Source organism: Bufo bufo, chromosome 5 (assembly GCF_905171765.1).
Source record: "Bufo bufo chromosome 5, aBufBuf1.1, whole genome shotgun sequence".
Taxonomy (NCBI): domain Eukaryota; kingdom Metazoa; phylum Chordata; class Amphibia; order Anura; family Bufonidae; genus Bufo; species Bufo bufo.
Window position 1 is genome coordinate 542088047 of NC_053393.1, and position 62249 is coordinate 542150295.

The window sequence follows — 62249 nt, forward strand, 5'->3', positions numbered from 1 at the left end:
GAAACTGTGGACAAAGAGAAAGTCAAGAAAGAAAAAAAATCCTCTCTTTGCCTAAAGTGCTTCAGGTGGACATTAATCCTCGCATTGCTCGTGGTCACGGTGGTCGGAGTTCGGTTATACCGCGATAATGAACTAGTGAAACACCATGAGGCTGCTCTGCGCACTTTGGGTATGGAGGGTCTCTTGCTCTTCTCTTCACTCGATGCTGACAAGGATCTGTACATAAGTCCTGAAGAGTTCAGACCTATTGCCGAAAAGTTTACAGGGATTTCTCCAGCATTCGACTACGAGGAAGAGGAAAACTTGGATCCAAATGGGGAGGCACTAACCGTGGCTGCTCGGTTTCAGCCTCTGCTCATGGAGACCATGACCAAGAGCAAAGACGGGTTCTTAGGAATCACCAACAATGCTCTTTCGGGACTGCGAAACTGGACCACACCAGTAGTGCCCGACACTGTGGTTTTTGCCCGGCAGTTCAAGGCCTTCCTCCCACCGAAAAATAAAGTAGATCTTGGAGATCCTTGGTGGATCATCCCTAGTGAGCTCAATATCTTCACCGGTTACTTACCTAATAATAGAATTTATCCTCCACCTCCAAAAGGGAAAGAAGTCCTCATCCATAAACTTCTGTCTATGTTTCACCCTCGTCCGTTCGTCAAGACAAGGTTTGCACCTCAAGGATCGGTGGCTTGTATCCGAGCCCTCAGTGACTTCTACTATGATATTGTGTTTCGTATCCATGCCGAGTTCCAGCTTAACGAGCCACCAAATTTCCCTTTCTGGTTTTCTCCTGGTCAGTTCACCGGCCAATTAGTCATCTCCAAGGACGCTTCGCACGTGCGATACTTCAAGCTCTTTGTCCCAAATAACCGGACTCTGAATGTGGACATGGAATGGCTGTATGGAGCCAGTGAAAGCAGCAACATGGAGGTGGACATCGGCTACCTGCCCCAGATGGAATTGGAGTCTTTGGGTCCTTCCATCCCCTCGGTGATCTACGATGAAAACGGGAACATGATCGATAGCAGGAATCCTGATGGGGAACCTCTAGAATTTGTATTCGAGGAGATAACCTGGGAGTCTGAGATAAGCTGGGAAGATGCCGCCAAAAAACTTGAAGTCACCATGTACCCTTTTAAGAAGGTCTCCTATTTTCCATTCAAGGAAGCTTTCGATAGAGCGTTTGCTGAAAATAAACTTGTGCACTCTATCTTACTTTGGGGCGCGTTGGACGATCAGTCCTGCTGAGGTTCGGGGCGAACTCTCCGGGAGACCGTCCTGGAGAGTTTGCCCGTCCTTGCTCTGCTCAACGAGAGCTTCATCAGTAGTTGGTCGCTGGTGAAAGAACTTGAGGAACTTAAAAGCAACAAAGGAAACCATTCGTATGCAACCTACGCCTCTCTCCACCTGGAAAAATATAACTTTCCCGTGGAGATGATGATCTGTCTTCCTAATGGAACCATCGTGCACCATATTAACGCCAACTATTTTCTAGATATCACCTCCGTGAAGCCAGAAGAAGTGGACTCCAGCCTGTTCAGTTTCACTGATGGTTTGGAAGATGTGTCCACTTCCACGTATGTAAAATTTTTGAAAGAAGGTTTGGAGAAAGCAAGACCTTATTTGGAGTCCTAAGTGCGCACACAGCCAAAATATATTTTTGTATTTCTTTTTGGTCCCATTGTCTACATTGATGGGGTCGCAATCTACATCTTGGGCTGTTGAGTGGTACCTCCTGTGACAGTATTATAAAAAAGGGGTGGACAATCTAGGACACATGATTACTGTTCTCTTTTTGGTGCTGCTGTGTCACACTTCACCCCTTCAGGTGTTTTTTAATGAGGCACATCTCCTGGATGTGTCATCAATGTGTGATGGATACAAGTTCCATGTCTGGAACTGGCACCAATGTCAAGAACAAGAGCCACGCGCCAACTCCAGTAGGAGTGAACGAAGAGAGATGCCTATAGCCGTACCCACCTCTCCATTCATGCTATGTTCAAACAAGGAGGGAGCAGGTTTAGGGGACCTTCTTTCTTGATATAAGTGCAAGACCCAAATGTGGGACCAGCCTCTATGAGACATTTATAGCCTACCCTTTGGTAATGGGAATACCCCTTTAAATTGTATCCCGAATTCCCAGTAAGGAGATGAAATGATCCCACCCCCTTGACTCCATAAGCCGAGGACTACTCCATTGTCAGGGCTTATGGGGAATCATGTTCTCTGACCTCTTTTTTGGGGGGAAGGGGGGGGATCTGCTGAATGTATGAAGGGGTTTCCCCAATTGCCAAAAGTAGGGAATTCGGTAAAATAAAGAATAGATCTATACTCACTTGGTAAATCCGATGCCACATTTGTGATCCCACCAGTCTGTGTTCACTTGTCCTACACTCATGACATAGCGTACATTTGCACTTGACCGCTACAGACAATCGTTGTCCTCCGGCTTGGTACCGATGAGGCCATTGATTGGATGCACTGGTCACACGTACAGCACATCAACACTGCAGGATGAGTCAACAAAGACCGGTAGGACCACTGGAGCAGCGGCAAATTTACCAGGTAATTTAATTCTTACCTATTTTCTCCTTTTAGTATTTTTAATTATTTTTTTTAATATCCTGGACACCCCCTTAAAGGGAACCTGTCCCTGGGAAATTCACTAATAGACTAGACATAATGCATTGTAGGGCTAGCTCAGCTGAATGTAATGATCGCTTTCACTTAGCGATCTGATGCTTCAATCTGGAGAAAATTGAGCAGGTAAGTGCCCCGAGGAGCGGGCACAAGCTCCTCCTGCTTCCTCTGCCAGCCCCTCCCCCTACTTCTTGATTGACAGGTCAAGATGGCTATGTAGAAGCCCGAGGTGAGGGAGGGGCTGGCAAAGGAAGTGGGAGACAGGAGGTTCAAGGCACAAAGTGGTTTGAGCCCGCCCTCAGGGCAATTAACTGCTCATTTGCATATGGATTATAAGTACTTTTTGTCCAAAATGAAGTAACAGATCTCTAAGTGAAAGGTATCATTACATTCAGCTGAGCTAGCCCTACAATGAATTATGTCTAGTCTATTAGTGAATTTCCCGGGGACAGGTTCCCTTTAAGTGCCCACCGAGGGGAGGAGCATATGGTAAAAGCTATTTTAAAGCCCATTATGGGAACTGCTGGGAGGAAATACCTATAAACTATGCATCCACGAATAACTCTGCAAATATGTATTCTTCTACGTGCCACATTTTTGCATCCTACAGCAGTGGAGACAGAAGATTGCCTGTTGTCCCGGACGTCCTGCGCTATATGATGGTTTAACCCTAAATTTACTGCTAATGGGTTGGACCTGATTTTATTTTGCGCAGTTCAGATTCAGGAAGGGGAAACTTTGTCTCTCCTGCTTGTGTTTTTTTTATTTTTTTATATAAACTTTTTGGGCGGGCCGTCCCGTGATATGGTCGAAGTATGTGAGGTCTGTAATAATGTACATGGATTAGGGAACTGGGAGGTGACGTCAGATGTATAATAAGTAATGCGGGGGCGGTTTGTTAAGCACTGGAAATATTAGGAGAATCTCATCATGGCAAGTGATCGGTAATGGGGCCCTCTCTGCGGTTATGTGAAAGTCTGAGTAGTTGGACCCTGACAATTACACTTTTATGGCATGTCCTTAGTAGGATAACCCTTAAAGGGACACTTTGGATTATACCTAGTATGTGCACTGAAGGGGTGGAGCATAACATAATTTCTGTATCATGCTCCACCCATGAGGAGTTTATACAAATCTATTTAAACCACTTCCCCTTTGTAGAACCCTGTGTTATACTTAGTATATGGACTGAGGAGTGGAGCATGACCATGCCTGTGTTATGTCCTGCCCATGAGGAATTTATACAAATTTATTTAAACTAGTTCCCCTTTTAGTATAACTCTTAAAGTAACACTTTGGATTATGCCTAGTATATAGACTGAGGGGGTGAAACATGAGATAATGCTTGTGTGATGCTCCGCCCATGAGGACTACTTCGCCTTTGTAGAACCCAAAATTATGTCTAGTATATGGACTGAGGGGGTGGAGCATGACATAATGCCTTCCCTGCCCATGAGGAATTCATACAAATGAATTTAACCCGCTTCTCCTTCTTAAAACCCTGTGTTATACGTAATATATGAACTGAGTGGGTGGATCATGTCATGCCCTGCCCATGAAGAATTTATACAAATTTATTTAACCTGACTTCTCTTTGTAGATCCCCATATTATGCCTAGTATATGGACTGAGGGAGTGGAGTATGACATTCCTGTGTCATGCCCCACCCATGAGGAGTTAGACAAGTCTTTTTTAAACTGCATTCACTTTGTAGAACAGAGGGGTCCCTTAATTTGGAAGAGTGTGAGCTTTAGCCAATGGAGAGTGGATTCCTGAGTTACCCCAGGAGCCATATGAAACGGACAACCCCTTTAATAGTCACCTCCCAGCCCTGTAAGCATGCACAAGAAACTCGCCTACAATTCCACCTGTTAACTCCGCCCTCCACCATATGTTCCGCCACATCTTACTGTAAGTCATGTGTTACATTGTGCATTGTTAGAATGTATGGACTTAAGTGTTGCTATGCAGAGATAGGATCCGTCCAATGATAGGATGGGTCCAGATTTTTTTTTTCTATGTACTGTATATTTAGACAGTTTCACTATTTTTCTATTTTGCCTATTTTGACAGTGTTAGAATTGTATTATTTTACTAGACATTTTCAGCCATGTTGTGTTATCCAGAAGGCTAAGGGTTAACCGGACAGAGATTAAACTATAACTGAGGGAACTGGGCCGTAATATACAATGAAACCCTTTACTCCGCCATCTGATGGTCCAGAAATCCTGAGTTTAGGGCAGTGGCTCAACTCCCCTACATGTGAATGCGCCCTACTTATCCATCTGATAATCCAGAATATTTCATCATTCAGCACCCGCCAGGTCCAAGTGATGCCGGATTAAAGGACTTCTATTATTAGCCTCTTATAGGTATTATCTATATTACCATTATAATTTAAAAAAAATAGTCTTTATATATAATTTTTGGGATGGAAAACTTTTGCAACTTCTCTTGCATGTTCATCCTCATGTGCCCCCTCGGAAGTAGCGTCCTTGTTGCCCATAACAACCAATCAGGGTTCACTTTTTCCAGTGCCAAGTAAAAATGGGTTCTGATTGGTTGCCATGACCAACATGGCCATGCCGGGGTGCTAATATTTATGCAATTGCATTAGGCTTTGCGTTGATAGCTGGACACTCGTGAGAGAAAACACGAGCGATCATGCCCTGCGAATCAAATATGTATCCGTTAACCGGCCCTTTAATAGGGGCGGGGCATATGCAAATCCACGCGTGGTGAAAGGAAGTAAAATAGTGTCTCAGAAATGTCCACCTATGTATCAAATGAGGGCTCCTTTAAGAATATATAAAGGAAGTTGTGTAAGATAAAACTTTATTAAAAGCACATAACACAACAAATACGCAAAAACAACCTCATTTATTAAAAATAAACACTAGTGCAGAGCAAAGGGGAGGGGCCATCCATAGCTGCCAATCAGATCGCCGATCACTTGCATTGGAATCTGATTGGCTGGTAGGGATGACTCCTCCCCTTTCCGCCTGCTCTCGTTTCTATGCTGACGTTTTGTACGTTCTTTTTATACCGCCGCAGACCGGACGGATTATGTGACTTTTCCCGAAGCTTCCGGTTTTTTTGACGGTCTGATCCGAAAGCGACTCTGTTGCCGGGTCAGGCCCGAGTTTTGCCGACGGATGTTTTTGAGGAAATGGCAAGTAATTTTTCCTTTCTGCTGAATTTATTTTTTTCTGTATTTTTGTAATCTTTTTGTTTTCTAGTTTTCTTCAGAGTTGAAGGTTTCTGTTATTTTGTAATAATTTGATGCATTAATGAATAAAATATTTGATGTGTCGTTGACGTCGGCTTTTTATGAATGAATATTTTTCATCCGTTGTGGCTCATCCTATCCTGTACGCCCTGAGTGCCCAATGCTTGTTTACCCACCCGTCAGTTTAAGGGCTCATGCCCGCGACCGTTGGATGTCGAAACGCTTGTTCATCGGACCGCAAAAACACGGCACGGTCGTGTGAATGAGCCCTAATACTGATGACCTATCCACCCGGCACGCCCACCAAACAGCGCAGCGCTCTCTGGAACCTCCTCGCAGCCTACCAAGCACAGCGCCGCCCCTTGTGTAGTGGCTGGGCTTGGTATTGCAGCTCAGGCCCATTCACTTGAATGAGAGTGGGCTGTGCCTAGGCCATGTGACCGATGAACGCGATATTGCAGGCCTAGTTAGATAGGATAGGTATTTAAAGGGGTTGTGCCACTAATGTCAGAGAACAGGCCCCAAAAGTGAGCGGGGGGGGGCTCACTTTGGGGGCTCCGTTCTACAGATAGGGGAAGGTACCAGAGGTAGGAAATGCACCTGACACCATCTTAGTGATATGCCACCAATGTCTGAGGTGGTACAACCCCTTTAATATCTGATCTGTGGGGGTTTTAACTCCTGGCACCCCCAGACCGTGGCGCTGCGTGAGTGTTGCATCCTCTTTCCAGGTCTTTCGCCGGCCCGCAACTAACTATAGGCAGGACATGTGTCACACTGAGAAGAACGCTTCCATTGTGGAAGCGCTCATCTCCATAGTCATCTGTATCGCCGTCCTCAGGACAGCGATACAGATGGCTGTGCAGCAGGGGAGGGAGAGGTGTGTCCCTTCCCCTTCCTCTGATAGGCTGCAGGCACTAGGCCGGCGCGATGGCGTCATCGCGCCGCCTGAGCCCTGAGCCGTACAGCGCAGGACACAGGCCGGAAGAGGCCTGCATCGCATCGCTGACATGGAGGTAAGTATAAGTGTTTTTTTTTTGTTGTTGTCAATACTGGTGGCTACTGGCACATGATGGGGGGGGGGGGCTATGGCTACTGGCACATGATAGGGGGGGGCTCTGGCTACTGGCACATGATATAGGGGGGGCTCTTGTTACTGACACATGATTGGGGGGCATCTATGAGGGCACATTTTACTGGCACATTATTGGGGGCACTATAGGGGCATCTACTGAGGCCACAAAGAACGGCTATTTTATATGGGGGCTCTGTATAGGGGCATTTTATACTGGGACACATTATGGTGGGTACTATGGGGAAGGGGGGAGAGGACTACTATAGGGTCATCTACAGGGGGCACTGAGAAGGGGTATTTTATACTTACAAATTATTGGGGACACTGAGGGCATCTACTGGGGCACTATATAGGGGGCATTTTATACTGGTACATTATGGGGGGCACTAGGAGGAAGGGGGGAGAGGAGCACTATGGGGGCATTTACTGGGGGCACTATATAGGGGTATTTTACACTGGCACATTATGGGGACATTAGCTCAACTGGGGGCATTACAAGGGGGTATTTTTTGCACTGTCACATTATAAGGAGATTTATTTCTACTGGGGGGGGGGGGGTATTATGGTGGGCTTTATTACTCCCCCATGGTATGAGCCTCTAGTAGCAGCACCATCCTCTCCCCGCTCTGCTATCCCTCTTCCCCTTCTCCAAATCCTTATTATGAAATCTTTCTCATTAGGATAAAACACAACATCAGCTCCGCCGAGCCCCCGGCCAAAGTGTTGAAGTGGCGTCCGAGATCCCCAAGGGCCAAGCCAAGTAATTGTAAGTTTTCATGTGAAATATGTTTATGTTATACACACATAGCATACACTGTGCCACACAATATACAGTATACCTCCACACCGTGCCCCACAATATACAGTATACCTCCACACCGTGCCACACAATATACAGTATACCTCTACACTGTGCCACACAATATACAGTATACCTCTACACTGTGCCCCACAATATACAGTATACCTCTACACTGTGCCCCACAATATACAGTATACCTCTACACTGTGCCACACAATATACAGTATACCTCTACACTGTGCCACACAATATACAGTATACCGCTACACTGTGCCACACAATATACAGTATACCTCTACACTGTGCCACACAATATACAGTATACCTCTACACTGTGCCACACAATATACAGTATACCTCTACACTGTGCCACACAATATACAGTATACCGCTACACTGTGCCACACAATATACAGTATACCTCTACACTGTGCCACACAATATACAGTATACCTCTACACTGTGCCCCACAATATACAGTATACCTCTACACTGTGCCCCACAATATACAGTATACCGCTACACTGTGCCCCACAATATACAGTATACCGCTACACCGTGCCACACAATATACAGTATACCGCTACACCGTGCCACACAATATACAGTATACCGCTACACCGTGCCCCACAATATACAGTATACCGCTACACTGTGCCACACAATATACAGTATACCGCTACACTGTGCCACACAATATACAGTATACCTCTACACTGTGCCCCACAATATACAGTATACCGCTACACTGTGCCACACAATATACAGTATACCGCTACACTGTGCCACACAATATACAGTATACCGCTACACTGTGCCCCACAATATACAGTATACCTCTACACTGTGCCCCACAATATACAGTATACCTCTACACTGTGCCCCACAATATACAGTATACCTCTACACTGTGCCCCACAATATACAGTATACCTCTACACTGTGCCCCACAATATACAGTATACCTCTACACTGTGCCCCACAATATACAGTATACCTCTACACTGTGCCCCACAATATACAGTATACCGCTACACTGTGCCCACAATATACAGTATACCGCTACACTGTGCCCCACAATATACAGTATACCGCTACACTGTGCCACACAATATACAGTATACCGCTACACTGTGCCACACAATATACAGTATACCGCTACACCGTGCCACACAATATACAGTTTCTTCTGTAAAAGTCATCTAGTGTCATGGGGCGTTCCGTGGCTCCATTCAAGTCAGTGGGTCCGCAAAAAAAAGAACACATACGGAAATGCATCGTATGTCTTCCGTATCCGTTCGTTTTTGCGGAACCATCTATTGAAAATGTTATGCCCAGCCCAATTTTTTCTATGTAATTACTGTATACTGTATATGGCTCCATTCACACGTCCGCAAAATGGGTCCGCATCCGTTCCGCAATTTTGCGGAACGGGTGCGGACCCATTCATTCTCTATGGGGACGGAATGGATGCGGACAGCACACAGTGTGCTGTCCGCATCCGCATTTGCGGAGCGCGGCCCCGATCTTTGGGTCCACAGCTCCGCAAAAAGATAGAGCATGTCCTATTCTTGTCCGCAGCTGCGGACAAGAATAGGCATTTCTATAGGGGTGCCGGGCGGGTGTGTTGCGGATCCGCAACACAGCACGGACGTGTGAATGCAGCCTAAATCCTCATGCACACGACCGTTGTGTGCATCCGTGGCCGTTGTTCCGTTTTCCGTGATTTTCTGCGGACCCATTGACTTTCAATGGGTCCGTTGAAAACTCGGAAAATGCATCGGTGTTCATCCGCGGCCGTGATCCGTGTTTCCTGTCCGTCAAAAAAATATGACCTGTCCTATTTTTTTGACGGACAACGGTTCACGGACCCATTCAAGTCAATGGGTCCGTGAAAAAACACGGATGCACACAAGAAAAGGAGCGTCCGGCCGGTCACAGACAGCAAAGGTAAGTATAATGCTTCTAAAATTGCTAAGTAACCATGGCAACCAGGACTGCAGTAGCGTCCTGGTTGACATGGTTACCGATCGGAGTCCCAGAGATTAAACTGGGACTCCGATCGGAACTCTCCGCTGCCACCAATGATAGGGGGGGGATTTTAATTAGGAGGGGGAGGGAGGGGGGGCCCACTGGCCACCAATGAATGTACAGTAATACAGGGGAGGGAGGGGGGGCCGCACTGGCCACCAATGAATGTACAGTAATACAGGGGAGGGAGGGGGGGCCGCACTGGCCACCAATTAATGTACAGTAATACAGGGGAGGGAGGGGGGGCACAATGGCCACCAATGAATGTACAGTAATACAGGGGAGGGATGGGGGGCACACTGGCCACCAATGAATTTAAAACTTGGGAGGGAGGGGGGGGTGCCCCCTCCTGCCTGGCAGCACCTGATCTCTTACAGGGGGCTATGATACGCACAATTAACCCCTCAGGTGCGGCACCTGAGGGGTTAATTGTGCGGATCACAGCCCCCTGTAAGAGATCGGGTGCTGCCAGGCAGCAGGGGGCAGTCATGTACACAGTTCAAAGTATATTCTAACTAGAAGCGTCCCCATCACTATGGGAATGCCTCTGTGTTAGAATATTCTGTCGGATATGAGTTTTCACGATCTAACTCAAATCCGATGGTATATTCTAACATAGAGGCGTTCCCATGGTGATGGGGACGCTTCAAGTTAAAATATACCATCGAATTGGAGAAAACTCCGATCCTATGGTATATTAACTCCTGACTTTACATTGAAAGTCAATGGGGGACGGATCCGTTTGCAATTGCACCATATTGTGTCAACGTCAAACGGATCCGTCCCCATTGACTTGCATTGTAAGTCAGGACGGATCCGTTTGGCTCCGCACGGCCAGGCGGACACCAAAACGACTTTTTCTTCATGTCCGTGGATCCTCCAAAAATCAAGGAAGACCCACGGAAGAAAAAACTGACACGGATCACGGACCAACGGAACCCCATTTTTGCACACCTTAAAAAAAAACGGTTGTGTGCATGAGGCCTAAGCCATATGGAAAAACGGAAACACAACGGAAACAAAAAAAAACGGAACAACGGATCCGTGAAAAACGGACCGTAAAACACTGAAATAGCCATACGGTAGTGTGAAAGAGGCCTTAATAGGGGCCTTTATTGCTACATATAACTCTCTCTTTTAATTTAAATGCTGAGAAAGGGGTGGAACATATGTGATGTCATGATATGGGCAGATCATCTGATAAGGGGGGGGCGGCAATTTTTATCTTGCCTCGGGCGGCAAAAATCCTTGCACCGGCCCTGGTTATAATGTATGAGCGGATTACGCTCTTTGCTGTCAGCAGAAGAGACCATAAGACTTCAGATATTCATTTCCATTTTCTTTGGGAATCGGCCAAGTCGTAGAAACAGAACCTGAGCTGTTACTTTATAACGCCACCGGATTTCCCTCATTCCTTCCCTCCATCAATATCTCGACCTTCTCATTCCTCTGTGATTTATGTTGAGCTTTTAGGATGAAGGTGACACAAGTATCGGCTGGACGTCACTTCTATCTTGATGTACGATCACATACTAATGGATGATTGGAAATGCCTTCAATTCCCAAGCTGAAAATAGCGTCTACGGAATTAAGAAACTTTTGTAATAACGAGTATGACAGCCAGAGGGCGATGTAGGGTCAGGGCTGGTTGGGGCTATTACTGTATAAAGAGCTCATTACCTTCTAGTTGATGTAGGAATAATACCCACAGCGCAGTTCTTAGTGGTAAAGCAGTCATCCTGCCCGGCTTCTTCTCTAGTGCCCTTCCCGTCAGTACAAGTAAGAAAATAACACAAGATGTTTTGCGGTCCCCAAATTGCAGACACCGGCCATGTACGTTCCGCATTTTGCGAATTGCACATGGCCGGCAATTTAAATAGAAACGCCTTTTGTTGTCCGTGTCTGCGGACAAGAATAGGACACGTTCTATTTTTTTTTGCAATGTTGCGGAACGGATCCAGACCCATTTTGCGGACGTGTGAATCGGCCCTAAGACCCTGTTGTACACGAACGTGTGTGTGTCCACCCCGTGGTCGTATTGTGGCCTGCATACGGCGGGTTCACAATACACGGGACACCGGCCGCGTGCATTACGCATCACGGATGCGGATCCATTCACTTCAATGGGTCCGCAAATCTGGAGATGCGGTGCAGAATGGAACCACGGAACGGAAGCACTACGGAGTGCTCCTTTTGTGTTCCGTTCCGCAAGAAGATAGAAATTGTCCTATCTTTTTGCGGAACGGACGGATCGCGGACCCCATTCAAGTAAATGGGGTGGCGATCCACATGCGGCTGGCCCACGGTAGGTGCCCGTGCATTGCGGACCGCAATTTGCAGTCCGCAGCACAAGCAGGTTCGTGTGCAAGAGGCCTAAGGCTGCAGTTAAAAGGGTTTTCCAGGACTTTTTTACTGATGACCTATCCTCAGGATAGGTCATCAGTGTCTGATCGATGGGGGTCCGACACTGTGGACCCCCACCGATCAGCTATTTGAGAAGGCACCGGCGCTTGGCCTTCTCGCAGCCTACCAAGTATAGCGGTTGTGCTTGGTATCGCTGCTGAGCTGCTCCTAGGCCACGTGACACATGAACGTGTCATCACTCGACCTAGGAAAAGCAAAGAGAAGGCCACAGCACTGACAGGAGTGCTGCTGCCTTCTCAAGCAGCTGATCGGCGGGGGTCCCAGGTGTCGGACCCCCACCGATCAGATACTGATGACCTATCCTGAGGATAAGTAAGGAAATCTCGGAAAACCCCTTTAATATTTCCTAGCACCGCTGCCAGTGGGCGGAGAGTCGCTGGGCTCTATGGCGGAGGTGCCAGGTTCCACGCTGCACCCATCCATGAATATAAATGATGTCAGGATGAGAACAGAAGCTTCATTAGATACTAAGTGTCCCCTCTCCATTGTCTCTGACCTCAGGTTCCGCTGTCTTGTTCCAGCTGCTATTAATTGACATTACAAGTGATTCTTCTGCCATATGTCAGGCTGCTGGTGGAAAGGCAGAGGCCATTATCAGTAATATATGAGCCCAGGGGCTTGTACCGAATATCTTGTGTGTCCAATATGGAGTCCAGTATTGGACACACGTCTTAGGCGACTTTCACCCTTGCGTTGTTAATTCCGGTATTGATATCCGGCAGAGGATCTCAATACTGGAATTTTACGGATCCATTTTCATTTCGCACTTCCGGATGCATCCGTTCCGTTAGGATGCGGTTGTGTGAAATCAAAATGGATCCGTCACTAAATACATCGAAAGTCAATGGGTGATGGCTCTTAAAAAAATGGATCCGTTTTTTTAAGAGCCATCACTATTGACTTAGGCCTCTTGCACACAAACTTTTTTTATTCCGTTTACGTTCCGCATACGGACTGTATACGTAACCATTAATTTTAATGGATCAGCCCAAAAAGACGGATTATTTTGGGCGGATCCATTAAAATTAATGGTTACGTATACGTTCCGTAAACGGAACGCAAAAAACGGAACGTAAACGGAATAAAAAAACGGAAGTTGCTCATTTGGGAGTTGGGACATCAATTAACCAATTTACATGTATGCCTTCCGTTTCCGTTTTTCCGTTCCATTCAAAGATAAAACATGTCCTATTATTGTCCGCATAACGAACGAGGACAGTACTGTTCTATCGGCGGCCAGCTGTTCCTTTCCGCAAAAAATGGAATGCACACGGACGTCATCCGTATTTTTTTCGGATCCGTGTTTTGCGGACCAAGAGGCCTTGTTTTCAGTGCCAGATGTTTTTTTTTTTCCGTTTCCCGTAGCTTGCAGCGGTTTTGTGTCCGGTCACAAAACGGAATGCTGCCGGAAGGGAAGACGTCCTGATGCGTCCTGAACGGATCTCTTTCTATTCAGAATGCATGGGGACAAAATGGAAATGTTTTTTCCGGTTTTGAGATCCTCTGCCCGATCGATACTATGTGTCACCTACTTACCATAACTGCTCATCTCCAGACATCTGAACTGTTCAATTAGATCAGCAGAGACGTCTGATGGATCATACCAAAAAGTGAGTATATCAGCCTCTCCCCAGACATGGACAATCACAGTTCCTTCTCTATTGTTGTTATGGCTCCTCTCTCCTGTGGTCATGGCTCCGCTGTCCTGTAGTCATAGCTCCTCTCTCCTGTGGTCATCGCTCTGCTGTCCTATGGTCATGGCTCTGCTGTCCTGTGGTCATGGCTCTGCTATCCTGTGGTCATTGCTCTGCTGTCCTGTGGTCATGGCTCTGCTGTCCTGTGGTCATGGCTCCTCTATCCTGTGGTCATGGCTCTGCTGTCCTGTGGTCATGGCTCCTCTCTCCTGTGGTCATGGCTCCTCTCTCCAGTGGTCATGGCTCTGCTGTCCTGGGGTCATGGCTCCTCTCTCCTGTGGTCATGGCTCTGCTGTCCTGTGGTCATGGCTCCTCTCTCCAGTGGTCATGGCTCTGCTGTCCTGTGGTCATGGCTCCTCTCTCCTGTGGTCATGGCTCTGCTGTCCTGTGGTCATGGCTCTGATGTCCTGCGTCATGGCTCCTCTCTCCTGTGGTCATGGCTCTGCTGTCCTGTGGTAATCGCTCCTCTCTCCTGTGGTCATAGCTCCTCTCTCCTGTGGTCATGGCTCTGCTGTCCTGTGGTCATGGCTCCTCTATCCTGTGGTCATGGCTCTGCTGTCCTGTGGTCATGGTTCTGCTGTCCTGTGGTCATGGCTCTGCTGTCCTGTGGTCATGGCTCCTCTCTCCTGTGGTCATGGCTCCTCTCTCCAGTGGTCATGGCTCTGCTGTCCTGGGGTCATGGCTCTGCTGTCCTGTGGTCATGGCTCCTCTCTCCAGTGGTCATGGCTCTGCTGTCCTATGGTCATGGCTCCTCTATCCTGTGGTGATGGTTCCTCTATCCTGTGGTCATGGCTCCTCTATCCTTTGGTCATGGCTCCTCTATCCTGTGGTCATGGCTCCGCTGTCCTGTGGTCATGGCTCTGCTGTCCTGTGGTCATGGCTCCTCTATCCTGTGGTCATGGCTCTGCTGTCCTGTGGTCATGGCTCCTCTGTCCTGTGGTCATGGCTCCTCTGTCCTGTGGTCATGGCTCTGCTGTCCTGTGGTCATGGCTCTGCTGTCCTGTGGTCATGGCTCTGCTGTCCTGTGGTCATGGCTCTGCTGTCCTGTGGTCATGGCTCCTCTATCCTGTGGTGATGGCTCCTCTATCCTTTGGTCATGGCTCTGCTGTCCTGTGGTCATGGCTCCTCTATCCTGTGGTCATGGCTCCTCTATCCTGTGGTCATGGCTCTGCTGTCCTGTGGTCATGGCTCTGCTGTCCTGTGGTCATGGCTCTGCTGTCCTGTGGTCATGGCTCTGCTGTCCTGTGGTCATGGCTCTGCTGTCCTGTGGTCATGGCTCTGCTGTCCTGTGGTCATGGCTCTGCTGTCCTGTGGTCATGGCTCTGCTGTCCTGTGGTCATGGCTCCTCTATCCTGTGGTCATGGCTCCTCTATCCTGTGGTCATGGCTCCTCTATCCTGTGGTCATGGCTCTGCTGTCCTGTGGTCATGGCTCCTCTATCCTGTGGTCATGGCTCTGCTGTCCTGTGGTCATGGCTCCTCTCTCCTGTGGTCATGGTTCCTCTATCCTGTGGTCATGGCTCTGCTGTCCTGTGGTCATGGCTCCTCTATCCTGTGGTCATGGCTCTGCTGTCCTGTGGTCATGGCTCCTCTCTCCTGTGGTCATGGTTCCTCTATCCTGTGGTCATGGCTCTGCTGTCCTGTGGTCATGGCTCCTCTATCCTGTGATCATGGCTCCTCTCTCCTGTGGTCATAGCTCCTCTCTCCTGTGGTCATGGCTCCACTATCCTATGGTCATGGCTCTGCTGTCCTGTGGTCATGGCTCCACTATCCTATGGTCATGGCTCTGCTGTCCTGTGGTCATGGCTCCTCTATCCTGTGGTCATGGCTCCTCTCTCCTGTGGTCATAGCTCCTCTCTCCTGTGGTCATGGCTCCGCTCTCCTATGGTCATGGCTCTGCTGTCCTGTGGTCATGGCTCTGCTGTCCTGTGGCCATGGCTCCTCTATCCTGTGGTCATGGATCCTCTCTCCTGTGGTCATGGTTCCTCTATCCTGTGGTCATGGTTCCTCTATCCTGTGGTCATGGTTCCTCTATCCTGTGGTCATGGCTCCTCTATCCTGTGGTCATGGCTCCTCTCTCCTGTGGTCATGGCTCCTCTCTCCTGTGGTCATGGTTCCTCTATCCTGTGGTCATGGTTCCTCTATCCTGTGGTCATGGTTCCTCTATCCTGTGGTCATGGCTCCTCTCTCCTGCGGTCATGGCTCTGCTGTCCTGGGGTCATGGCTGCTCTATCCTGTGGTCATGGCTCCTCTATCCTGTGGTCATGGCTCTGCTGTCCTGTGGTAATGGCTCCTCTCTCCTGCGCTCATGGCTCTGCTGTCCTGGGGTCATGGCTTCTCTATCCTGTGGTCATGGCTCCTCTCTCCTGTGGTCATGGCTCCTCTCTCCTGTGGTCATGGCTTTGCTGTCCTGTGGTCATGGCTCCTCTCTCCTGTGGTCATGGCTCCTCTCTCCTGTGGTCATGGCTCCTCTCTCCTGTGGTCATGGCTCCTCTATCCTGTGGTCATGGCTCCTCTATCCTGTGGTCATGGCTCCTCTATCCTGTGGTCATGGCTCTGCTGTCCTGTGGTCATGGCTCCTCTTTCCTGTGGTCATGGCTCTGCTGTCCTGTGGTCATGGCTCTGCTGTTTGTGGTCATGGCTCCTCTTTCCTGTGGTCATGGTTCTGCTGTCCTAAAATCCATCAAGATCTTCTACAGTTTGCCAGTAATCCAGGAAGATCTAACAGACATCAATGTCCACCCGGTTCTGGCGGAGATTACTAGACCGAACACTTCATTGCCCATTCCACCCTTCCTCTCCTAAGAGATGATGAGACATTGTTCTGTAATGTAGAGAAGTTTCACCCTCTGAAGAACATGAAGCCCTCACCAGGGGTCTCGGTTGAGTCTCTGGATATTTGGAAGCACATTTATATTCAATGATTGTATCTTGGTGTCTTAAAGGGATTCTGTCATGAGATTTGAGCCCTATAAGCTAAACATATGGCCAGGTCCGTACTAATAACATGAATCCTAAACTGCCCTTATTAAACCTGCTTGTGGCTCTATTAGCCCAAAAAACAGGTTTTTATAAGCTGTCATTCACCTACCTAAGGTGCCCAAGGGGTTTTACGTTAACCCAGGGTGCCCGCCCGCACCCCTCGCTGTCTGGTGCCCAGCGCCGCCTTCCTCACCTCAGCCCCGCCTCCGCAATCCTCCCGGCCCTCTGCTGGATCCGGCGCCTGCGCACTAGGCTCAGCCTGATGCGCTGCGGACTCCTGGCAGCGGCTTCGTTGAGCGAAGTGCGCATGCGCATCAGGCTGAGCCTAGTGCGCAGGCGCCGGATCTAGCAGAGGGACGGGAGTATTGCGGAGGCGGGCTGAGGTGAGGAAGGCGGCGCTGGGCACCAGACGGCGAGGGGTGCGGGCGGGCACCCTGGGTTAACGTAAAACCCCTTGAGCACCTTAGGTAGGTGAGTGACAGCTTATAAAAACCAGTTTTTTGGGCTAATAGAGCCACAAGCAGGTTTAATAAGGGCAGTTTAGGATTCATGTTATTAGTACGGACCTGGGCATATGTTTAGCTTATAGGGCTCAAATCTCATGACAGAATCCCTTTAACTGTTAAATTTACTATTAGAGGGTCCTCATTTGGGAGTCGGGACATCAATTAACCAATTTACATGTCTTTTTGTGGCTCACTGGTCATGGGTGGAGATGCTGGAGCTTGCTCTGGACATGTTAGAGCCAGATACATATGGGCAGCCTTGGGTTGTGTTGAGATGTACTAAGCAGTGGAGTATTAGGTATAGTTGTGGAGAAGATGCATGGTGACCATGTAAACCTAATCCAGCCTGGTCTGTGATAGTGCCATTGAGTCCAGCCAGCAGGCCACGCTAGACCTAATATTACTGAGATCTTGTTGGGTGGCTGTCACAGAAGTTCGGGTTTAGGATCGGTGTTGTGTATATTTTATTATTTTCCCTTATAACATGGTTATAAGGGAAAATAATAGCATTCTTAATACAGAATGCATAGTAAAATAGGGCTGGAGGGGTTAAAAAGAAATAAAAAATAATTTAACTCACCTTAATCCACTTGTTCGCGCAGCCCGGCTTCTCTTCTGTCTTCTTCTTTGCTGTGCAGGAGGAAAAGGACCTTTGGTGATGGATCATGTGACGGACCATGTGATGAGCGCAGTGAGGTAACCACAGGTCCTTTTCCTCCTGCACAGCAAAGAAGAAGACAGAAGAGAAGCCGGGCTGCGCAAACAAGTGGATTAAGGTGAGTTAAATTATTTTATTTTTTAACCCCTCCTGGTTTCTGTTTGTGATCCGTTTTTTGAGGATCGCAAATGGAAACGGAAGCATACAATAATGTTTAGGGTCCATTCACACGTCCGCATTGTTTTGCGGAACCGCAAAACCCTGGGCCGGCACCCCAATACAAATGCCTATTCTTGTCCGCAGCTGTGGACCGTAAATGTGGATGCAGACAGCACACTGTGTGCTGTCTGCATATTTTCGGTCCCCAATGAAAATGAATGGGTCCGGATCCGTTCATGCGGACGTGTGAATGGACCCTTAAACAGTAAGTTACATAATAAAATTGGGCTGGGCATAAAATTTTCATTAGATGGTTCTGCAAAAACTGAACGGATACGGAAAACATACGGATGCATTCCGTTTTTTTTTTGCGGAACCCTAGACTTTAATGGAGTCACGGAACGTGATTTGCGGGCAATAATAGGATATTTTCTATCTTTGAACGAAACGGAAATACGGAAACAGAATGCACACGGAGTACCTTCCATTGTTTTTGCGGACCCATTGAAGTGAATGGTTCCGCATACAGACCGCAAACGGACTGCAAAAAAACGGAACGGAAACGGAAAAAAATACGGTTGTGTGCAAGAGGCCTTATTCTGAGCCAAAACCAGGTGTGAGTCAAAAACACAGAACAGGAGCAGAGCTTTTTATTCTACCTGATCCTCCTGGTTTTGACTCCGTTTTTCCGTGATCCGTGACCGTTTTTTCGTCCGTGGGTCTTCCTTGATTTTTGGAGGATCCACGGACATGAAAAAAAAATCATTTTGGTGTCCGCCTGGCCGTGCGGAGCCAAACGGATCCGTCCTGAATTACAATGCAAGTCAATGGGGACGGATCCGTTTGACGTTGACACAATATGGTGCAATTTCAAACGGATCCGTCCCCCATTGACTTTCAATGTAAAGTCAGGAGTTAATATCATGGAGTTTTCTCCAATCCGATGGTATATTTTAACTTGAAGCGTCTCATCACCATGGGAACGCCTCTATGTTAGAATATACCATCGGATTTGAGTTACATCGTGAAACTCAGATCCGACAGTATATTCTAACACAGAGGCGTTCCCATAGTGATGGGGACGCTTCTAGTTAGAATATACTACGAACTGTGTACATGACTGCCCCCTGCTGCCTGGCAGCACCCGATCTTTTACAGGGGGCTGTGATCAGCACAATTAACCCTTCAGGTGCCGCACCTGAAGGGGTTAATTGTGCATATCATAGCCCCCTGTAAGAGATTAGGGGCTGCCAGACAGCAGGGGGCAGACCCCCCTCCCTCCCCAGTTTGAATATCATTGGTGGCCAGTGTGCGCCCCCCCCCCCCGGCCCCCCCTCTATTGTAATATTATTGGTGGCCAGTGTGCGGCCTCCGTCGGCCCCCCTCCCCCCCTCTATTGTAATTTCATTGGTGGCCAGTGTGCGGCCTCCGTCGGCTCCCCTCCCCCCCTCTATTGTAATTTCATTGGTCGCCAGTGTGCGCCCCCCCCCCCCCCCCCCGCTCCCCCTCTATTGTATTAATATCATTGGTGGCCAGTGTGCGGCCTCCCCTCCCGATCATTGGTGGCAGCGGAGATTCCGATCGGAGTCCCAGTTTAATCGCTCTGGGGCTCCGATCGGTAACCATGGCAACCAGGATGCTACTGCAGGCCTGGTGGCCACGGTTACTTAGCAATATTACAATATTAGAAGCATTATACTTACCTGCTGCGCTGTCTGTGACCGGCCGGGAGCTCCTCCTACTGGTAAGTGACAGATCATTAAGCAATGCGCCGCACAGACCCAAATAGAGGAAGCGGTCATCCCAGAAGCCGCCCGTGTTGCCTTCCACAATTTGCGGAACGGAGTGCTGTCCGCATCTTTGCGGCCCCATTGAAGTGAACGGGTCCACATCTGATCCGGCGGCTCGGAGGTGGACCCAAACAACGGTCGTGTGCATGAGGCCTTAGGCTAGGTCTACACGACGACATTTGTCGCGTGACATTTTGTTGCACCAATGTCGCGCGACAATTTTTATCATGGCATTCTATGGTGTCGCACTGCAACATGCTGCGAATGCGACGCAACAGTCGCAGAAAATCCATTTGAGATGTCGCATCGCAGTCGCAGCATGTCGCATGTTGCAGTGCGAACACCATAGACTGCCATTATAAAAATTGTCGTCGTGTAGACCTAGCCAATCAGCACTGGGATTAAAGCGCTGCCTGAGGCATTTGCAGATAGGATGTATATATCCAGTGGGCAGTCGGGAAGGGGTTAAGGATGCTTTCACACATCAGTGTTTGATCAGTGATTTCCATCAGTGATTGTGAGCAAAAACCAGATGCAAACACAGAAGAGATGGACATTTTTCCCTTATACCTTATCTAGGTGAAGGCTTCTCTTCTGGTCTTGGCTCACAATTCATCATGGAAATCACTGACCAAACGCCTCTTGCACACGACCGTATGTAATTTGCTGTATTTTGAACAGCTGGCCCCTAATAGAACAGTCCTATCCTTGTGCTTTAGGCGGACAATAACAGGACATGTTCTATGTTTGAACGGAAATACGGAAATACCAAAAACGGAAGGCATACGGAGTACCTTCCATTTTTTTGGAAGATCCATTGAAAGGAATGGTTCCATATACGGAAACCAAAAAATGGAACGGAAACGAAAAAAAAAAAACTGTTTGAAAGTGGCCTGAGGGTACTTTCACACAAGCATTAGAGGAATCTGGCCGGATCTGGAAATCCATGTGCAAACGGATCCGTTTGACAAATGCATTGAAATACCGGATCCGTCTCTCCGGTGTCATCCAAGTTATTCCGGAACACGTGGTACTGGATCCGGCATTAATACATTTCAATAGAAAATAATGCCGGCATTCAGGCAAGTGTTCGGGAATTTTGGCTAGAGAAAATACCGCAGCATGCTGCGGTATTTTTTCCGGCCAAATACCGTAAAAGTGACTGAACTGAACTGAAGACATCCTGATGCATCCTGAACGTACAGGGAGTGCAGAATTATTAGGCAAGTTGTATTTTTGAGGATTAATTTTATTATTGAACAACAACCATGTTCTCAATGAACCCAAAAAACTCATTAATATCAAAGCTGAATATTTTTGGAAGTAGTTTTTAGTTTTAGCTATTTTAGGGGGATATCTGTGTGTGCAGGTGACTATTACTGTGCATAATTATTAGGCAACTTAACAAAAAACAAATATATACCCATTTCAATTATTTATTTTTACCAGTGAAACCAATATAACATCTCAACATTCACAAATATACATTTCTGACATTCAAAAACAAAACAAAAACAAATCAGTGACCAATATAGCCACCTTTCTTTGCAAGGACACTCAAAAGCCTGCCATCCATGGATTCTGTCAGTGTTTTGATCTGTTCACCATCAACATTGCGTGCAGCAGCAACCACAGCCTCCCAGACACTGTTCAGAGAGGTGTACTGTTTTCCCTCCTTGTAAATCTCACATTTGATGATGGACCACAGGTTCTCAATGGGGTTCAGATCAGGTGAACAAGGAGGCCATGTCATTAGATTTTCTTCTTTTATACCCTTTCTTGCCAGCCACGCTGTGGAGTACTTGGACGCGTGTGATGGAGCATTGTCCTGCATGAAAATCATGTTTTTCTTGAAGGATGCAGACTTCTTCCTGTATCACTGCTTGAAGAAGGTGTCTTCCAGAAACTGGCAGTAGGACTGGGAGTTGAGCTTGACTCCATCCTCAACCCGAAAAGGCCCCACAAGCTCATCTTTGATGATACCAGCCCAAACCAGTACTCCACCTCCACCTTGCTGGCGTCTGAGTCGGACTGGAGCTCTCTGCCCTTTACCAATCCAGCCACGGGCCCATCCATCTGGCCCATCAAGACTCACTCTCATTTCATCAGTCCATAAAACCTTAGAAAAATCAGTCTTGAGATATTTCTTGGCCCAGTCTTGACGTTTCAGCTTGTGTGTCTTGTTCAGTGGTGGTCGTCTTTCAGCCTTTCTTACCTTGGCCATGTCTCTGAGTATTGCACACCTTGTGCTTTTGGGCACTCCAGTGATGTTGCAGCTCTGAAATATGGCCAAACTGGTGGCAAGTGGCATCTTGGCAGCTGCACGCTTGACTTTTCTCAGTTCATGGGCAGTTATTTTGCGCCTTGGTTTTTCCACACGCTTCTTGCGACCCTGTTGACTATTTTGAATGAAACGCTTGATTGTTCGATGATCACGCTTCAGAAGCTTTGCAATTTTAAGAGTGCTGCATCCCTCTGCAAGATATCTCACTATTTTTGACTTTTCTGAGCCTGTCAAGTCCTTCTTTTGACCCATTTTGCCAAAGGAAAGGAAGTTGCCTAATAATTATGCACACCTAATATAGGGTGTTGATGTCATTAGACCACACCCCTTCTCATTACAGAGATGCACATCACCTAATATGCTTAATTGGTAGTAGGCTTTCGAGCCTATACAGCTTGGAGTAAGACAACATGCATAAAGAGGATGATGTGGTCAAAATACTCATTTGCCTAATAATTCTGCACTCCCTGTATTGCTTTCTATTCAGAATGCATTAGGCCAAAACTGAAGCGGAACCAGAAAACTTTAACGCTAGTGTGAAAGTGCCCTAAGGCCTCATGCACGCGACCGTTGTTGTTTTGCACTTCCGTTCTGTTACAGTAACTTATTAACCCCTTCACGCAACATCACGTACATGTACGTGGGGGAATGTGGTGCCTCACCGCATCCCCACGTACATGTACGTGATCGGCTTTCTGTGTCAGCGCAGGGAGCGAAGCACTGAAGCTTCAGTGAAGCCGGCGTGCTGGGGTTGCTAGGCAACCATAAAAGCCGGCAGGAACTGTATAGGCGCTCTGACCCGCGCGCGATCGCTGTGATTGGTCCATTACTGCAGAGGGACCAATCGCAGCGCATCGGGGCAGGTAAGGGGGGGTTAGGGAGGGACTATGTGCTTCTCCTTCTCTGATCGCCCCAATTCCTGTCAGGGAAGCGATCAGAGAAGGAGAAAGTGTGAAAATCTCCCCGACCTATGACGAGTATACTCGTCATGGAGCACTGCTACTTAGCGCGCCATGATGAGTATACACGTCATGGCATTTAACTGTCACCATGTCTGCAGACATGGTGACAGCGCTGAGATCCCGGCTGTCACACACAGCCGGGCACCTTGGGTCAATGCCGAGGGGGGTCCTGTGACCCCCCCCTACCGGCGATCGCTGCAAACCGCAGGTCAATTCAGACCTACGGTTTGTAGCGCTTTCTGCAGTTTCTGATCCCCGCGGTCCCTGACAGCGGGGATCAGAAACTTTAGTATGTCCAAAATAAAGCTTTTTCACCCCCCCCCCCCCCGCACCCCTGAATGATATTATGTTGGCGGGTGGTGCAGGGGGGGTGTTGCAGGCGGTGCGGGAGGTGCGGTAAGGTGCGGGAGGTGCGGCAGGCGGGATCGCGATCCCCCGCCCGCCTCCCCTTGAATGATCGTTGGCGTCTAGTGGTTATACCAGGGTGCCAGCACATTGCTGGCACCCTGGTATAAACGGCTGACATCTGCGATGCGATGTCAGCCGTTTAACCCTTTCCATACAGCGGTCCGTACGGACCGCTGTATGGAAAAGGTTAACAGCGCAGGGAGCTCCCTCCCTCTCCCATCGGGGGGCTGCTGTGCCTTTGCAGCCCCCCGATGGGAGAGAGAGAGAGCCCCCAGACAGCCCCCCTCAGCCCTGTGTTTACCCTTCCCCGTCTGCGCAGTTCTGGCCAGTACTGAGCAGACGGGGAAGGTTCCCATGGCAACAGGACGCCTCTCAGGCGTCCTGCTGTCCATGGTGCTGAACAGATCTATGCTAAAAGCATAGATCTGTTCAGTGTAAGTAAAATACAGTACAGTACAATATATATTGTACTGTACTGTATTATACAGACATCAGACCCACTGGATCTTCAAGAACCAAGTGGGTCTGGGTCAAAAAAAATGTAAAAAAAAGTGAAAAAAGTAAAGTTTCAAAAAAACATTTATCACTGAATAAAAAAATAAAATAAAAAAATACACTACACATATTGGGTATCGCCGCGTCCGTAACGACCTGATCTATAAAACGGTCATGTTACTTTCCCCGCACGGTGAACGCCATAAAAATAAAAAAATAAAAACTATGAGGAAATTGAAATTTTGCCCACCTTACTTCCCAAAAAAGGTAATAAAAGTGATCAAAAAAGTCGCATGTACGCGAAAAAAGTACCAATCAAACCGTCACCTCATCCCGCAAAAAATGAGCCCTAACATGAGACAATGGCCCAAAAAATAAAAAAACTATGGGTCTCAGACTATGGAGATACTAAAACATGATTTTTTTTTTGTTTCAAAAATGATATTATTGTGTAAAACCCTGATAAATTATAAAAAGGTAGACATATTAGGTATTGCCATGTCCGTAAGAACCTGATCTATAAAAATACCACATGACCTAACCCCTCAGGTGAACACTGTAAAAAAAAAAATTAAATAAAAACGGTGTCAAAAAAGGTATTTTTTTGTTACCTTACATCACAAAAAGTGTAATAGCAAGCGATCAAAAAGTCATATGCACCCCAAAATAGTACCAATCTAACCGTCATCTCATCCCGCAAAAATGATACCCAACCTGAGACGATCGCCAAAAAACTGAAAAAACTATGGCTCTCAGACTATGGAGACACTAAAACATGTTTTTTTTTTGTGTCAAAAATGATATTATTGTGTAAAACCTAAATAAATAAAAAAGTATACATATTAGGTATCGTCACGTCCGTAAGAACCTGCTCTATAAAAATAGCACATGATCTAACCTGTCAGATGAACGTTGTAAATAATAAAAAATAAAAACAGTGCCAAAACAGCTATTTTTTGGCAAATTTTCCATTTTAATTCATTTTTTCCCATAACAAAGCAAGGGTTAACAGCCAAACAAAACTCTCAATATTTATTGCCCTGGTTCTTTAGTTTATAGAAATGCCCCATATGTGGTCGTAAACTGCTGTATGGCCACACGGCAGGGTGCAGAAGGAAAGGAGCGCCATATGGTTTTTGGAAGGCAGTTTTTGCTGGACTGGTTTTTTGACACCATGTCCTATTTCAAGCCCCCCCGATGCACCCCTAGAGTAGAAACTCCAAAAAATGACCCCATTTTGGAAACTACACCCCTCAAGGTATTCAAAACTGATTTTACAAACTTTGTTAACCCTTTAAGTGTTCCACAAGAGTTAATGGCAAATGGAGATGAAATTTCTGAATTTCTATTTTTTGTTACTTTGCCTCACAAAAAGTGTAATATAGAGCAACCAAAAATCATATGTTCCCTAAACTAGTACCAACAAAACTTCCACCGTATCCCGTAGTTTCCAAAATGGGGCCACTTTTTTGGAGTTTCTAACCTAGGGGTGCATCAGGGGAGCTTCAAATGGGACATGGTGTCTAAAAACAATCCAGAAAAATCTGCCTTCCAGAAACCATATGGTGTTCCTTTCCTTCTGCGCCCTGCCGTGTGCCAGTACAGCAGTTTACGACCACATATGGGGTGTTTCTGTAAACTACAGAATCAGGGCCATAAATAAAGAGTTTTGTTTGGCTGTTAACCCTTGCTTTGTTACTGGAAAAAAAAATATTAAAATGGAAAATCTGCCAAAAATGTGAAATTTTGAAATTGTGTCTCTATTTTCCATTAAATCTTGTGCAACACCTAAAGGGTTAACAAAGTTTGTAAAATTAGTTTTGAATACCTTGAGGGGTGTAGTTTCTTAGATGGGGTCACTTTTATGGAGTTTCTACTCTAGGGGTGCATCAGGGTGGCTTCAAATGGGACATGGTGTAAAAAAAAACAGTCCAGCAAAATCAGCCTTCCAAAAACCATACGGCGCACCTTTCACTCTACGCCCCGCTGTGTGGCCATACAGTAGTTTACGGCCACATATGGGGTGTTTCTGTGAACAGCAGAGTCAGGGCAATAAAGATACAGTCTTGTTTGGCTGTTAACCCTTGCTTTGTTAGTGGAAAAAATGGGTTAAAATGAAAAATTAGACAAAAAAATGAAATTCTCAAATTTCATCTCCATTTGCCAATAACTCTTGTGCAACACCTAAAGGGTTAATGACGTATGTAAAATCAGTTTTGAATACCTTGAGGGGTGTAGTTTCTTAGATGGGGTCATTTTTGGGTGGTTTCTATTATGTAAGCCTCGCAAAGTGACTTCAGACCTGAACTGGTCCCTAAAAATTGAGTTTTTGTAAATTTCGGAAAAATTTCAAGATTTGCTTCTAAACTTCTAAGCCTTATAACATCCCCAAAAAATAAAATATCATTGCCAAAATAATTCAAGCATGAAGTAGACATATGGGGAATGTAAAGTCATCACAATTTTTTGGGGTATTACTATGTATTACAGAAGTAGAGAAACTGAAACTTTGAAATTTGCTAATTTTTCCAAATTTTTGGTAAATTAGGTATTTTTTTGTGCAAAAAAAATATTTTTTTTGACTTCATTTTACCAGTGTCATGAAGTACAATATGTGATGAAAAAAACAATCTCAGAATGGCCTGGATAAGTCAAAGCGTTTTAAAGTTATTAGCACTTAAAGTGACACTGGTCAGATTTCCAAAAAATGGCCTGGTCCTTAAGGTGAAAATGAGCCCGGTCCTTAAGGGGTTAATCCCCAAACACATGAGCGATGTGGGCTAGGCATAGCATTTCTACAGTACGGATCCGCAGAATACAGATGAAATACGGATGTGTTCTGTGTGTGTTTCGTAATTTTTGCGGACCCATTAACTTGAATGGGGCCTCGGACTGTGATTTGCAGGCAATAATAGGACGTGCACTACTTTTTTGCGGAACGGAAATACGGAAACGGTATGCACACGGAGTACCTTCCATTGTTTTTGCAGGCCCATTGAAGTGAATGGTTTTGCAAAAAAATAAAAATGAATGGAAGCGGAAAGAAAATCCGTTTGTGTGCATGAGCCATTAATCAGCGCTGTCCCGGGAAGCGTCCGAAGCAGTTCCAGAGAGCGTCTATACCTTAGGCTTAAAAATACCTTAGGGTACTGCTGTTGTGACCAAAGGCTGAGGGTCAACTCAAGGTGCTCTACTAAGTCTAGCTACGGCCGGTTTCATGCTGGCGTTACTCGTTCTGGCAGCAACCTGCCGGATCCGTAACTACCGTGCGCTGCCTGAACTCCATCCGGCCCTATTCACTATAATGGGGACCGCCTGAGATCTGGCCGCAGCACGGCAAATATGCTGAGAGGCGGCTGGACAAAAACCGCTGTCAGGCAGCGCACAGCGGATCCGACAGGCTGTTACCCTGCCAGAACAGGCTGCCGGAAAAAACAGGCCTAATGTGAGTTCTTCTAGGAGCCTATAACTAATACGCTGCATGTCCTCTAATAGAGACTGTAACCAATGCGTTGTGTGCTCTCTAATAGAGACTGTAACCAATGCGCTGTGTGCTCTCTAATAGAGACTGTAACCAATGCGTTGTGTGCTCTCTAATAGAGACTGTAACCAATGCACTGTGTGCTCTCTAATAGAGACTGTAACCAATGCACTGTGTGCTCTCTAATAGAGACTGTAACCAATGCACTGTGTGCTCTCTAATAGAGACTGTAACCAATGCATTGTGTGCTCTCTAATAGAGACTGTAACCAATGCGTTGTGTGCTCTCTAATAGAGACTGTAACCAATGCACTGTGTGCTCTCTAATAGAGACTGTAACCAATGCACTGTGTGCTCTCTAATAGGGACTGTAACCAATGCGTTGTGTGCTCTCTAATAGAGACTGTAACCAATGCGCTGTGTGCTCTCTAATAGAGACTGTAACCAATGCGTTGTGTGCTCTCTAATAGAGACTGTAACCAATGTGCTGTGTGCTCTCTAATAGAGACTTTAACCAATGCGCTGTGTGCACTCTAATAGAGACTGTAACCAATGCATTGTGTGCACTCTAATAGAGACTGTAACCAATGCGCTGTGTGCTCTCTAATAGAGACTTTAACCAATGCGCTGTGTGCACTCTAATAGAGACTGTAACCAATGCATTGTGTGCTCTCTGAGAGACTGTTACATTGCCGCTAGTAACCGCCATGCGCTGTACCTTTTAGATATTCCGTAACTATGAACCCTTATACTTTTTAGGTCTAGTGCCTTGTACTGTCACCATAAAGCATTGTGCCCCCTGTTGCAGTAAAGCTTATTTCTTCTCTGCGCCCTCCTTGAGTGGAGGCTGTAATATTCTGTATATCGCCCCAGTGATAGATGAGGGGGAACTACCAATGTACAGATGCCAAATGCTACTGTAACCTTATGTATCTCCCTATAAATCAGCACTTTTAATATTCTTTTCATTTTATAAAATACTCCCCATGTAAGGCTACTTTCACACCTGCGTTAGGTGCGGATCCGTCTGGTATCTTCACAGACGGATCCGCTCCTATAATGCAAACGCTTAGATCCGTTCAGAACGGATCCGTTTGCATTACCATGAACAAAAAAAAAAATATATATATATAATTTTTTTTTTTTTGTTCATGATAATGTAAACGGATCCGTTTTGACTTTACATTGAAAGTCAATGGGAGACGGATCCGTTTGAAAATTGAGCCATACTGTGTCAACTTCAAACGGATCCGTCCCCATTGACTTACATTGTAAGTCTGGACGGATCCGTTTGCCTCCGCACGGCCAGGCGGACACCCGAATGCTGCAAGCAGCGTTCAGGTGTCCGCCTGCTGAGCGGAGCGGAGGACAAACGGTGCCAAACTGATGCATTCTGAGCGGATCCGTTCGGGGCCGCTTGTGAGAGCCTTTAAACGGAACTCACAAGCGGAGCCCCGAACGCTAGTGTGAAAGTAGCCTAACAGATACTAATAATTATTGGTGCTATCTACTGGTAACTGTATCCAGTTGTGTTTATATTTAGTTATTGTATCTATTTGTATCAATACCCACCGCCACATGTTCTGAACACCACGCTGACACCTAGTGGTGATCTACTAGTAATAACCGCCACTGACCCTGATTTCAGTTCTTGATGTCTGTATATAGTAGGGATCAGCAACCTCCAGCACTCCACCTGCTGTGAAACTACAATTCCCAGCATGCACACCTACTTGGCTGTAGTTGTAACTCAAAAAGAAGTGAAAAGAGGATTCTGGGAGTTGTAGTTTCAGAACAGCTGTGGTGTTGGAGGTTGCTGATCCCTAGTATATACACTGCTCAAAAAAATAAAGGGAACACAAAAATAACACATCCTAGATCTGAGTTAATTAAATATTCTTCTGAAATACTGTGTTCTTTACATAGATGAATGTGCTGACAACAAAATCACACAAAAATAAAAAAATGGAAATCAAATTTTTCAACCCATGGAGGTCTGGATTTGGAGTCACACTCAAAATTAAAGTGGAAAAACACACTACAGGCTGATCCAACTCTGATGTAATGTCCTTAAAACAAGTCAAAATAAGGCTCAGTAGTGTGTGTGGCCTCCACGTGCCTGTATGACCTCCCTACAACGCCTGTGCATGCTCCTGATGAGGTGGCGGACGGTCTCCTGAGGGATCTCCTCCCAGACCTGGACTAAAGCATCTGCCAACTCCTGGACAGTCTGTGGTGCAACGTGACGTTGGTGGATAGAGCGAGACATGATGTCCCAGATGTGCTCAATTGGATTCAGGTCTGGGGAACGGGCGGGCCAGTCCATAGCATCAATGCCTTCGTCTTGCAGGAACTGCTGACACACTCCAGCCACATGAGGTCTAGCATTGTCTTGCATTAGGAGGAACCCAGGGCCAACCGCACCAGCATATGGTCTCACAAGGGGTCTGAGGATCTCATCTCGGTACCTAATGGCAGTCAAGCTACCTCTGGCGAGCACATGGAGGGCTGTGCGGCCCTCCAAAGAAATGCCACCCCACACCATTACTGACCCAATGCCAAACCGGTTATGCTGGAGGATGTTGCAGGCAGCAGAACGTTCTCCACGGCGTCTCCAGACTCTGTCACGTCTGTCACATGTGCTCAGTGTGAACCTGCTTTCATCTGTGAAGAGCACAGGGCGCCAGTGGCGAATTTGCCAATCTTGGTGTTCTCTGGCAAATGCCAAACGTCCTGCATGGTGTTGGGCTGTAAGCACAACCCCCACCTGTGGATGTCTGGCCCTCATATCACCCTCATGGAGTCTGTTTCTGACCGTTTGAGCAGACACATGCACATTTGTGGCCTGCTGGAGGTCATTTTGCAGGGCTCTGGCAGTGCTCCTCCTGTTCCTCCTTGCACAAAGGCGGAGGTAGCGGTCCTGCTGCTGGGTTGTTGCCCTCCTACGGCCTCCTCCACGTCTCCCGATGTACTGGCCTGTCTCCTGGTAGCGCCTCCATGCTCTGGACACTACGCTGACAGACACAGCAAACCTTCTTGCCACAGCTCGCATTGATGTGCCATCCTGGATAAGCTGCACTACCTGAGCCACTTGTGTGGGTTGTAGACTCCGTCTCATGCTACCATTAGAGTGAAAGCACCACCAGCATTCAAAAGTGACCAAAACATCAGCCAGGAAGCATAGGAACTGAGAAGTGGTCTGTGGTCACCACCTGCAGAACCACTCCTTTATTGGGGGTGTCTTGCTAATTGCCTATAATTTCCACCTGTTGTCTATCCCATTTGCACAACAGCATGTGAAATTGATTGTCACTTAGTGTTGCTTCCTAAGTGGACAGTTTGATTTCACAGAAGTGTGATTGACTTGGAGTTACATTGTGTTGTTTAAGTGTTCCCTTTATTTTTTTGAGCAGTGTAGGATATTCCCATATACATTAGCGTCCTTATCTGTTCCTGTGTGTGAGCTGCGGTCTTCTCGCAGCATCAGGTATTAAAACAGTCCGTCTCTGCTTCCCCTACATATTTTGCCATACCAGGTGTCATCCGAGGTAAGAGGCAAACTGAGAATGGTACCTAATGGACGGTATTTTCATTAACCCTATTGGAGCCTTTTTATCTACAGAGCACCCTTGGTAAAATTCTGTGTCCCCAGAGTTACTCTTGTGGCCCTTCATCCATGATGCTGCGGTGAGGGGGAATCTCCATGTGTCATATCATGCGTGGACAACTTTACCATCATGTGCCAGCCAGTGATCCCTACTGCTGGAGATGAACACGCCCATGTTATATATCCTAAAAATGGCTCCATACTGTACCTCCACATCCCCACGGCTTCATACAAAGAAGACTGAAGTGTATTTGAATCATAGCTTGTTCCATCAGATCTCATAATATGGAGGTGACATATGGCGGCACACATAGGACCTACAGCCCTGAAATAAGAACCTACCATGAGGATATGAGGAATCTCTACAGGGTGGGCCATTTATATGGATACACCTTAATAAAATGGGAATGGTTGGTGATATACTAATGTGCCACAAACAGGAAGTTAATATGTGAGGGGGGAAACTTTTCAAGATGGGTGGTGACCATGGCGGCCATTTTGAAGTCGGCCATTTTGAATCCAACTTTTGTTTTTTCAATAGGAAGAGGGTCATGTGACATCAAACTTATTGGGAATTACACACGAAAAACAATGGTGTGCTTGGTTTTAACGTAACTTTATTCTTTCATGAGTTATTTACAAGTTTCTCTTTGTTTACAGCCATTGACATGTCGCCGAGGTTAACACGTGAGGAGCGGATAGAAATTGTGTTGATGTCTGGTGAACGCAGTAACTGGGTCATTGCAGCAGATTTCAATGCAAGACACCCTTCGAGACCACCCATCTCCCATGCTACAGTTAGCAAACTGCTTGCTAAGTTTCGTGAAACTGGTTCAGTGTTGGATTTGCCAAAATGTGGAGGCATGAAATCTGTCTCTGATGAAGAGACATCAGTGGCTGTCCTAGCTTCATTCAGCAAGAGCCCACAGCGTAGCACTCGCCGCATGTCACTGGAGAGGGGCATTAGTCGAACATCCCTTCGGCGGATATTAGCTACTCACAAATGGCACCCTTACAAACTCCAGCTACTGCAGCATCTCAACGAGGATGACCCAGATCGGCGCACTGAATCTGCAGAATGGGCAAAACAAAAATTGGAACAGGACCCTCAGTTTACGCAGAAGATTTTGTTCAGTGATGAGGCAAACTTTTATGTGAATGGTGAAGTCAACAAACAAAACCACCGCTATTGGTCTGACACTAACCCACATTGGATAGATCCCTCCAAGACTGATGGTATGGTGTGGTATATGGGGTACAAAGATAGTGGGGCCATTCTTCATCAATGGAAACCTCAAGGCCACTGGATATGCGAAATTGCTACATGATGATGTGTTTCCCTCTTTATGCACTGAAGCTGGCACGTTCCCTGAGTTTTTCCAGCAAGATGGTGCACCACCACATTATAGGTGTCAGGTCCGAGCATTCCTAGGTGAACAGTTTCCTGGAAAGTGGATTGGTCGTCGTGGGCCAGTTGAATGGCCCCCAAGGTCTCCCGATCTGACCCTCTTAGACTTTTATCTTTGGGGTCATCTGAAGGCAATCGTCTATGCTGTGAATATACGAGATGTGCAGCACCTGAAACTACGGATACTGGAAGCCTGTGCTAGCATCTCTCCTGCGGTGTTGCTATCAGTGTGTGAAGAGTGGGAGAAGAGGGTTGCATTGACAATCCAACACAATGGGCAGCACATTGAACACATTTTATAAGTGGTCAGAAACTTGTAAATAACTCATGAAAGAATAAAGTTACGTTAAAACCAAGCACACCACTGTTTTTCTTGTGAAATTCCCAATAAGTTTGATGTGTCACATGACCCTCTTCCTATTAAAAAAACAAAAGTTGGATTCAAAATGGCCGACTTCAAAATGGCCGCCATGGTCAGCACCCATCTTGAAAAGTTTCCCCCCTCACGTATACTAATGTGCCACAAACAGGAAGTTAATATCACCAACCATTCCCATTTTATTAAGGTGTATCCATATAAATGGCCCACCCTGTAGAATCAATGATCAGAGCAGCTCCAGACACAACACCTGTCCACATGGAAGGAAGCTGCTGTAAAGTCTTTTGAGGGAGGTCCTAGTGCCCAAAGACATGGTCATGCAAGAAGGCACCAATCTTATAACTCGTGGGGCTCCAGACACAGATTTTGCATTGGAGAAAAAAAATCGGATGGAGACTGCACGTCCTAGAGTGAAGCTGTATTCCAGATGCTACGTTTTGGCCTAGGAGGCCGATTTCAAGCTGTCTCCATGTGATTTTTTCTCCTGTTCCTGATTTTCTGATCCCTGTGGGGGAACTTACCACTCCCCTGGAGACTTGCACCCACCGCTCACCGAACCAGGCGCGTTAGCCTACCTTATTTTTACAGATTTTGCATTGGGGCCCAGAAGCGAATTATTTCATAGAAAATCCTATGTGATTTGTAGGTGCTATATGTGGATCATGTGGGTGGCTGTATAGGAATTGTGTAGGTGCTATATGTGCACCCTGTGGGTGCTGAATAGGAATTGTATACGTGTTATATGTGCACCCTGTGGGTGCTGTATAGGAATTGTGTACGTGTTATATGTGCATCATGTGGGTGGCTGTATAGGAATTGTGTAGGTGCTATATGTGCACCCTGTGGGTGGCTGTATAGGAATTGTGTAGGTGCTATATGTGCACCCTGTGGGTGGCTGTATAGGAATTGTGTAGGTGCTATATGTGCACCCTGTGGGTGGCTGTATAGGAATTGTGTAGGTGCTCTGTTGATGCTATATGTGCACCATGTAGGTGCTGTGTTGGGCTGCATGCAGCTCAGGGCACAGATCGGAAGAGGTCTGTGTCTTCCGCCACATCGCTGACACCAGAATGGAGGTAAGTGTTTGAGTTTATTATTTTTATTTGGAGGCATGCTGTTGGGCCACAGTGGGTTGGGGGTCATTATTTTGTAACTGTGGGAAGCACTATGGTGCCATTAGGGGATCTAAAAAGGAGCTTTTTTTGTACTGATACACATTATAAGGGGCCACTATCGGGACATTCGTTCTACTGGGGACACTAAAAAGGTTGTATTTTTTGTACTGGCACACGTCATAATGTAGCATCTTTGTACTGGCAGACATTGTAAGGGGGAATTATTACTACTTAGGGACTACGGGGAACATAATTACTAGTATGGGCACATTATGACTATTGGGGGTACTGTTACCACATAGTGCACTCTGGCAGAGAATTATTACTATTGATGAGACTTTTGGGAGGCAGAGTATCAGCTTAGTACAATTATTTTTGGAGGCCACTCTTTACAACACTATAAGTGTCAGGGACATTATTTGCTGGGCACAGTTATTTTTAGGGCACTGTGTGCCAAAAAGTATTGTAGTAGGCAATATCTGTGTGCTAATAGTATTTTAGGTGGACTGCAGTATAGTATTGGGAAGCACAGTGGACATAGTATTTGAGGTGGCAGGATGGGGCGTACAGAAGGTGGGGATGAGTATGGAAAAGTAGTTGTCAAACTAGAGATGGCTGAAAGAAGTCATCATGGTGGTCTGGTCTGAATGGAGAAGATAAGGAAAGAGAAGGTCTACATCACTGAATGTAAGAGGTACAGTATGTGGTGCTGTATTACCCCATGTGTTTGTAGCTCTGTATGTAATGTTTTTCAAATACATCTTTAACAGTAGGGCTGGAGGGAAGGGGTTAGGTTGAGAATATGGCATGGGGGGGGGGGGTAGCTGTCTCAGTTTTCGCCTCAGGGAGCAGAAAGACTAGGTGCCCCCTGTGTGTTGGTGCTATATGTGCAGTATGAGGGTACTGTATAGGTATTGTGTCGGTGCTCTGCTGGTGTATTGCATGTCTGATGTATGCTCTGTGCAGGACATTTTACGTTTTTGGAGCTGTAGTCACATGACCATATGTGCAGGTCCTCAAAGGGGACCGGTCCCCATAGAATGCAGGGCAATCAGCCGGCACCATGTTATAGAGCAGGAGGAGCTGAGCAGACTGGTATATCGTTCTGTGGGAAAAGATTCAGCAAAACTAGGCTTATCTGAGATCTGTGAACAGAAACGGACAATGAGGAATCAGAACCAACACCGAGAACTAAGAGCTTTAAATTAGAAGACAGATATGTTATAGACCTATTAGAATCTCACCATAGAAATATAATCCCAGTAAATACAAAAACACAAAGGAACTATGTTACTGTGCTGTTCACGGATCTCCAGATAGGGACCCTGGATCCGTCACTGTCTTTGGGTAATGCTGACCTGCTTCAGTGTTTGCTCTGCTCCATCACTGACTCCAACTACTGGAGTCTGAGGTAGTCTGCAATTCACCAGATTTTTCATCACACGATCAGGCTGTTGCCCAGTCCTGCCCACAACATGTATACTGTAGCTCTGATTGTTCAGATAGGCTGTTGAGTCTCAGCACAAGCTCTGCCCCACAAGCTCAGCAGGAAGAGAGTCCACGGACTGTTGTCAACTACACCCCCAGATATCAGGGATTGGGGACAGCGGTCAGATGTGCAATAAACGTTTAGATCAATACTTTCTCAGAGGTTGAAACTGGAAGGCCAGGGGTGGTCTCCCTCCTTGGTTGTGGCTGGTTGGGTTGACCTCTGAAGCGGTGGAAGATACAGACGGCGGTTCTGCAGAACCGGCTGGAGACAGTGATGTAGAATCAAACATGGCAGCCGTCATTAGCATTGGGTTTGTATGGGCTGCTGAATATTTGGTGGAGGATAGGGGCGATGAAGTGGGTGACGCCATAGGACTTACAGTCGGCGCAGGTTGTAGGGCTTTTATGGCTTGTACAATAGACCCGTAGAACTGCTTGGTGTCACTGATGTAGTTCTGGAACATGTGATTGAAATGCGCTTGGTTTAGGTGTATCTGCTGCACATGGGCGTTTAACTCTCGCACCTCCGACACTAGACCTTCCAGCTGCTGGACTACTCTGGCGTTGCCTTCCACCACGTTTTCTCGTAACTTGTGCAGTTCCACGTTTTGGACTTGTGTCAGGTGCTGGAGACTTGTGTTAAGATCTTCTTGTAGCTGGTGCTGGCCAGTGACTGATGTCTCAGGTCCATTCATCATAGACGTTGGGTCCGAAGGGGTAGGAAACATGTGCTCGGGCTGCGGCTCAGCTGCATTCACCGTCTCATAGGGAACAGGGTCTGCTGGGGTACTGGGGGCTTCTTCTTCCTCCGAGTATTCACTGACGAGATGGATATCCGGCAGAGAGGACACGTTGTCGTAGTCAGAGACAGGCTCACACATGGGGGATTGGGTTATCTGGGCAGCTGCAGAGGATGAGAGAGAGATCTTCATAAATCATTGGTAACGTCACCCATAGTGTTTGATCACCGTACAATTATGGCAGAAATTCCAGGCAAATTTTGGCACACAGATCCTGCAGCTGCGGTTTCTAAATGGGAAACCGCAGCTGCAGGTGCTGAATTTCTTTGCAGCACCCCCACAGGTTGAATGAAGCATTGCACATTTATTTTTTATTGAAACCAGTGGGATGTCCCCAGTGTCGGACTGGCCTACCAGAGTATAAGCGCATCATCGGGTGGGCCTAGGCTGTAATACTATAATGGGTCCCAAATATCCAGTGACTTTGGAGTCACTTAAAAACTAGGGTTTATTTCCATGATTCAAAACCCATTAAACTTTATTAATGACTGGCAGAAAGCGCCGGCTTCGCTCGGGTATATTTCATCTATTTCTTTTAATGTTTGTGTGTGTCGTTAAAAGATATCAACAGTATCCCCCTTAACAGTGACCTCCACAGCACCCCATCCCTTAACACTGACCCCCCCCCCCCTTAAAATGGGACATCCACAGCAGCCATCCCCTTAACTTTGATGTTCACAGCAGCCTGCTTTTTTAACAGTGACCTCCACAGGGGCCCGCCCCCTTGATAGTGACCTTCACAGGGGCCCGCCCCCTTGATAGTGACCTCCACAGGGGCCCGCCCCTTAACACTGACCATAGGTTACAGTCCCCTTAACTGTGACCTCCATTTCCGGCCCCCTTAACAGAGACCTCCACAGTGACTGCCACAGTACCCCGCTCCCCTAACAGTGACCTCACAGTACCCCGCTGCCCCTTTAATAGTGACCACACTCCCCTCCTCCCTTAACAGTAACATCCACAGCGCCCTCCCCTTTAACAGTGACCTCCACAGCGCCGCCCCTTTATTAGTGACCTCCACAATACCCGTCTCCTTAACAGTGATTTCCACAATAACACGCCCCATTAACAGTGACCTCCACGGCGGCCAGCCCTTTAACAGTGACCTCCACAGCGGCCAGCCCTTTAACAGTGACCTCCACAGCGGCCAGCCCTTTAACAGTGACCTCCACAGCGGCCAGCCCTTTAACAGTGACCTCCACAGCGGCCAGCCCTTTAACAGTGACCTCCACAGCGGCCAGCCCTTTAACAGTGACCTCCACAGCGGCCAGCCCTTTAACAGTGACCTCCACAGCGGCCAGCCCTTTAACAGTGACCTCCACAGCGGCCAGCCCTTTAACAGTGACCTCCACAGCGGCCAGCCCTTTAACAGTGACCTCCACAGCGGCCAGCCCTTTAACAGTGACCTCCACAGTACCCCCGTCTCATTAACAGTGATTTCCACAACACCCCGCCCCCTTAACAGTGACCTCTACAGCACCCCGTCTCTTAACACTGACCTCCATAGCGGACTGTCCCCTTAGCTGTGACCTCCACAGCACTCCGCTCCCTTAACAGTGTAATCCACATCACCCTTTAAAGCTGACTTACAGCAGTGAAGAAAAATGGCTAGGTTGTTATGGAAACCTGAGTAAAACTGTGTCTATGTGGAGACTAAGGGCCTGCGAGCTTCTATTGGCTGATAAGGGTCATGTGACCGTGTGTATGGCAGTTAGGATATGAAGAGAAAGACTTGCAGGCTTCTATTGGCTAATTTAGGTCATGTGATGTGCCATATTTGCATTATTTGGGAATATCTCAGGAACGGTACATCCTAGAGAGCTGAGACCTGGTCTAAAACCTTCCCGGACACCTGATGTACCTGTGTGCCGAATTCTGGCAGGGACAATTTTGCCATGGTCATACGTGTTTTCATGTTATACCTTCTGCATGATATGATAGTAAATATGCAGATGTGTATGGCTACATATATAAAATCACGGAAAATATTGCAGCAAACACAACATATGGACTAAACCCTGGATTAGACTTGGAGGAGTGGCACCTTCAGGTGTGAATGCGCTTCTATTTTGGAAGTAGCAACCTTTTGCCCCGCCTATCCCACACGCGACCTTGATTAGGTGGTCCATATAGATGTGCGCGCTCCTCCTCTCATCGGTTGCTGGATGCAGTACACTATATGTGCAGGTTCTGCTATCCTGAACGTAGATGCCCAGTGGCATAGGTAGGTTTAGAGTAGGACCTGCCTGACTGAGACCACCTTGGCGCGGGTAGGTGGGCACAGATGTGTTTTGATCATAATATATTGGCGGAGAGTCTCGGATTTCATCGTATCGGAGGGAGGCCTTAGTCTATATGTTGTGTTTTCATAGTGCATTATTTTCCCTTCTTTTGCCCCCCTCATGGCTGTACTCACCGGATGGCTCCAGGCTGGAGGGTTCACAGGTGTCCAGCACACGTCGCACCCCGTTAATGGGGATAGAAGTGATCTTCTGCCTTAGACTTTCTTCCCAGTTACTAAACTTGATTTGCTCTTGAGGAACTCCCCATCCCATGGCCTTGCGTTCTAGAGCCGCCATCTTGACTTTAACTGATCGCTTGCAGTCCCCGTAGCGCTTCTTGCACACCTCAATAGTCCTGTACGTCGTCGCTACACTATTGACGTTATTAACTACTTCCTGCCAGAGACGTCTCTTCCTCGTGGCGCTGCCCTTCAAGGAGGAGTGCCCACAGAGGTCCTTGTAGTGGCTGAGGACGCCCTCTACCAGCACTTGGTTCTCTTCCTCACTGAACCGCTGCCCCCGCTGGCGCTCCTCCTCCACATAGGCTGCACAGTGTTTCTTCTTCTTTCGGTCAAACTGCTGCCGTTCCCTACATACATACTGGTGCCAACCACCCCTCTTCCTCCGTCCAGGGTTCCTCCTAATCTGTTTTGATAACCCGTTACACCCAGATCTGAGGGGTTCTCTGCCCAACTCCGAGTAACCGGCATCACCCGATGTGGCAGGTGCTGTCTCCCCGTTATAGTCTTTACTGCGTTCTGCCTCATGGTACCCTGCGTCCTCTGTTCTGGCTGTATATACGAAAAGCATCCATAGGGAGGAGTACACAGGAGAAAAGAGGGAAGAAAAACAAGAAGAATAGCTTTTAGCAATACAGCAAACCAATATGGCTGCCATTTCCGCTCCCACTAGGGTCGTCACCCAACTTTCGGAGATTCTTGACTGGTAAATATTTTCTCCCCATGTATATCTGTTCAAAAATGAGCGCCTTTGCGAGTGTTCTTGCAGTCAGTGAATGGGAACATCCTTGTTTACATATAAAAGCTGAACACCACTACGGACCTGAGTCGTCCCACAGCTAAGCAAAGTGTGTATCCAGCATCCACGGTATTAGAAAGGTGAGCAGATGTGGACATCATGTAGAGAGTGAATTAGGGAACGATACTGAGGCAGCAGGACACTCACCCGAACTGTAGAAGGGAGCAGCGGCATTCGACTCTTTCCATATCTTCTCAGATTTCACACGAGGTTTCACCAGAGATTGGTCCTCCTTACCTGCTAGAATTGGAGAGCTTTATGAAACAGATCGGCCCCTCTCCCTCTACGTTACGGGTCGGCCCCTCTCCCTCTGCGTTACGGGTCGGCCCCTCTCCCTCTGCGTTACGGGTCGGCCCCTCTCCCTCTGCGTTACGGATCGGCCCCTCTCCCTCTGCGTTACGGGTCGGCCCCTCTCCACCTACGTTACGGGTCGGCCCCTCTCCACCTACGTTACGGGTCGGCCCCTCTCCCTCTGCGTTACGGGTCGGCCCCTCTCCCTCTGCGTTACGGGTCGGCCCCTCTCCCTCTGCGTTACGGGTCGGCCCCTCTCCGTTACGGATCGGCCCCTCTCCCTCTGCGTTACAGATCAATCCGTCTTGTCCTCTGTATTAAAGGTCAGTCACTCACCTCCTGCACTTGTTGGGGGGTCGTCCTCTATCTTCACCTCTATCCTCGTTAGTACAACCTCCGGGAATCCTGTAAATGAGGACAGGGATGAGAGCAACAGATCATATACTGTGATTAGTACGAGATTTGCCCGATTACAAACTCAGCACTGCTACATGTGACCAGCAATGCAGTAAGGAAAGATCCAGCACTATATGTCTCCATACTGTGACATCACCGCTTCATGAGGCTCACACTAGCACAGTCCGCATATATGTAGTGACATCGATGTCCCGTATACTCACGTAGTAGGTTGGGGTCCATGATGAAGTCCTCAACTCCCCGGATGCTGCTGAGATACGGGTTCTTCTGACATAACATCTGCATGATGGCTGCTGACCTGAAACACGTAATAAACATTTCATACAGAGACGGGTTCAGTCCCATCTGCAGTACTAGATGATCAGCTCTGCCCATATGTAAGACCTTCTGGGGGCCCTGGAGAGCAGGGGCCAAAACAGAGGTGGTCCCATCTGCATGACACCCCCGATTCAGCCCTTCTGTCCTGTAGCCCCCTGACCTGTGTTCAAGGAGGAAGAAGCTCATAGGAAACTGAACATGTACAGAATATTACAGTACCACCCTGGAATACAGCGAGCTCTTTAGAATGAGAGATAGATTAGATACTGTAGAACTGCGGCCCTCCAGCTGTTGCAAAACTACAACTCCCAGCATGCCCAAACAGCCTACAGGTATCAGCCCTCAGCAGGGCATTGTGGGAGTTGTAGTTTTACAACAGCTGGAGGGCCGCAGTAGATAGATAGATAATAGATAGATAGAATGGAATAAACAGATAGGATAGACAGAATAAAAAAGATAGATATGAAATATATAGATAGATACAAGATAAGTAGATAGATAGATAGATAGATAATAAATATGAAATAGATAGATATGAGATAAGTAGATAGATAGACAGAATGGGATAGATAGATAATTGATAGATAAATAGATAATAAATATGAAATAGATAGAAAGAATGGAATAGATAGATAGATAGATAGATAGATAGATAATAGATAGATAGATAGATAGATAGATAGATATGAGATAGATAGATAATAGATAGATAGATGGATACAAGATAAGTAGCTACATAGATAGATAATAGATATGAGATAGATAGAGAGATAGATAGATAGATAGATAGATAGATAGATAATAGATATGAGATAGATAGATAGATAATAGATAGATAGATGATAGATAGATAGATAGATAGATAGATAGATAGATAGATAGATAATAGATAGATAATACATATGAAATAGATAGATAGATAGATAGATAGATAATAGATAGATAGATAGATAGATAATAGATAGATAGATAATAGATGGATAGATCCCAAATTACAAATGAAGCAATAAATACCAAGCATCCATACAGTTGGGATTTCACACATGCGCTCTGTTGAAAAAACCCACACCCACTTGAAAGGGTTAACAAAATGGAGGGGGGGGGGGATTGCAGTAAAATAACTTACCCAGTGATGGGGGAGGGAGATGTGAGGTGCAGAGAATGTATGAGAGAAAGGAAACAATCAGGATCCAGACCAATGTGGCCCTCTGCTGAGTCTTCCTGGGGCCCGTGCTCTAGATACCAGTACAGAGAGAAGCCCCCTCCAGCACACACTGGGGCTCTTCCGGCTGCTGCAGCTGACACAAAGGAAGTGCCGGGAGGGGGCGGAGCCAGGAGAACTCCTCACATGGATACATTGTATCAGCAGGTGCCCGTGCAGAGCTCTGCGGACACAATGTCACCAGCTGGAGGCCCCTGTACATTATGTGGTTCAGTCTGGTTTTCATGGCGGTTTGCCCCAACAGCAGGTCACACTATTCTCTAGGCTATAGCATTGCCTCTGATCCTGTCACTCTAATGATGTCATTTCCTGTTTGTTTTTTGTGTAAATTCTGGAGTGTGCCACTTCTCTGGGTCAGCCTGAAGACGCCGACGGAGCAGCGGTGAAACGCGTAGCTAAACGAAGACCAGATCACTTTGTTTATGTCTAGTTTTATACTAAAATAAAGTGTGGTTAACTCTTAGCACCCCGTTAGTACTGCCAGGACCTATCCTGGATGCCCGCGGCAGAAGGGAGCTGCTTCGATACCGCACAAGTTATTCCACATACGCTTCCGAGCGGTGTGCCCGGCGCGCACAACCTGATCTGGTGAGTGTCGATGCCCGACAATTAGGGGCACTCTCTGAAAAACAGAGCTGGAGGGAAGCGCTTGCTATTACTCCCGTTCCGTGGTCTCCCGCTGGCCTGCAATACTCACCTTTCCACAGTGGCGACTCTAGGAACAATATATAGGGGGGGGGGGGCACAAAGATACCACAGTCAAAAATGGGGGGGCAAAAACAAAATAAGTATATATAAATAAGATTACAAAATACGAGAGAATTGCGGTCTGCAGGGATACATTTATAATAAAACTATTTACTTACAAAAGAAGCCATTCAGTCGTCTGCTGTGCCGTCCTCTGCTTGCTTCCGCGGATTCTTTCCCCTTCTTTCTGTCTCTCGTCAGTGCGCAGGCGCACTGTTATGGGGGCATCTGTGGATGACACTTATTATGCCTCTCATTAGACCCCATATCAGCCCTATGCCTCTTTAGCCCCCATTATTCCTCTTTAGCCCCCATATGCCTCCAATAGTCTAATTAGCCCCTATTGTGTCTCTCATTAGCCCCCATTATGCATCATTAGCCCCCATGATGCCTCTCATTAGCCCCATTATGCATCATTAGCCCCCATATGCCTCTAATTAGCCCCCATATGCCTCCAATTAGCCCCCATTATGCCTCTCATGATTAGCCCCTATTATGCCCCCAGCAGCCACATTTTTTATAAAATAAAAAACCACTTACCTCTCCTGCTCCTGCAATTTTCTCTCTCCTCAGTCGACGCTGCTCTGAACTGGCGCGCACAGCGTGAGGTCACAGAGCGCCCTCACGCTGTGCGCAGCCCTGCACAGCCGACAGCCGAGGACCAGGAAGTGGTGAGTACAGAGCGTTTACCGCTTCCTGGTCCTTCGGTAATAATGAGCGCTTCCATAATGGAAGCGCTTCATTAGTATTCACCGGCCTGCTTTGGGGGGAATCAGCTGGGGGGGGGCAAAGAATAACATAGGGGGGGCAATTGTCCCCCCTCGCCCCCCTGTAGCGACGCCACTACCTTTCCAGCAGGGGCCTCCGGACACTCCACAGTACATCCATGGTCCCGCGCTGCACTGACCTCCTGACGTACGCACGCCTTGACCTGACGCGCTGTGTGACGTCAGAAGCAGAGCTGCACGGAACGATGGAGTGTCGGTGGCGCCCCTGCTGGAAAGGTAAGTTGGTGCGACTAAGGCTGGGCACCCGGAGTGCACAGCTTCCTAGCAACCAACGACGCTGTGCACTCCAGGTGTCAGGAGGAGCAGGGGGCCGGGGAGATGATTTCACAAGGGGGGAGAGCTGCTGGCACAAGGGGGAGAGCTGCTGGCACAAGGGGGAGAGCTGCTGGCACAAGGGGGAGAGCTGCTGGCACAAGGGGGAGAGCTGCTGGCACAAGGGGGGAGAGCTGCTGGCACAAGGGTTAGAGCTGCTGGCACAAGGGGGGAGAGCTGCTGGCACAAGGGGGGAGAGCTGCTGGCACAAGGGGGGGGAGCTTCTTGTACAAGGGGTAGAGCTGCTGGCACAAGGGGGAGAGCTGCTGGCACAAGGGGGGAAGAGCTGCTGGCACAAGGGGGGAGAGCTGCTGGCACAAGGGGGGAGAGCTGCTGGCACAAGGGGGAGAGCTGCTGGCACAAGGGGGGAGAGCTGCTGGCACAAGGGGGGAGAGCTGCTGGCACAAGGGGGGGGGAGCTTCTTGTACAAGGGGTAGAGCTGCTGGCACAAGGGGGGAAGAGCTGCTGGCACAAGGGGGGGGAGCTTCTGGCACAAAGGGTAGAGCTGCTGGCACAAGGGTTAGAGCTGCTGGCACAAGGGGGAGAGCTTCTGGCACAAGGGGTAGAGCTTCTGGCACAAGGGGGGAGAGCTGATGGCTCTGGGGTGGGGAGAGCTGATGGCACAAGGGTTAGAGCTGCTGGCACAAGGGGGAGAGCTTCTGGCACAAGGGGGAGAGCTTCTGGCACAAGGGGTAGAGCTTCTGGCACAAGGGGGGAGAGCTGATGGCTCTGGGGAATAGTGGAACCGATGGCACTGTGGGGAACTGAAGCACTTGGGCTGATCATACAAGGGGGAACGAAGGGGTTGGGGACTGATGGCAGGGGTCTGATGAGTTTTTTTATAAAGGAAAACTCTACTAATTCATTTTTTCTTATTAGATTACTCGATTAGTCGTAAATAATAATCAATAGAATACTCGATTACTGAAATAATCGTTTACTGCAGCCCTAGTTAGAACGGCCCAGTCACAGTCCAGACCTAAATCCCATTGAGAATCTGTGACAAGACTTGAGAATTGCTGCTCACAGACGCTCTCCATCCAATCTGACTGAGCGCGAGCTCTTCTGCAAAGAAGAATGGGCAGAAACGTCAGCCTCTAGATGTGTAAAGCTGGTAGAGACAGACCCCAAAAGACTTGCAGTGAAAGGTGGTCCTAGTGACTCAGGGGGGACTGAATACAAATGCACGTCACACTGTCCAGATTTTTATTTATTTTGAAAGCCATGTATCGTTTTCTTTTCCCTTCACACATACTTGTTACTTTGTGTCTATCACATTAAATACCAATAAAATACATGTAAGTTTGTGGGTCTAATGTGAAAAACTGTGGATTAAGGCTACATGCACACGACCGTATGTGTTTTGTGGTCCGCAAATTGCGGATCCGTAAAAAAAACCACATGACATCCGTATGCCATCCGTTTTGTTTTTTTGCTGCTCCATTGCAAAAAAATGCCTAAAACGGACAAGAATAGGACATGTTCTATTTTTTGTTGCAGGGCTACGGAATGGACATACTGATGCGGACAGCACACGGTGTGCTGTCCATATTTTTTGCGGACCAATTGAAATGAATGGGTCCGCATCCTATCCTAAAAAAAAAACGGAACGGAAACAAACAACGTTCATGTGAATGTAGCCTAAAGGGGTATAAATACGTTATTAAAGGGATTCTGTCATCATAAATGAGCCCTATAAGCTAAACATATGGCGATGTCCCTAAAGTGAGTTTATCAAATGCCCCTGCGGCTCTATATTCATAAAAAAGCGGTTTCTCTCACCTGTCAATCACTTCAAAATGTGTCCAAGGGGACGTCTCATGGTGAAAGGTGCCCGGCTGCAGCCATCTCGTTTAGGTGCCCAGCGCCGCCTTCTGAGCTGAAATCGCCGCCCTCCCTTTCATTCGATCCACCTACCTCAGGTGGCTAACCTTCCTTGTGCCCAGCCGTGCCCAGCCACGCCCGCCTGTGAAGGAGCCCAGCACCGCCTATGTCTCCTCCTTTCATCAACAATAGATAGCCGTCATCTCGCGATGCGTGAGCTCGCGCATGCGCAGTTCTTTCCCTGAGGCTGATGCCAGCACAGGGAAGGAACACTATACCGGCACTGCGCACGGCTGGGCACAAGGAAGGTTAGTCACCTGAGGTAGGCAAATCGAATGAAAGGGAGGGCGGCGATTTCAGCTCAGAAGGCGGCGCTGGGCACCTAAACGAGATGGCTGCAGCCGGGCACCTTTCACCATGAGACGTCCCCTTGGACACATTTTGAAGTGATTGACAGGTGATATAAACCGCTTTTTTATGAATATAGAGCCACAGGGGCATTTGATAAACTCACTTTAGGCTTCAGTGTTTTACAAGGGACATCGCCATATGTTTAGCTTATAGGGCTCATTTCTGATGACAGAATCCCTTTAAGGCACTGTATACGGCACAGTTCAAGGCTATATCGCTCTGTATTGGTATAGATTTGTCATTAGTCTGAAGCATGTGACGTTGGTCGTTGATACCGTATCTCACTTTCTACCTATAAGTCCCTAATTACTTTTATGATACTTTACATACAACCAATAAATATAAAACAGAAACGAACTGATACACGTACAATCTTCCTGCTGTACCAGGGCAGACTGAGAAACTTAAAGTGGAACTAGAAAAAATTGTGGCCCCCAAGTTCTATACAATACCACAGTTCAGCACAATATACTGCCCCAGCGGAGACAAATACCACAGTGCAGCACAAAATACTGCCCCAGCGGAGACAAATACCACAGTGCAGCACAAAATACTGCCCCAGCGGAGACAAATACCACAGTGCAGCACAAAATACTGCCCCAGCGGAGACAAATACCACAGTGCAGCACAAAATACTGCTCCAGCAGAACCAAATATCACAGTGCAGCACAAAATACTGCCCCAGCGGAGACAAATACCACAGTGCAGCACAAAATACTGTCCCAGCAGAACCAGATACCACAGTGCAGCACAATATACCGCCCCAGCGGAGACAAATACCACAGTGCAGCACAAAATACTGCCCCAGCAGAACTAGATACTGTAACAAAGTAAAAAGGATTAAAAAAAATGGGTTGGGCGTCACTCAAATATCAGGCAAACATATGGCCAAGTTTGGTTATATCACAGAAAATTTTATATATCACACGCATAATATATACAACATGTTGTATAAAATCAATACACTATAAAAACAATGAATGTTAAAATGCATAATTTAAAAAATAATAAATAGCACTGAGTCAATTGTGCCAAAAAAAGAGGCTATATCACCGTGACCTCTGTATGTTCTCCCAAAGTCTGTGGTCAAAGGGAAAGAAAGTCTCATGCAGATGTATGTACTGTAACAAAGTGCACTATAAAATACTGCCCCAGCAGAACCAGATACCACAGTGCAGCACAATATACTGCCCCAGCAGAACCAGATACCACAGTGCAGCACAATATACTGCCCCAGCAGAACCAAATAATACAAAGCAGCACAATATACTGCCCCAGTAGAACCAGATACCACAGTGCAGCACAATATACTGCCCCAGCAGAACCAGATACCACAGTGCAGCACAATATACTGCCCCAGCAGAACCAGATACCACAGTGCAGCACAATATACTGCCCCAGCAGAACCAGATACCACAGTGCAGCACAATATACCGCCCCAGCAGAACCAGATACCACAGTGCAGCACAATATACTGCCCCAGCAGAACCAGATACCACTGTATGCATGGGGGGACACTGAGGGACATTTATTAAGAGCGCACTGGTGGAATAAGATGCTCCACAGGCATAATACTCACTGCTGACAGATCCCCTTTACACACCATATAACACAGGTTATCGCCCCTTGACGTCGCAGTCCTGTCACCAGTGAGTTGTATGGTGCAGTTTAAACTCTCTGTAATCTACTGCAGATTCATCAATCGTCATTAGTCTGAGGCATGTGACATCGGCCATTGATACTGTATCTTACTTTTTACCTACAAGTCCCTGATTACTTTGTGATACTTTACATAACCATTAAATATAAAATACAGAGAGAAATGAACCTAGACAAGATAATTCTACCTACTGTCCCAGGATGGACTGAGCAACTCAAAGGTGCCTTTGAATTTTTTTTAAAGTGACCCCATGTAATTGGTGGGGCAAGCAATACCATAATGCAGCACAAAATACTGCCCCAGCGGAGCCAAGTACCGCAATGCAGCATAAAATACTGCCCCAGCGGAGCCAAGTACCGCAGTGAAGCACAAAATACCGCCCCAGCAGAACCAAATACCACAGTGCAGCACAATATACTGCCCCAGCAGAACCAGATACCACAGTGCAGCACAATATACCGCCCCAGCAGAACCAGATACCACAGTGCAACACAATATACTGCCCCAGCAGAATCAAATACCTGTCACAATGTAGGGAGAGGGGAGGTACATAGAATGACAACAGAAGGAAAATTACCAGAAACTAGGCCTCACAGCTAGGGAAAGGAAAACGGTCACCACCTAGGAAACCCTAAACCTAGCCCTGACTCCTGTCAGTATAAATAGACCTTAGATCTCTCCCTCAGGCGTCTATCAATACATACAGCAAGGGACAAAGCGGCTTCCAATGACTCAGGATATGCGTGAATAGCCAACACGTCCTTCAGGCTCTCGGATAACCCTTGACAGAATAGACTACGGAGAGCTGGATTATTCCACTCAGTATCCGTAGCCCATCTCCTAAATTCAGAGCATAAGGTCTCCGCAGAACGCTCTCCCTGACATAAGCCACGCAACTTGGTCTCGGCCAGGGAGATCTGATCTGGGTCATCGTAGATAAGACCTAGAGCTCTGAAAAATTCATCTACCAACCGGTCCGGAGGGACTGTGATCTGGTCGGCAACGAAAAAGCCCAAGACTGAGCGTCAACTTTAAGTACCGTATTTTTTGCTTTATAAGACGCACCTAATGATAAGACGCATCTAGGTTTTTAAAGGGGAAAAAAAAATAAAAAAAATTTGAACCAAAAGGTGTGCTTATGGTAGGGTTTGAACTAACGGTGGTCTGTGGATGCCGCACTGTTATAGGGGATCTGTGGATGATGCACTGTTATGGGGGGATCTGTGGATGACACTGATGTGGTATCTGTGGATGACACTGATGGGGGATCTGTGGATGACACTGATGGGGGATCTGTGGATGACACTGATGGGGGATCTGTGGATGACACTGATGGGGGAATGGGGATGACACTGATGGGGGATCTGTGGATGACACTGATGGGGGAATGGGGATGACACTTATGTCATCCACAGATCCCCATAAGTGTCACCTACAGATCCCCCCATCAGATGCATCAGTGTGGAGGGAGGAGGCGGAGATACTCATGGCGGGGCCCGGTGCAGTGACTCTACTCTAATACACCGGGCCCCACAACTGTTAAATACATTCAATCCGATCGATATCTAAATGTATACAGTGTGTTCAGTACTTACTGTAGTACCGTAAGTATAGCATTAAGACGGCGCAGACCGGCAGCTCCCTCGGTCATGCGCCGCCTGCCCCGCCTGCCGCAGCTCCCTCCTCATGCGCCGCCTGCCCGCTTATCTCACTTTATGAATGAACAGGCAGGCGGCGCATGACCGAGGGAGCTGCGGCAGGCGGGGCCTCGGCACATGACCGAGGGAGCTGCGGCAGGCGGGGCAGGCGGCGCATAACCGAAGTAGCTGCGGCAGGCAGCGCATGACCGAGGGAGCTGCCGGTCTGCGCCGTCTTAATGCTATACTTACGGTACTACAGTAAGTACCGAACAGTGCGATATACATTTAGATATAGATCGGATTGAATGTATTTAACAGTTGCGGGGCCCGGTGTATTAGAGTAGAGTCACTGCACCGGCCCCGCCATGAGTGTCCCCGCCTCCTCCCTCCACACTGATACTTCGCTGGCCGCGCTGTGCAGCATAGCGGCCTGCAAAGTACCTGCTTTATAAGACGCACGGCCATTTCCCCCCCCACTTTTGGGGGGGGAAAAGTGCGTCTTATAAAGCGAAAAATACAGTAACTAAATAATTATACCCACTCTTTGACTCTCATCCCCAAAAGAGTTAGGACGTAGTTTAAAATATAATTTGCACGACTCTAAACAAAATGGCGTTTTTTCGGCGGTTAATAATGTCACAATGTAGGGGGAGGGGAGGTACATAGAATGACAACAGAAGGAAAATTACCAGAAACTAGGCCTCACGGCTAGGGAAAGGAAAACGGTCACCACCTAGGAAACCCTAAACCTAGCCCTTACTCCTGTCAGTATGAATAGACCCTGAAGGTGGGAATATTCATACACCGGAAACCTAGGCCCTAGTAACCCTGAATATCTCTAGGAGTAGTGACAGGGTCTGAGACTACTGGTTCCTTCCCAGATGAACGAACCAGCATCTCCCTGAGGCCTAGAAAACAACGAGCAAATGTTAACAACAAAATACAAAGGATAGTACACTTATCTTCAATAGAAAATGGATGAGCAGGAACTCGGATGTGGACCACACACCAGCTCTTCCAACTCCAGGCAGATAATATCAACTGCATGGTAAGAAGTGTGAGTCCAGACTAAATAGAGGAGCAGTAATGACCACAAGCTACACCTGAGACAAGAGATGTGGTCATTACCAACAACAACACTGCAACAAGTGAAAACATATAGGCTGTCAGATAACCTCACGTGTAGCCAGTCTCTCAGATCTTCTAACCTCTGTCACTGGAGGGATCGTGACAGTACCCCCCTTCTACGGGTGACCTCCGGACAGCCAGGACCGACCTTATCCGGATGAGCTCTGTGAAAGGCTTTCACAAGGCGACTGGCATTAATGTAAGCCGCTGGAACCCACATTCTCTCTTCTGGACTGTAAACATTCCAGTGAACGAGATACTGGAGGGATCTACAGAGAATTCGTGAGTCCACTATCCTGGCGATCTGAAATTCAAGACTACCGTCCACCATGACAGGAGCGAGAGGCAAGGAGGAGGGTTCAGCAGGTTCGACATATCTCTTCAGCAATGATTTGTGGAAAACATGCCTGCGGAAGTTCAAGACGAAAGGCTACCAGGTTAATAATAGCAGAGATCTTATATGGACCAATAAACCTTGGGCCCAACTTCCAAAAAGGTAAATTCAACTTAATGTTTCTTCTGGACAGCCACACAGAATCCCCCACTCTCAGGTCCAGACCACTCATACGTCTCTTGTCAGCCATCCGTTCATACTTGTTGCCCTTTTTTTTTGCCAAATAGATGACAAAGAAGAGGAAGTCTCAGTACCAGAAAATGTGCCAAACTGCGGATGGAACCCATATGCCCCAAAAAACGGCGACTTATCAGTGGACTCCTGCCTACGGTTATTTATGGCAATCTCGGCCAAAGACAAAATGAAGACCACTCCTTCTGATTCTCTGAGACAAAACATCTCAGATAAGTCTCTGGATTCTGGTTAGTGCGTTCAGTCTGTCCGTTCGACTGAGGATGAAATGCTGAAGAGAAGGACAATTGTACCCCCAGGCGAGTACACAACGCCTTCCAGAATCTGGAAAGAAACTGAGTCCCCCTATCAGACACCACATCAGAGGGAATACCATGTAGCTTCACGATGTTATCGACAAACACTTGTGCGAGAGTTTTAGCATTAGGTAGACCTGATAATGCTATAAAGTGCGACATCTTTTTGAAGCGATCAACAACCACCAGAATCACAGTTTTTCCTGAGAAATTCGGCAGATCTGTGATAAAGTCCATGGACAAATGAGTCCAAGGTCGGGACGGGAGGGACAACGGAAGTAGAGATCCTAAAGGCGGAGTATGTGTCACCTTAGCATGTGCACAAGTACCACAAGCTGACACATAACCCTCAACACATTTACTCAACCCCGCCCCCCAGAATCTACAAGAAATGAGATCGACTGTGGATCTGCTCCCAGGGTGTCCTGTGAGAACCGTACAGTAATGTTCCTTGAGGACCTTGTGTCGTAATTCGGAGGGAACAAACAACTTCCCCGGGGACAGGAATCCGGTGCATCTCCCTGGGCCTCCCACACCTCTGCCTCAAGGTTGGGATAAAGGGCGGATATAACTACCCCTTCAGCCAATATCGGACCAGGATCTTCCGAATCGGATGAACCACTCCTTCCAACCAATGACGCCATTCCTCAAAAGCCAACTTAATGGCCAGCAACTCTCTATTACCTACTGTGAGGAATATGGATTATTATTTACTGTCAGCCATGTTCCCACACCAACCATCTGCTGAAAGGTAGCAGAGGTAGTGAGCTCCACAGAGGGGGGGGGGGGCTGCTGCTTCAAAGCCCAGCCAACTGGCAGAGAACTTCTTGCAGGCCACCTTTGTTTACAAGTTCACACATGCATTCAGCCAGCCAGGAACCCAGCTAATGAAATAGGAAAGACCTCTCTGCAGGGGGTCTAAGCCAGTCCCCAGTTCAGACATCATGGAACCGGCGATTTATAAGGAATTATGAATTGCCTGGCTATCACAGGCACAAACCGGATACATATTTGTGTCCCTGTGGCCACGATGAACAGGCCCATGGTCATAGCCTGGCAGTGGGATGCCAGGGAGGGGAGATATACATATCTCCCTACAGAAACTAAATAACGGTACCATGCTTGGACTCTACTTGTAGCCGGAACCCAGGCGGATCCATTGGTCCCAGAACCACCTCCCTGAGACATTCTGGTCTGGAGCCATGAGCCCTAATCAGTTTTGTGGCTCATGTGCTGCCAGCCTAGCAGAGGGGGCTGGACCCCTCCCAAAGGCCGGAAGGAGAGGGGCCGGCTACAGGTAAAAAGGCTTGTGCCAGCAAGCGGGCGTGTCTTTTCTCTGAAGGAGGGTCACATTGTGCCATGTGTTTAGAGGGACCTGCAACCTGCTGACATTGCTGCCCTCCATGTGACTACAGCAAAGGACTTATCACAACCCAAAAGGACTCATTCTTCTGGTAAACTGACTTTCGCTCTGTTTAATCCTGTTTGTACCACGCCATCTGTATTTGTAATCTCAGACCACTGTGTATGTTTTCTGTGTATATTGTGTTATGTCTAGTGTGCCCTTAAGGTGGTTACATTTTGTGCTGTCTTGTATCTCGATCACGAATCCCCACATCCGTGTTTCAGCCTAGTAAGACGCTACCGCGGGTTGGTTTCTTACCATATATAATCCTGTTAGCGGACCGGACTTATATCAAACAAGAAACTGGTGGCAGTCTTCCCGGGCTGAGAACGCGCTGTTTTTCTGGGGCAGTAAAAAGGCTCTCTCAGCTTGTTGCCTCTCTGTGCCCGTATGGACAGGAGGAGTCTTTGTAAACTGTATCAAGCTGACCTTACCCGCTCCTCCAGGAGGGCGTAACGTCACGCCTTGGTAACCCGTGACCATACCGTATCTCGCTGGCTCTATGTAGTTGACGTCCGACGTCAGTCAGGGTACGGTTTTCGTCACATATTGGTGGCAGCAAAGTGGGATCGAGATACTAGTATGTGTGAGTGTGGGACTCATACTCCCAGACACTAAAGACTACCAGCAGTAGCTTTTGCCGCTGGATTCTTAAGATCAGCTCAACACTAGACAGTCTGAGTGCAAATAAAATAAGATGTGTGTGTGCATTAGGTTGCAGTCTGTGTCAGGGATCATCAGTTGCAATGATGGATAGTATCACAAGAAGCAAAGGAAGGAGATGGCCGATGCTATGAATGGTGGCGGGGAGGACGCAGTCCAGATGAGGGGCCCAGAGGAGGTGGAATGCGACTTTATTCAAGGCGAGGGGGAGCACAGCCAAAGGGCTGCTCCCCTACAGGCTGCCCTAGACCGTTTCCAGGCCGTTTCCAGGCCGGGCTTCCTATGAGATCCTCATGGCAGCTGCAGAGCGTCGCGAGTAAGCAGAGGCTGCATAGCGTCGCGAGCAAGAACGTTGCAAGCAGGCCGAGCGCGAGCACCAGCTACAAATGCTCCAGCTCCAACTCAAGCAGCCCTCCCCAGCCCGATGTGAGCCTTCAGATATCCGATTCCAAAACTGCGGGCGGAGGACTTCCCCCTGCTGGACAAAGATGGGGACTTGGACACTTTCTTGTTGGCGTTTGAGACGGCCTGCCATCAGTAGCAGCTGCCGGAGGACCAGTGGGTCTAATTCCTAACACCACATCTCAGGGGAAAAGCCCTTGAAATCTTCAGGTACATGCCCAGTGAGACCATCATGAGCTATGAGGACATCAAGCAGGCTCTGGCCTGGCAGTACAACTTAACCCCTGAGTCGTACCGGAAAAAGCTCTGAAGTTTGCAGCAGGGTCCTACCCAGAGCTGGGCCGATCACATGCGGGCCTTGCTGATAGCAGTCAACCAATGGACCACAGGATTGGAACTCACCACCATCCAGCAGCTGAAGGAGCTCATTGCCACAGAGCAGTTCTTGTGGAATTGCCTGGAGGACCTCCGGCAGTACCTCAGTGACCGGAAGCCAAAGGGGGCCTCTGCAACAGCAGCCCTGGCCGACGAGTACACCAACAACTGGACTTAAGAGGCCTGGAAACCTGTCGGCTGGAGAGGAGGTAAGACACACTCTGCCCCTGCTGCCCCTAGGCCCAAGTGGGCACCGGCCCCGGCTTCACTTTCCACGTCGGTGGGGGAACACCGACTTTGCCACCTCTGTAAACAGCCAGGACACTTCAAGACCATGTGTCCCCAGCGCCTGAGGGACCCGTCCCAGTTATCGACCCGGAAACCGTCCACGGTGTTGTGTGTGGGTGGGGGTGTTGGGGGGTCCCTTGACAATTTTCAACCGGTCATCTTGGGCCAGGCCGTGGCTATGGGACTTAGAAACACCGGCACTGAGATGACTCTGGTATGGCCTGAACTGGTGGCACACCATGATTTATTGCCCGGAAGATCCATTACTGTTTCCGGGATTGGAGGAGTAGAACCGGCGCTGCCCGTCGCCAAGGTCTATTTGGACTGGGGCGCCGGTTGAGGAATAAGGGAGGTGGGGGTATCTTTAAATATCCCTGCCAGTGTTTTGCTGGGGATGGACCTCGGGCGGCTTGTGTCTAAGTACGTGGCCGCTGACACTCGAGGTCCGATTCCCATGTGACTGGGGGTGGGGGATGTAATGTGTGCCTCTCCCCTCAGTAGGAAGGGGGTCATTCATGCCAGCTGTGCTGAGGCCCCAGGGGGTGGCCAGCAAGCATGCTGGAACCTGTTGTCAGGTGTGGTGACTGAGAGGGCAAGCAGAGGCAGATAGCTGCGGGGGAGGAGGATGAAAATAAGGTCAGGGCTGTCCCAGGAGAAATAGGGCTCCCAGGTAAAGCCTCAGTGCAGGGTTCCTCCACAACTGGGATGTCAGAGGGCCAGGTTAGTCTGTCTGGACTGGCAACTTGGTCAGAAGCCGAGGGGAAGCAGGCACTACCAGCGGTGGCAGCGGCCATAGCTGCTGACATGCGCAGTGGGAGTTCTGGGGCTCTAGGGGCTGGGGCTCTGACGACTTTTCCCCTTCCGACCTCAGATGGAGGCCAGGAGACAGGTCCCGGGTATCTGACAGGGGACGTAGCGGTCTAGTCTATTCTGGCCACATCCAGTCAGGAGTTTCAGGCAGCGTTAATGCTGACACCAGCCTGACTGCTCTCAAGGAGCAGGCGGCACAGCCTCCCACGGACTCAGACCTTGAGCAGGTGGTCTGGAACCAAGGACAGCTGTACCGGGTCACGGTCCAGCAGGGCTCACCGGAGTAGAGGCCTAGGAACCGACAGCTAGTGGTACCCTATCAGTTCAGGACGGAGTTGTTGCGGGCTGCGCATGAGATTCCAATGGCTGGACACCTAGGGGTCGCTAAGACAAAGGCTAGATTAGCTTAGCATTTCTACTGGCCAAAGATGGGGGCCAATGTGGTTGCCTACTGCCGTTCATGCGACACCTGCCAGAGGGTGGGGAAGGCGGGGCGGCGCCCCAAAGCCCCATTTGGTAATGCTGCCCATAATTGAAGAGCCTTTCAGGAGGGTGGCTGTGGATCTGATTGGACCACTGTCCATTCCCAGCAGCTCCAGGAAATGCTTCATATTGACGGTAGTAGACTACGCCACCCGGTACCCAAAGGCGGTAGCCTTGTCATCCATTTGGGCCGACAAGGTGGCCACCGCCTTGCTGGAGATTTTCTCCAGAGTGGGCTTTCCCCAGGAAATGCTCACCGACCGGGGGACTCAGTTCATGTCGCAATTGATGGAGTCCCTCTGTAGGCAAACACAGGTGCAACATCTGGTGACCAGCCCGTACCAACGGCCTGTGCAAGCAGTTTAATGGCACCTTAAAGCAGATGCTTAAGATGTTGGTCGACTCCCACGGGCGTGACTGGGAGCGGTACCTCCCACATCTGCTGTTTGCCTACCAAGAGGTCCCACAGGCCTCCACAGGGTTTTCCCCCTTCGAGCTCCTGTACGGGCTACGTGTGCAGGGGCCCCTGGCTCTGCTGAACGAGGACTGGGAGGGAGATGTAGCCAACCCTGGAGTGTCGGTCATTGAGTATGTCATGCGCTTCCGAAGCAAGATGCAGGCCTTGTCGCAGCTGGTGCATGATAATATGGAGCGGGTCCAGGCCTACCAGAAGCGATGGTACGACCAGAATGCTTGTGAGAGGACCTACCAGGTGGGTCAAAAGGTATGGGTACTGGTCGCCGTACCTCAGGACATGCTTCAGGCGGCCTGGGGAGGCCCGTACCTCCTGCATCAGCGCCTCAACGCCGTGACGTACCTGGTCACCATGGAACACGCCCGGGGAAGGCGGTAGGCCTTCCACGTGAACATGATGAAGGCACATCAGGAGAGGGAGGCATGTGCCCTCCCTGTCTGCAACCTTCCAGAAGAGGGGGAGGAGGAAACCCTCCTGGACATGCTCACCCAGGTGAAGGCTGGTGGGTCCATCGAGGATGTGGAGGTAGGCCAACAGCTCTTGAAGGACCAATGGTCCCAGCTGCCTAGAAGGACAGAGTTGGCCGTCCATCACGTGGACACCAGGGATCACCCCCCAATCCGGTGTTCAGCCTATCGGGTTTCCTTGGAGGTGCAGCAGCACATGCGCCAGGAGATTGATGAGATGCTGAAGCTGGGGGTCATCCAGGCATCCAACAGCGCTTGGGCATCGCCTGTGGTCCTTGTCCCAAAGAAGGACTGGACCACCCGGTTCTGCATGGACTACAGGGGACTCAACGATGTCTCGGTCACCGATGCGTACCCAATGCCACGCATCGATGACCTACTCGATCAGTTGGCTGGGGCCCGGTACCTAACCAACATGGATCTGAGCCGGGGGTATTGGCAGATTCCCCTTAAGTTATTACCCCTTTTGGATTGTACGAGTCCACTGTGATGCGGTTCGGCATGAAGAATGCCCCTGCCACTTTTAAGCGGATGGTCAACACGCCGTCTTCAGTCCCACATGGGAGGATCACCTAGAGCACCTGACGCAGGTGCTCAGGCGGATCCGCCAGGCAGGCTTGACCATCAAGCCGGAAAAGTGCCAGCTGGGCATGAGCGAGGTCCACTACCTGCGACACCTGGTAGGCGGGGGGACCCTGAAGCCAAAGCCTGGAAAAGTGGATGCCATCGCATCCTAGCCCTCCCAAAGGACCAAAAAACAGGTGATATCCTTCCTAGGCACTGCCAGGTACTATAGGAGGTTCGTCCCCCACTATAGTAGCCAGGCGAAGCCCTTGACGGACCTCACCAAGAAGAAGCCGCCCTCCACAGTCGATTGGACAAACGACTGCGAGACGGCCTTCAGGGCGCTGAAGTCCGCCCTCTCGAGCTTCCCTGTACTACAAGCAGCCGACTTCATGCGGCCGTTTATAGTACAGACCGGCGTCAGTGATTTTGGCCTCGGTGCCGTACTCAGCCAGGTCGACACTACGGGCCAGGAACACCCTGTTTTGTATCTGAGTCAGAAGCTTCTGCCGAGGGAGGTAGCGTACTCCACAATGGAAAAGGAGTGCCTGGCCATTGTCTGGGCACTGCAACGGTTGCAGCCATACTTATGCTGGCGTCGCTTCACTGGGAAGATGGACCACAACCCCCTCAGCTGGTTAAACACCGTCTCAGGGACGAATGGAAGGCTGCTACGCTGGAGCTTTGTGCCCCAGCAGTATCACTTGACCATTCGCCGACGGGCTATCCCGGCAAGGAGAGGGTGCAGATGGGCGCACCGGGCAACACGAGAATGTGCTGCCCCCTTGCGCCCTCTAAAAGGTTGAGTTGTGAGGAATATGTATTATTTGCTGTCAGCTATGTTCCCACACCAACCATCTGCTGAAAGGTAGCAAAGGTAGTGAGCTCTACAGGGGAGGCCTGCTTCAAAGCCCAGCCAACTGGCAGAGAACTTCTTGCAGGCCACCTTTGTTTGCAAGTTCACACATCCATTCAGCCAGCCAGGAACCCAGCTAATGAAATAGAAAAGACCTCTCTGCAGGGGATCTAGGCCAGTCCCCAGTTCTGCAGCACATTATCAGACATCACGAAACCGGCAATTTATAAGGAGTTATGAATCGCCCGGCCATCACAGGCACAAACCGGATACATATTTGTGTCCCTGTGGCCACGATGAACAGGCCCATGGTCATAGTCCGGCGGTGGGATGCCAGGGAGGGGAGATATACATATCTCCCCACAGAAACTAATTAACTGTACCATGCTTGGACTCTACTTGTAGCCGGAACCCAGGCGGATCCATTGGTCCCAGAACCACCTCCCTGCGACATTCTGGTCTGGAGCCATGAGCACATCGGTTTTGTGGCTCATGTGCTGCCAGCCCAGCAGAGGGGGTGGACCCCTCCCAGAGGCCGGGAGAGGAGGGGCCGGCTACAGGTTTAAAGGCTTGTGCCAGCAAGCGAGCGTGTCTTTTCTCTGAAGGAGGGTCACATAGTGCCATGTGTTTAGAGGGACCTGCAACCTACTGACATCACTGCCCTCCATTTGACTACAACAAAGGACTTATCACAACCCAAAAGGACTCATTCGTCTGGTAAACTGACTTTCGCTCTGTGTAATCCTGTTTGTAACACGCCATCTGTATTTGTAACCTCAGGCCACTGTATATATTTTCTGTGTATATTGTGTTATGTCTAGTGAGCCCTTAAGGCGATTAAATATATAATTTAATTTTGTGCTGTCTTGTATCTCAATCAAGAATCCCCACGTCCGTGTTTCGGCCTAGTAAGACGCTACCGCGGGTTGGTTTCTTACCCTATATAATCCCCTTAGCGGACAGGACTTATATCAAACAAGAAACTGGTGGCAGTTTACCCGGGCTGAGAACGTGCTGTTTCACTGGGGGCAGTGAAAAGGCTCTCTCAGCTTGTTGCCTCTCTGTGCCCGTGTAGACAGGAGGTGTCTGTGTAAACTGTATCAAGCTGAACTTACCTTCTGTAGTCATGTCCGTTAAAGGTTTAACAACAGTCGAGTAATTCAAAATAAATTTACGGTAGTAGTTGGTGAACCCCAAAAATCGCATAAGTGCTTTTAGATTTTCGGGCCGATCCTGGTCCAACACAGCACAGACCTTTTCAGGACCCATACAAAAACCTGAAGATGAGAGTAGGTAGTCCAGGAATTGCACTTCCGGAACTGCAAATACACACTTTTCCATCTAAAAAACTATTTAGCTCCAGTCTGTTGTTTGTGGTTTGCCGCAGCGATTCCCGAAAGTGAAGTGGGCACAAATCACAGTTCAGTACATGCGTTTTTGGGACCGCGCGTTCCCAATCCAGAAGAATAAAAACCTCTTCAAGCTTGACCCATCCAATTTTAGGAACATAGACAATTTATCAGGTCACACTATCACCAATCCAAGGTTCCTGTGGGATGTCAGAAAATACGCCAATAGTGAAGTACAGTTAGTCAGCAGCAATCGTATTCACATACTGTAGTTGTACTCACAAGTGTAGCTTGATATATAGGCAGATCACACAACCTCCAAGGCTTTACTTCTTATCTTTTATCTTCTTTTCACCACCGCTAAAAAGACATTTAATCGCTACAATAGTAAAGCACCCCTTGAGAAATCAGCATATAAAAGGTTTAATATACTCACAAACGCAAGACGGTAACAAACAGTAAGAGCAATCTCAACAATCCTGCCCGACTTGGGTTTCGCTCCACGCTTCGTCAGGGGTCGTATCCCATATTTTACCCACAGACACTAAATACCCTCACATCCCTCCCCCATAACCCAAGCGAACACATAAAAGTTAAAACATAATCATACCCAGCGAAGTGACAATCCCCATCCACAACTTGAGTGGATAGTTTCTTCCAGTGATAGCTTCTTACACTTTGAAAAGTTTTTTCTCCAATACATTTCTTACATCGGACTCCTTCATTCCTCAATCTCCTGCACCTCTTCTCCCGCTTGTAGTCACTCCCCTAATACACACCCTCTTTTTCCAATTGGTCAGTAGTGACTCATGCTCACTCCCACAGCACACGCCTCCCTCTCCTGATTGGTCAGCAGTAATACACCTCCTTTCTACTGGTATTTCACTAGGCACGGTTTCAAATCCAATTCTACATTAAGTCCCTGCGGTTGGATGGTGTCGAGCTCATAGATCCATTTGACCTCCCGCCGATCTATCTTCTGTACGGCGTCTCCTCCCCGCCAGTCACTTTTCACCAGCTCTAACCCAACAAACGCAAGTCCTCTGGGATCTTTTAGATGGACCTTTTTAAAATGCATAGACACCCCATGGGTCTCTAAACCCTTTCTAATATTCTTAATATGTTCTTGTATCCGAACCTTCAATTTTCTCATCGTGCGTCCCACATACTGGCGGCCACACGGGCACTGCAGCATGTATACCACCCCCAAACTGTCACATGTTATTTGTCCTTTAATTTTAAAATCCTTGGACCACTCCATCCTGTCTCTAGATGCCGCAAAGGCGTTTGACAGGATGGAGTGGCCTTTTTTTGTGGTCTACTATGTATCATTTTGGACTGGGGGCTGTATTCATAGATATGACTCAAATGCTATATGAACAGCTGTTAGCGCGTATAAACATCAACGGCATTTGTTCTGCCCCCATTATGATGTGTCGTGGGATGAGACAGGGATGCCCTCTCTCTCCCCTTCTTTTTGCCCTATTTATCGAGCCTTTGGCTTGTAAGATCCGTTTAGATAACCGCATAGACGGCATTGGGGTGCTAGGAGTGAGCGATAAAATAAGCCTCTATGCCGATGATGTTATTTTGTTCTTGGACCGGGGATGCAAGGTCCTCCCCTATGTGATGGCAGCAATAGAGGACTTTGGTAAATTCTCGGGCTATCTGATTAATTGGTCCAAGTCATCGCTCTTCCCGCTTAACCGCAAGGCCGTAGATGAGGGGAATGGCTCCGAATGAAACCCTGGACTATTTGGGGATTAAGATTGGTGTTCCTATAAAGAGGTTTTATGAGCTTAATTTAGCCCCAGTCTTGAACAAAGTAAGGTCTAAAATATGTGTTTGGCAGAAATTGGTATTGGCCCAGACGGATCGAATAGCGCTGGTTAAGGGCTCTTTCACACTTGCGTTCTTGTCTTCCGGCATAGAGTTCCGTCGTCGGGGCTCTATGCCGGAAGAATCCTGATCAGGATTATCCTAATGCATTCTGAATGGAGAGAAATCCGTTCAGGATGCATCAGGATGTCTTCAGTTCCGGAACGGAACGTTTTTTGGCCGGAGAAAATACCGCAGCATGCTGCGCTTTTTGCTCCGGCCAAAAATCCGGAACTCTTGCCGCAAGGCCGGATCCGGAATTAATGCCCATTGAAAGGCATTGATCCGGATCCGGCCTTAAGCTAAACGTCGTTTCGGCGCATTGCCGGAGCCGACATTTAGCTTTTTCAGAGTGGTTACCATGGCTGCCGGGACGCTAAAGTCCTGGCAGCCATGGTAAAGTGTAGCGGGGAGCGGGGGAGCAGTGTACTTACCGTTCATGCGGCTCCCCGGGCGCTCCAGAGTGACGTCAGGGCGCCCCAAGCGCATGGATCATGTGATCGCATGGATCACGTCATCCATGCGCATGGGGCGCTCTGACGTCACTCTGGAGCGCCCCGGGAGCCGCACGGACTGTAAATACACTGCTCCCCCGCTCCCCGCTCCTACTATGGCAACCAGGACTTTAATAGCGTCCTGGGTGCCATAGTAACACTGAACGCATTTGGAAGACGGTTCCGTCTTCAAATGCTTTCAGTACACTTGCGTTTTTCCGGATCCGGCGTGTAATTCCGGCAAGTGGAGTACACGCCGGATCCGGACAACGCAAGTGTGAAAGAGGCCTAAGATGATTATTTTGCCTATTGTGATGTACCTGATGTGTGCTTCCCCAGTTTGGATCGATGATATTTTTTTTT

General features: G+C 48.2%; 2 protein-coding genes and 1 long non-coding RNA gene across 7 annotated transcripts in view; 1 reads left to right on the top strand and 2 right to left on the bottom strand.

The window, feature by feature from the left end:
- Nucleotides 1-5037, top strand: part of SELENON (selenoprotein N) — an 11893-nt gene extending 6856 nt beyond the window's left edge. For both annotated transcript variants that reach the window (XM_040431320.1, XM_040431319.1), the window contains exon 2: nt 1-5037. This exon is cut by the window's left edge and continues 62 nt beyond it. In XM_040431320.1, coding sequence (XP_040287254.1) covers nt 1-1635 — 1635 coding nt within the window. In that variant the 3' untranslated portion in view covers nt 1636-5037.
- LOC121000716 lies at nt 2235-5981 on the bottom strand. Its single transcript, XR_005778882.1, has 2 exons — nt 4224-5981; nt 2235-3898 (listed from the first exon to the last, which is right to left on the bottom strand). It is a non-coding gene; the product is annotated as an uncharacterized LOC121000716 (long non-coding RNA).
- A 28989-nt stretch (nt 5982-34970) lies between these two features.
- LOC121000718 lies at nt 34971-42198 on the bottom strand. Of its 4 annotated transcripts, XR_005778883.1 has the most exons (7): nt 41890-42195; nt 40649-40743; nt 40365-40433; nt 39885-39977; nt 38834-39490; nt 35371-36521; nt 34971-35271 (listed from the first exon to the last, which is right to left on the bottom strand). XR_005778883.1 is itself a non-coding variant. In XM_040431325.1 (6 exons), the coding sequence occupies exons 2-6, from the start codon at nt 40728-40730 to the stop codon at nt 35761-35763; spliced, it is 1662 nt and encodes a 553-aa protein (XP_040287259.1). In that variant the 5' UTR covers nt 40731-40743; nt 41886-42198; the 3' UTR covers nt 35307-35760. The 4 variants fall into 4 exon arrangements, 3 of the variants coding, with proteins under 3 accessions (XP_040287259.1, XP_040287260.1, XP_040287258.1); XM_040431325.1 differs by lacking the exon at nt 34971-35271 and having other exon boundaries at nt 35307-36521; nt 41886-42198; XM_040431326.1 differs by lacking the exon at nt 34971-35271 and having other exon boundaries at nt 35307-36521; nt 39885-39974.
- Between the last annotated feature and the right edge of the window lie 20051 nt (nt 42199-62249).

Excerpts from the sequence above, each read along its gene's own strand:
- LOC121000718 (XM_040431325.1), bottom strand. The coding sequence starts at position 40,730 with ATGCAGATGTTATGTCAGAAGAACCCGTATCTCAGCAGCATCCGGGGA. Across the intron at positions 40,434-40,648 it reads CATGGACCCCAACCTACTAC|GATTCCCGGAGGTTGTACTA; the intron begins GTGAGTATACGG and ends CCTCATTTACAG. Across the intron at positions 39,491-39,884 it reads TGCTCCCTTCTACAGTTCGG|CCAGAACAGAGGACGCAGGG; the intron begins GTGAGTGTCCTG and ends TCGTATATACAG.